We start from the raw sequence: 70,362 nt of genomic DNA on the forward strand, positions 1-70,362 counted from the left end.
TATTCGTATGTGCGCGCGCCAGTCTACGCCGGATATCGCGGTCCCATTTCCGAGTGGCAAGTAGAGCTTCGAGCGACTTCTTGCGCTCCCACAGATGGGCGTAGTAGCGGTCGCAGTGTGGGTACTGTCCTCTAACTCGACGGTTTGAGTGGCGTCGACCACTTGTGTGACAATTTCGGTTGTCCACGCTTTGATATCAGTAATAGCGGGAGGTTTGTCCTGCTGTTTCCTGCGCGTCCAGAAGGAGTCCCAGTCAATCACCTGAGCCGGCCGCGTGCTTTGCCTGGTGGGCATATGTATTGCGATTTCGAGTACGAAGTGATCACTCCCAAAGTTTTCGTGAGTGTGACAGCACGTCGCTTCAACTCCGGAGGTCGTAAATGCAAGATCCGGCGTTGTATCACGGTGTATGCCCGTACCGTGTCTAGTGGGGCGTACCAGGTTCGATCCCGACCGCCGACGGCTGCGTTTCGATGGAGGCGAAACGAAACTGGCTCCGTGGGCGGTGCCATGTCAGTGCACGTTAAAGATGCCCACGTGGTGAAAATTTCTCCGGAGGCCTCCACTATGGCACCCCTTTCTCTCTTACTATTTTCACTCACACCTTCCTCTTTTCCTTTAATACGCAGTGCAGGAGTCTACAGATACTTGTGCCCCGCCGGGGTGGTGCAGTGGTAAGACGCCCGACTACTGTGCCGGAGTACCTGGGTTCGAATCCGACCTCGGCGGCTGCGTTTCAATGGAGGCGAAACGAAGAGACGTCCGTGTGCTGTGCGATGTCAGTGCACGTTAAAGATCCCCAGGTGGTCGCAATTACTCCGTAGCCCTCCACTACGGCTCCTCTTTCTCTCTTTCCACTTTCACTCCCGCCTTCCTCCCTTCCCTTACGGCGCGGTTGTGGTGTCCACAGAAAACAAGTGAGACAGTTACCTCGCCTTTCCCTTCCTATAAATAAATCAGTTTTTTTTTTACAGATACGTGCGACAGACACTGCGCCTTTCCTTTCAGTGAACCAATTACTATTAGTAGCAGTAATATTATAGTACAGCTTTCGCTTTAATAAGTTTCATGGTGGGTGTCTAACGAGTGTTATGTTCACATTCTTTTATAAATGGTTCCCAGGCTAAGTATTCGGTGGTTCTTCATTTTCTTAGTTTGTTCGACCACTTTTAGATCCCCGCACTCATAGCTAGAACTACTGCTGGTTGCCCATCACCTTACAGGATTCGCAGAAAAATCAGTCAGAGACTAAGAAAGCTGCGTCAAACACTTGAAGGCAGAGGCTACGTTGGCACACAGCACTGGGAAATGCTGCCTGAAGCGGCTCTGACTGCTTGGTGTGACGGCTGTGTACTGCTGATAATGGTAGTCGCAGGTGCAGCTAGCGTATATAGAATTGAAAAACCCGTACGCAGTCCGCAATAATACGCTCCTCAATTCTGTCATTCCCGCAGTTCAGTTCAAGTGTGTGCGATCTTTGGCATTAATTGTTTTTCAATCGCAGTTCTAGAGTTGTTATATTGAATTGTAGCCCATGCAGCAAATTAAAAATTTGGTTAGCTTGAATGAAAGCTCTTTCAAGTTATCGTCTGAAGTAGCTGCAAACGACGCACCTTTTCATAAATTTCAGGAGCCCACGGCGAATTTAACTTGACAGCTGCCTACCTCGCCTGCCCCAACTGCCACATCCTTCGCAGCGACTACATTGAAGGAGGTAACGTACAATCTGCCGCAATCTGCAAACCATTCCACGTTTAGTCTTCACATTTACACTGGCGATATTTGCTCTTTAGGGGCCGCACAGCGAATAACTGCTACACGCGTCCTTTTCGCTAAAATAACCCTGTTTTATTATTTGCTTCTCAGTCGTTTGCATGAGGTCTTAATATTATAAGAAAAAGCAGAGGCCTTGAAAGCTAGCGATAAAGATTTTCCTTCCATAGAAAAAATGTAGGTTTTTAAGCGCCCAATGAATGCCGTACAGGCGGTTAAGAAGGACACCAAGCCGCTTGTTACTCATGGCAAAGACGGTACTGCACACACACACACGCACACGCACACACGCACACACGCACATGCATGCATACATACATACATACATACATACATACATACATACATACATACATACATACATACATACATACATACATACATACATACATACATACATACATACATACATACATACATACATACATACATACATACATACATACATACATACATACATACATACATACATACATACATACATACATACATACATACATACATACATACATACATGCGTACGTACGTACGTACGTACGTGCATGCATGCATGCATACATACATACATACATACATACATACATACATACATACATACATACATACATACATACATACATACATACATACATACATACATACATACATACATACATACATACATACATACATACATACATACATACATGCGTACGTACGTACGTACGTACGTGCATGCATGCATGCATACATACATACATACATACATACATACATACATACATACATACATACATACATACATACATACATACATACATACATACATACATACATACATACATACATACATACATACATACATACATACATACATACATACATACATACATACATACATACATACATACATACATACATACATACATACATACATACATACATACATACATACATACATACATACATGCGTACGTACGTACGTACGTACGTGCATGCATGCATGCATACATACATACATACATACATACATACATACATACATACATACATACATACATACATACATACATACATACATACATACATACATACATACATACATACATACATACATACATACATACATACATACATACATACATACATACATACATACATACATCTGCTTCGGACATATTTAGATGGCTACATTGTACTGAGCGGTCGAAACAGCGTAGTCACTGATGCACTGGTGCTGACGTCGGAGCAACAACCATTAATTGCTAACATGACTATCTCCTTCCTTTGTCTTTTTTTTTGGGAAAAGTTATTTCTTGAAAGCTTTATCCTATTACCTTGTTTTCGTTGATTTTAGACAGTAAAGTTGTTGTGATATCATTCTTAAGGCGCAAATCCCTCTTTGTTCTTATTCGCATATTACTTCAAAGACACTGACAAAAAATCTATCAGCAACACTAATTGGTCGGCATTATTTTGGCGCAGTATAGGCAGTGATGTAATCAGGTCGAGTTAATTTTTAACAAAACTCTCCAAAGATTTGGTAATTTTGTTGCGTAATGTACGTTATTGCGCTGGATATGATATAGCATACAAGTCACTCACCCGCCCAATACTTCAGCAGATATGCCTTATTCGGAGTCGCAGCAAGCTTATACGTGTAAACAGGTTTTTGTTTTATATTTCAGGTTGATGACAAATTTTTCGCCTTATATTAGCTATTCTAACCTTGAGCTCACTCCTCTTTCCCTATGTCGTCGTATTCATCGCATTACCTCTTCTAATGCGCTATTCTCTGCTGTTTATTTATTTATTTTAATATCATTATTTATCAGAACGTAAAGTTTTAGCGTTTTATTCCTTCTCATGACTCCTCACTCACATCGACAGCACGTACTGGCGACAACTTCAGACACATTCGTTCCCATCTCCTCAATTCGTCCACATCTTTCACCCCACGGACTTCCCACCATACTGCACTACACGCAACGCCACCCCACCCACCCTCTACCATTACTTACGGGAATGCCCACATCCCGACGCGTTCCTCCCATCGAACACCCGACCCCTCCGTCCTGTGAGGCTGCCCTTCTAGCCACGCAACCTGCAGATCAGTTGCAGCTGGTCGAGCGGGCTAAGCTAGAAGGAATAGCCAGAGGACTCCTGGACTAAGGGGTCCTCCTGTGAGTGTTTACGTTCTTTTTTTATTTAAATAAAGTTTTTCTTCTCCTCCTCCTCCTCCTCCTCCTCCTCCTCATGACTAGCTATTTTTTGTGTTCTGCAGGAATATTAACATTGTTTCCTTGCCCAACTCACAGTTGGCTTGCATACACTTTTATATGTTGCAAATTTTACCTGACTTATTTTTTAGCTTTCCTTGTTTTTTCATGCATATTTATATGATCCGGATTGTTAAGATTTCCTTGTCGACATTTCATACTTTCCTATCACAGTCTCGCGTGAGTCTGAGCAAGAATCCATCAATTAATTTCTCACCAATCACTCAGTTATTATTTTAAAGGCTCGTTCGAGGCTCGAAAATATCGAGTTCACTGTTACTACAGCCAATAGAGGTTATCCGCTGTTTATCACTAAAGGTGCGAATCACTGAGATATAATCAGACTAACGTCCTTTCCAAACTTGGTTCTAGGAACCAGGACACCTTTTGTTATTCATTTATTTTGTTTAGTTTTGTTTTTCACTCATTTTTTTGTATTCTTGATTTTGTTTGGCGTTCTTAAAACCCTCACTTGTTTACTTGGTAGTGCGTCTACATATTTGATAGCTCTAGTTCTTTATGAACTAGAGTTAGTAGTGTGATAGTACTCTGTTAACGTACGTCCACGAAATGTTTCAAGTATAATAATTAGTTATGAGAAGTGCAACGAGCGAACCCGGCAGTTGTGACCGCATAATGAGGACAGCGAAATAATTCAATGCTGAATTTGCTTTTATTACCATAATATGTTGCCTTCAATTCGATCGACAGGTAAAGGCTGCATGCTCTGGGTTCCCGAAGATGCTGTCGACGAGCTGAACCCATGCTGCCACTTCGTCTTCGACCTACTGTGTGGCACTTCACGCAAGTACAAGATATACGAAGGCTGCAAATGAAGCGCTATTCCAGCAACAACCATTGCACGTTTTGTTCATCAGCATACGTTACCCTTGGCTCCTCGTATAGCAGCTGTTGTGCTGTAACGCTTGACCTTTGAACCTTTAGCTTCCCGGAGAAAGCTGAAATGAATAGGAAGCAAAATATTCGGAGTTTTAATAAAATATATGATACTGGAAGTCATATGGATAAGTTATACGCTAACCGAGCCATGCACTCGCTAAGTTTTCCTTGAGATTCTTTTCTAGTAAAAACAGCTAGCCGGCTAAAGTGCGCGTAGTCCGTATGGCAATGCGAGCGCGATAGAAAAGACCCTTCTCTGAGGTAACTCTTAAGGATACCGAATAAGACTCAGAAGACAGCAGAAACTATCTCGCTTATAGCAAAAAAAGAGAGCACAGTGGTTCAGCTGTAACGGCCGAGCGTAAGTTAAACAAAAGAAAAGCGCGAAGAAGTAATGATACGTGATTTACACGAATTACTGCTCTCATTTTGCGGGGAATACACTACAGTTGTCGCGTTCGACCTCTACCTTAGGTTTTTCCTGAACACTCATAGGTGTTTGATAGGCTGTCGCGAATATTATCCGGTAACATTTGTGGTACATGTATACCCGTTCTTGACAGACACCTTAGTATTTTCGTCAAGGAAAGAAACATGTCTCCTTACGAACTTACAAAACATTATTTCTGTAATGCGCTCATATTTAAACTGGTGAACTGGGACGCCATCCGTGCATTGTGGAAAGACGACTCAAACACATCTATCCCGGACATCAAAGAATGGGTAGAATCACTTATGACTGATAGCGAACACAGTACCCGGATAATTACAACCCCACAGGACACCCCCACCCCCCCCCCCCCCTTAGATTCTCACCTCGCCCACCTCTGAGAGACGTACTAAAGCCTACTCGAGCACGCAACAAATTAAACAGAACAGTTGGGGAGCCTGTGGAAGCCCATCGCCAAGCCCAATACTTGCGTCTCACCAAGACCTCCATCGGTCGCCAAATCCTGGAGACTTTAGGCATTCGCGTCCCAGCGAATGGCCCAACCCTCTTTCCCATACCTCGCCGCCTCCACCGAGACCCTCTCATCAAGACCCTCCCTCGCAACATGCACCCCCAGTATCACGAGCAACACGGCAGAGCCCGAGTAAAGGCGCTCCACAAATACTACGGCTCCGAAACAGATGCCGTATGGGTGGACGCCTCATGCACGAATGAGGGAGCGGTATTGGCCATCACCAGTTCCTTCCTGCAACCTCTTGCTACTGCCCCCTCCCCTCGGTCACCTCGGAGGAGGAAGCCGAGGAAGCAGCCATCGCCTACGCGCTTGCACACACGGACGCACCCTACACAATTTCTCATTCTAAAACTGCAATACTAAATTTTGCGTGTGGTAGAGTTCACATTTCTGCGTTCAGCATACTAAGCTCGCCCGCCGCCAACCCGCCCCGCCATGTGGAGCTGATATGGGTGCCTGCGCACTCCGGGAATCCCAGTAACGAGGCCACCAATGCCTCACCCCGAGGTTCTTTAAACCGGGCGACGGCGGCCTCCAATCCGGGAATCACGCGTGATCGCATGCACTCCTTCAGTGAGCTAACGCAGGCCTAACGGGCAAAGAGACTTCTCTACACCCCACCTCACCCCATGTCTACATAACTACCATCAGATGCTGTGGCGACGACCCAGACGCACACCCTCCCACCCCGTATAGTGCGTCTCGCTACCACCACACTCTCATCGATCCCTCCTGCACCCTTTGCAACAACCCCACCGCCACCCTCACCCACATCCTGTTCCAATGCTCGGCCGATCCTCCCCCGCGGAGTCCAGAGCAGCTTACTACCTGGGAGGATTGGGAGACCCTGCTGCACTCTGAGGACCCGGTTCGGCAGAAGATCGCCACAGACTGGGCTGCCGACGTCATGAACCATAAGAGCATGAATGTTTGAGTGTAGTGGGGCCGTGCGAGAGCCCAGGGGCATGCATTTCTCAAACTCTTCTGTTTTAACAAAGTTATTACTACTACTACTACTACTTCCTGACAATGCAGTTGCAGTGTGCTGTAGTGTATGCCAGGAATAAGCAGGCAGCCGAAAAGCAATTTAAAGATCTTCAGTTCTATTCTTTAATCATTGATGATGCTATAAACAGTAAAACTATTTTTCAATTCAGAAACGAAATGAAGATGCTTTTTTCCGCTTCTTAGCAATGCACCAAATATGTGAGATGTAGTGCGTAGCGTTACTGATGTACTTTCCTTGTTTACGATTCCATGCTTCTTGTTTATTTCTTTCAATGCCAAATATAATTAATGAGTTTTTTTTTATTTGTTGTTTTGTTTTGTGTTCTTGAAACTGACCTTGCCCATCCTTCTGCCATTGATGTGTGACCCAAAGCGAGGCCTCGTCAGGATGTATGCCACCAGCTTCTTCCTTTTGCCTCTTCCCGTGGGCATGTTCTGTGTACACGATTCATATCCGAATAAACTTATTAATATAACTTATTAATATAGCTTAATATTATATATATAATATTATTAATATAACATATTTTTATCTTTTTTTTTAAAGGGAAACCGAGTAGCCTTGCCAATAGAAAATGCTCCGTCAGCCGCATGGCAGTGCTAGGAAATGATATTTAAATATAATAGAAAACAGCACACAAATGGAAACAATTCTCAATTTTACAAGAAATCGAGATGTGTCCATAAGCAGTAAAACATTACTAAAGCGTCCAAGAAAAAACATTAGGCACAGTTCATGCGATACATATTGTTACGGGGTAGTTCAGCTTGTAGCAGAGGGCGGACACCGAAGACAAGGCTTTCAAACAGACGTTCTCTGTAGGCACCAGCCGACGCTGTTGAACGTCGTCTTCTCTCAAAACTCACGAGTCTTCTTCTTCTTTCCTTATGCGTATGCACCGCCTAATGTGACACTACCCCGCCGGCTGAAAAGCACCGTCCCGGTGCGTACTAGCGTCCAAACCAGGGTCCATGTAGTACGGTCTTAGGCGTGCAACATGGACCTTCTCGGTGCGTGGTGTAGAGGCATGGCGGACGGGATGCAAGGGCGCAATTTCGTATGTCACTGGTGTCATTTGTCGTAAAATACGGTAGGGTCCTGTATACCGGGGCAAAAGTTTTTCCGAAAGGCCAACGCGGCGAGCTGGAGTCCAAAGCAACACGAGAGAGCCGCAAGAATACTCGGTGTTGCGATGACAGGAATCATAGCGACGTTTCTGGGAGTGCTGAGAGGCTGCGAGTCGGTTGCGAGCAACAACGCGGGCAGCATCAGCTCGGGCTATGGCGTCACGAGCATATGAGCTGGCAGTGGTGACAGACGGGAGCAGGCTGTCAAAAGGAAGCAGAGGTTCACGGCCGTATAGAAGATAGAAGGGGGAGTAGCAGGTAGTGTCGTGACGCGACGAATTGTAAGCGAATGTCACAAATGGTAGCGTTATGTCCCAGTCACGGTGGTCATCAGAAACGTACATAGACAACATGTCAGTCAGTGTCCGGTTAAGGCGTTCGGTAAGCCCGTTCGTCTGTGGATGGTAGGCAGTCGTGAAAGAATTCGCCTAATGTGACAATATTGTAGGGCATAACTTCGGTTTATTGAATCTTATCGGAGTAAAAGAAGTGCGACGAATGCTTTGTTATAGCAGCAGCTTTATTTAGGTAGCGTTGACTAAGAGCCAAATTAAAGCGAGTAAAAACCTACATATTGTCTTAAACACCTATTACAACGTAGGGTTCCTTCGGGTAACAGGCAAACATCATCCGTAATGAAAACTTAAGTTGCATTTTATTCAGCAACAAAATAAAACATGCGAGTAATTAATTGTAATGCAGGATATCCTCTCACTTCGACGCAGTTTAGGGCGCTCGACTTCTGTGCCTATGGATGCGGGATCGAATCCCTGTCGCGGTGGCCGCTTTGCCAGGTGTCTGTGACCTGTGTGGTGTCCTCTCACGTTAAATAACCCCAGGTGGTCCGAATTCCCGGAGCTGTCCACTCCAGCGTGTCTCACAGCCGGATTTGCTTTGGGACGTTAAACCCCATAAACTAAACCAATCACTTAGGAGAAAAACATCGCTTATTTATTTTGAATAAGAAATATAATCAGTCAATCAAACAATGTTTATTTTAAGGTGCGAAGGAACAACCATACTGTCGTGGAACTGCAGCGAAATAAGAATAAATAAAAAGGCAGACAAAAACTTTACACATACAGATAGGAAAAAGCAAAAGCACACACGAAATGGAATTTGGATGAAATGAGTGACGCTGAGAATGAAATCAGTGAGGAACATATTTTGAAGAACATATCGAAAAAAACATCCAGAAATAGAGGAAACAAAATACAGTAAGATGCAATGAAGAAATTCAGTCATTGAAAACGGTGTAAGCGATCAGTACGAATGCATAGTTTTAATGGTTAACATATCAATAATGACTTGTATAAACAATTTGGATAACATCAACGATAATAAAAGGAGAAAATGCACAAGTGAAGTAAGCATAAAATGCTTCAAAAAAAAGTAATATGGGGTTTAGAGACTGTTCAGAATAAGGCACTACAAAGGTTCATTAAAAAAGAAAGCGAGTTCCCAAAAGCATTAACGTGAGGAAAAGAGAAAAACTAAATAACTTTTTCATTGTGCTCAGAGGCATGTGAGAATGCAGAAGCGGAGACTTAAAATGGCCTTACATCCCTTATGTTCTTCCGCGGAACTCGCAGAATAATGCAATCCCTACGAGTTCGTGGCAACTCTTTCAGGGCACATAATGTGGCCATGAAGAAATTTGTACAAGAAAATGAAATCTACCCTAGCACAATGGCAGTTAAGAGAAGGGAGGTGCGGCGAGTTACACTTCTGGAGTTAAAGCTGGAAGTTGTGCTGGAGAAACGATGTTGAAATACGCTAAAAACATTTTGCTGTACACTGTCGGTTATGCAATTTTTCGATTTTCAAGCACTGTTCCAAACAACACACGTATACTCCAGAAGAGCCCAGCATACGGACAAGCACAGCTTTAAGAAAGAAAGTCAGGCACGGAACTCTTGAAATCCTGCAGATGAAACTGAGTGTGCGCATAGCCCTCAATCCAATGCGTTTCGAATGAGAGGAGACGATGAGGGTGCGGTCAAAAAGTACACAGAGTTTATTAACTTCATTAACCCTGGACAACATCCGAGAATTAATAGTATGTGTTTTACTAGTAAATGTGACAACTTTAGTTTCGTAAAAATCGACAGTAAGCTAACAAGCAGTTTGTACAAGCATTCTTGAAAATAGTGCATGATGTTCAATAATCTTGTCATCAGCGTATAGGAGGGAAGAGGACTTCCTGAAAACGGGCGAAAGATCCCTAATAAATATACAAAGTGAAGCGGGCCTAATGGTGAACATTGCGGAACGCCACCACTGGTTGCAGGGTAAACGAAGGAGGTCAGTCCATTTGTGCATACAAAGCAAGCGCGATTAACAAGATAGCCACTTCGGAGGGCTACGATCGATATTTCGATTCCAGATAGCAGGCGTTTTTCGAAAAGTTATTAGTGAGCGACAACAGCGAAAGCTTTCCAACCTGATCTTTCTGAAGGACTGCAGCAGAAGTACACGTCACGATCGTGACTAGGTTAATAGCAGAACAGGCCGAAAAGAAGTCATAATAATTGGTTGTTTTATTTATTTATTTACAGACATACTGCGGACCGTGATTAGGTCCAAGCAGGTAGGGCACTATACATAGCAAAGAAACAAGCAGATAAAATTATACAAAACGATAACAAGTTTATACGATGCGATATGACAACAAGTTTAAGAGGGAAGGAAAGTACGTTGTAAAAGGCTAATTAAAAATAATCTTACAAGTTGGACAGAGCAGAGAAATGGGACAACAATTAGAAACATCCGACTTTTTTCTGATTGGAAGACACGAAAAACTCATACCATTTTCCATACGCAAGGAAAGACAATTTTTCAAACAGTTAATAAAACGTTGTGGTTAAATTGAGTACGAGGATACTACTAAAGGCTTTAAATATGGCGACGGAAATGCAGTCACGTTCAGGGCAAAAGATGGTCTCTGACGCTTGAGGCTTGATTTTATGAGCATATATTGAAACAGAACAGAATTAGGTTCACCAGGAGGAAGACATACGAGTTCGCAATGTGGGGGTTTGTATCCAGAGGAACGGTGTTGAGCAAAACAGCTGGTAAATTTCAGACCCATGATAGTCAACGTAGTTAATACGCAAATCAGACTCACTGGAGCGCTCGCGAACGTGTCGCCAGAACTCACTTGGACGATTCATGGCATTCGTTTTCAACGACTCAAGAAAGGTCCCGCTTATTCAGGCATTTCCAAATAAAGCGCAAGCGGCGAAATAAATTAGTTTAACTTTATGCTGAGCCCACTTCTTAAATTTTAGCTCAGTTCTCAGTTCCTCGGAGAAGCAGAAAAGAAACTTGCTACAAGTAGCAATATTCAGCGGTATAGAGTGATGCATTCCATTAAAATGTATTTCAATAAAGCTGCCGATTTTTTCATCAGAATCACTAATTTTTCCTAAAAGGGACGAGTCAGCAGAAGAGAAGAAGCCGAAGAGGCCAGCATAGTCCCCACGTTCATGTGCGAAATGGTGTGAATTCCCAGCAGGTCCGAATTAGTAAAAGGTGGTGCCGAGACTGAAGTTGTAATTAAAATTAGAGGATGCAATTTATCACAGCGAGTCAGTGATATGTCATATCTTGGGACTCCAACACTTTCAGAATTAGATAAACAAATATCAAGAATAACGCACCAGGTTTTGGTCTAGTAACACATTGCACTTGATTGCTATATAACGATTGCTGTAAGAACAAGTAGAGGATGGTACAGTTAATAACTTGAGTAATAAGATGCTCGAAAATGATTATTTTGTGCTTGGTATGATAATTGCTAACATGTTTGGTAGAACGAAGTATATCATCATAGGCAGGAGGAGGCAGATTAGGAGAAATGTAGAAAGCTCTCAACAAACGTTTGTCATGTCGATTTAAAGTACGGTCAGGCCAGAAAGATTCATCGACAATTACCAGGTCAGAACGTCGAACACGCTGAACAGAACTGTCAATAGCAATGAGCACTCACCCTCCCTATTCTTTAGTTCCTATTTCAAGGCGATTGCTTCTAAAAACAGAAAAATGATTGGGAAGAAATCAATGGTAGGAACAACACTTGGCGACCAGGTTTCAGTAACTTTAAAACAAGGAAAACAAGAGACAAACACTTGAGAAAATGTCAGTTGTCTTAATCCAAAGACCTATAAGGCGTTTTGATAGATGTCCAAATTAGGGGTCACTGCATTTTAGCGCCGGCTCGGAGGGGTGCAACACACCATCATTCAGCTTTCAATGAAAGTCCTTGAAAATGCAGCCCATCGGCAACATCGAGTGCTCCACAATGTTACTGTATAATTCCTCATCAACTGAAAGCTGGTAAGACACGTGACAGCTTCATACCTTGTTTATTACCCATCGGCAGGAAGATGCGTAACATTCAGTGACGAGTTGGTTAGACAGATCTATCGAGTTCGTTTGAGGACACAGCTTGGAGACAAAAAGAGTCTTCAGGTGCTTATTTTGTACTGTGGCATTGAGGGTGAATGAACTCGATGCGCCAGTGCTAGCTTGGTTTCATACTTCGTCGCAATAGAATGGTTGCCCAGATGTGAAGGAACAGGCCCAGTGTATAAGCAGGCAGCCTAATTCCTGGAAGCCATTCCTCGGTAACAGACAACATAGTACATAGATTGCTCCACACGAGTCGGGTTTCCCCATGCTCAACGAGTGGAGTCTACTTCTATGAAGAAAGGTACCGCGCAAGCTTTTGGCGCAGGCCGCGAACGTTGGCACGCAGCACGACACAGACATCGATTTGGTTAGCGAGGATCCGCGAGTTGTCCCCACGTAGGCGCTTATTCTCTTCCCTGAGCTGGGCTACTTCGTCGCTCAGAAAAGATTCGGTCGAGCGCGTCGAAACGGAGCGTCCGCAGCGAGGCAAGCTCACCGCCTTGTTCACAGGTCGGGGTTTAAGAGGGAGACTCGGCTGGCTGGTTGGACAGCAGTGGGGTGACGGGAGAAATAAAATCAGGTTCCCAGCACTGCCAGAAGATGATAAGCACAACTTACACACGAATGGCCATGAGCCGGATTCCATACGTTGCTGGAAGTCGTCAGCTCAAGTGACACACTTCTCGTCTTCGCGCGCATAGGTCCTCCACGGTCGGCACAACGACAATGTTGTTGCTGACTAAAGAAAGGGCGCCGATTTGAGAAAATAGTAATAACGCTTATAAGTGATTTCTTTATTTGTGTCATATAAATAATACACGACACGAGTCTTTCCAAAGAGGATTGCCTTCTATTTTGCTGCCATAATTTCGGAACAGTTCTCGTCTTTATTATTGTCCCTAAAGTAGCGGCGCAACAACACCACCGCAACCAGAGCCTCTGACGGTGCTTGTACGTAAGATACTCTTCCTGGTGGGGACGACGCGCGCGCAGCGTCTACCATGAAAGCAAATCTTGAAAATATTGAGTGGTCTTTGCTTGGTTTTGCACCACCGTTTACTAGGACGCAACTTTCAAACAAGGTACAAGAAGCCTTCACACTTGGTAGAAGCTATACAGGGATCAATACACAAAATTTCTCCTCCAAACAGGGCGCATACTTGCCGATTTGACACAAAGCTGCCATCAGCGCCAAGTCTGCTGCTATTTCTTAACTGCAGTGTACAGGTTAATCTACATCTCGCACTTCGAACATCCTTCAGTGGCCTGTTGATAACTGGCTTCGGTCGCTCGGTCTGCATGACAAAAACACCTCGCTCAAGAGGCAGTTTTGCTGGGGTTCAGTGTGGCTGAAAAAAAGCCTATTTTGAGGTTCTCAAGTGCCGTACCTGTGCAATGAAATCTTTAGTTGTCTACTGGCAGATATAGTTTCTAGTTTCTCTTTTTGAGTTGATCACTAGGCACGGAAGCAATCTGGAAAATTTTCAAGCGTTCTCTGCGTGTTCCTTTTGAACTCGTAATTAATTTTGAACTTGACCTCATCTTTTAAGCAGCGGAGAGAAGTCGTAGTTTTTCTGAACCGTTCACATTACCTTCGCAAAAGCATACTAAGGTACAAATTGGTTATGTTTGCCTAATGACAAGGATTACATATCAAAGCTAATGCTTTCTGCGGCAACAAAAGCAAAGGCAGGACCGTTTCATCGGCATAAAATAAATGTTTTTCACGTCACACTTTCAGCAGAGGCGAAATGCGTTTTCTTCACCCACGTCATAACAGTCTCTTTGCCAATGGAGTTAGCTTCGCCGCCAAGCACTTTCCCAACGAACGACCTGCGACATTCCTTAAATCCGTGAATCTAATTAGCTCTGGGCGCAAAACGATCGAAGCATGTGAAACATGCAAAATTTATAGGTTTTGTTTGATGCCTTGACCCAGTACCTGGTTGATCCGTGGATGATTTGTGTAAATACGTTTTAAAGAGCGCATTCTAAACCTCCTGAATGGCAGGGAATATGTCAACGTCTTCTTTGATCCTTTCACTAAGCAGCCGACGTCATCGTCGATTCTGCCTTAATTACCGAGAATTGTAGATAGCGTGCTGAGACTGACTTCGAAGTGTTTCGTTACTTGGGACTTCTTCGCAATCCGTGTAACTGCTGATATTATGGCTTCAATAATGTCAACAGAAATTACTTTGTGTTTCCCTTGTCACTCATATTATCTTTCGCAATCACCGGCAAGTCGACAAAGTAAAGCAGCTCCCTAATAACTATAAGCAACCGAGTGGCCAAGCCACGCCGCAAAACAAATTCGCAGTGTTGCTCACACCATGTAAGATGCACAGAGCTCTCAACCTGGCCATGTAGAGCGAGGGGAGTGAAGAAAAGAGATCTGTGGTACAGGCCTTTGGAAACCTGTCCGGGAGCAGCGTACTTATTCGTTGCGCCTCGGGACATCGTTCACTGAGACACATGCTCGAGTTTTGGCAAATATAATTGCTCTGCTCACCGAAGGGGTCCCTGAATAATCAACAGTAGAATCGCTTGTTGTGGAGCTCACTCAGGAAGTGACGAGTTTGCGTTATTGGTTCTATTGTTCGGCCCAGAATTTGCTCCTGTAATATCGAGATAAGAAGTGTATATGAGCTTTTATAAAAGCTTGCAATAGGCATCATTTTTCCTTAGTGATACCCCTTGTTTCGTTACAGACCGTTATAAAGAGGTTCGACTGCTTGTAAATCTGCTGAGAAGTTTTTCTCGATGTCTTCATTTTTAAGAGAAAAAGGGCAATAGGCGAATATTATATTCGGGAATGCGGTATTTGAGCCAACCTGCTGAAGTATTTCTACATAAAAGAAAGCACACAGAATACGCAGTGCGCAACGACGGAGAAGCTTAACTTTGGCCTAACCGCAGTTTAAGCGCCTTTATAGCAGCCTCTGTCATAATGGTCATCGGGTGCTACAGAACACCCACTAACATCTTTCCAACCGTACCTTATTTGTTCGTTTCCTCCCTCGCGCTATTTCTACTTCCTGGCAACACCCCCTTGGCCTTCTTCTGCAGTTGTCTTTCACTTTCCGCAGTTTGCTCTCTTACGATGTCGCCGTAGAATTCTTCCTCTTCTCCTGGTTCTTTCTCTCAGCTGCGCAATTGTTATCGGCGCTCAATCCTCGCACATGCACTTAGGAGCCCAGGTAGCTGAAAACGTAATAATAATGTTATATGTTTATTATCTGTGTCGAAATAATGTTTTCTTTTGTGCACCAATGTAAATCTAACGTTAGAATGTAGCATATAACGTTATATGTTGTTTTCAAACGTTTACACGACGTTTAATGTTCAAATCCGACGGCAGCTCGCGAACGCTTTGCCGGATCGCCAACAGAGTACATCGCTCCGACATGTATCCCTTCCTTTATATTTTTCATTGGAATGCGTTCGCTCCCGCAGGAGAATGCTCCCTGGTGGACGTAAGCAAATCAGCGCGCACGCCTATTTCTTGTGGCTCCGCCTTCTGCAACGGCCGCCGTCGCCTTCGCTCTGTTGCGAGCACATCTTTGCGGCTGTTAGTAAAACAAGCGTAACAATTTCATGAATTTTTGCGTTTCTGATAAAGCACGATGAAATTTTGGATCGATTCGTACACATGTTTTTGAAGCGGCAAAGTTGCCCTTTGAAAAAACTGCCGAGGCCGAGTGCAGTGAGATGGCATCTCAAGCGAAGGGAATGAAAGTTTTCCCCACCTGAAGTAATTCAGGAGTTCGCACCTTATAATAAACATAACATAAAGAACGCTTACAATTGCTGTTCTCGCATTGGTTGTGATGCGGAATCATTTCTGAGCTCCGATGTGCGAAAAAATTTTACTACGAATGTCTACGTTGTCATGGCTGACTGCGGGGTTTCTTCGTCCTGCCACTGCCCAAGTGTGCAGGACCAAAGTTGAGAACCATGCATACAGCTCACCTGACCCGCTTTGTGAGGTTAACGTGAACGAAAAGCTTACGACAGACAAGTTATTCACACTTATCCTGTAGAACCTTCTTTTGTGACCGGTATCCACTGCTCGTCTATAGAGCGTCGCAGCGACGGCTGCCCACTGCGATAGGCCAGATGCCGGTGCTCGCCGCGTCCGCTCATTTCTCGATTTCAATGCAGCCCACCACCACACAAGATTTTTAGCCGCGAGAATTTTGCAGTGAAATTTCACACCTTGGAGATCGGTAAATACGCGGAGCTTTCATGCCATCCGCGGCTGCATGGATCACTGTGCAGACACAAGGAAGGGTTGGTTGTAACAGGAAATATAAGCGGAAACATGAGACGTGGTATACAGGCCTCCGGGAAATCCCCAGGTTTCGGCGCAGCAAATTTAGCTGCTCCAAGGAGCGATCCGGGATCCGCACCTGATCACAATCTCCCATTGGAACAGGCAGCTCTGGCTCCCATCTACCAATGGAATACGACTACCATAAACAGAGCAGAAAAATTTGATCTAGATCTACTATTGGAATTCAACTTAAGACGTAACTAAATATTAGTGCTAGCAATAAAACAGTTAAATAACATATTTAAACTTAGCAGATATATCATGTTTGAAATATTTATCTAACGCGCCATATAAAATTTGAAATCAGCATTAAAAACAAGCACAGCTGTAAGAGGGAATAGAGTAACATTATAAGTATGTGCGTGTAAGGTTTTAGAAACGTTTAGGGAATATTGATATTGAGAACATTGTATGAATGTGTGGATGCAGACAAACAAATATTACTATTATAACGTTTCGGGGCTACTAGGTAGGTAAGTACCGTTTAAGAAGTCTTGAAGCGTAGGCTGAGTGCAGCTTAGTGTTTCACTCTCTAAGAAAGTCACGCGCCCCTTTTTGATTGCATGCTGACACGTGGCAACGGCGTTGTTCAAAATTAGTCTGCCTTGCCTTCACGCGTTTAGTCGTTATCATGGCTAGCAGAAGCACTTCTGAAACCCTGGCGCTTACTCAAGCACTCTCGCTCGCTTTATCGGGCTATCCTGGCATTGAAGGCAACACGTGTTAGAACTGCTCCCTGAACAGGCTCCACTTTCAGTCGTTCCTTCCGTGGACCTAGTTACCTCGAGCATACGTATTTTGCCTTAAACTTCATAGTCGGATTAGTCGGATACAATCAGAGTCTGCAGTAACTGCCATATAAAATTCCTCCGTGAGAAAAAGTAATCCGCTGTTAAGATTTTATCGTTACCTAAATAAAAACTAACCATAAGACAAAATTAAAAGCTCAATAACTTGAATGCCCTTGGCTCATTCCACTTAGTAAAATATTCAAAATCTGATTCTGTTTACCGTTTAGAGCACGATTACACACCCCGCAAACCACTAGCCACTGATTTTTTTTTTTTTAAGTTATAACTTGCGGTAGTGACAGTGAAGCCCAACGACATCACTGGATGTGAGAAAATATTTAGCAACATTCATTTACCTTATAGGCACACGCAAACCTACCTTGCTTTAAATATATGAGAGCAAATTTTGTTTTTATGGTTTATGCAATGCTCACAAAATACACAGGAAATAATGGAATCCATAGCCAGAATGTTGATGTTCAGTCCAATAGTGACTATAGTATAAGGGAGAGCATTTCAAAATCATGCAGTGCTTCATCTTGTTTAAGCACGGATGTGTACGTGCGGAAGCATTAATTAGAGACTCGTTTAACAAATTTTGCTTCGTTTAGATGTGCTTCGCCATGGTGGTATTAAAAGTGTATTTACCTGGCCAGCGTCACGATTTTATAAACCATCTTTGGTTGCCGTCATTTCATTAAACTTATACCTACTTACTACTTACCTTACCTGGAACCTTCTATTAACATTAACGAGGACTACCCTATTGAATACTCCTTTATCAGATTCACACGAGATTTGGTATACCAGTTAACTGCACAGGCTAAACCATCACAAAATCGGGTGGAGCTGTGATTCCGGAATTTTCTGTATTGTCGGTGGCTTCGTTTTCGATACAAGCAAAAACGGTTCAGGAGCGGAAAGAAACGTAAACGGCCATAAAATAACAAGATATTTTAGAAAATAACAAATAGAAAACTGAAAACAACCTATCCGGAAACCAGTCGGGACTTTAACCATTACTTCCCGACCGCCTTTTTTTTTTTCTTTAGTGTCTTTACGTCATTAACACTACAGTGGGACCGGATTTTCAAAAGAGAGCCGACCTAAATGCAATACATCTAAATTTAACAAGTTCAAATTGATCACTTTTTCAGATGCATTCATACACGAAAGTACACTTGACAGCTCTCAAAACATCTCTAAGAGATGTTTTGAGAGCTGTCAAATGTACTTTTGTATATTAATGCATTTGAAAAAGTGACCCCAAAAATACTGTCAGCTAGGCCTGATGCGAAACTACTGCACGGAAGCCTTTTTTCTAAGATGATATTTATTACACTAAAATGTATGTGGTTACAAGAACTATATCAGAGATTGCATAAAACGTCCGAAATGACCTCTCGAAAATACAGGGTAGCAGCATTCGACCGCTTCTGGTTACGAAGATCATATGTCTTCTTATCCAGTGTAAATTTGCTGTCTCCTTTCTTTGCATCTTTTTCTCGGGCGTAGAAATTGTTCTCGTAGTTCACCGCTTACCCCTGAAACACGGTGAATCTTTTTCTTGGCTATCCTGAGCGGTCAAGAATGTTCCATGCCTTTAAAATGCGACCACTTTTTTCGTTGTTGTTGTTGTTGTTTTTTTTTTTTTTTTGGGGGGGGGGAGGCAGAAATATCTTAGAATATTAGAATTTACTAGTGCTGGGTGTTTTGTCAGCATTTAAACTTATGTAGGTTTTGCGAAATAGAGATATATACGGAGCAATAACACTTGTCACGGTTCATTTTTTAGCTTCGCGTGCTGCCAGCTTAGCAGCGATGCCAATGAATCACTTGAGACTAACTCTAAAGCAGATGTAAACACTCAAGGATGCTCCCCCCGATATGCGGCTATCTATTTCGATGGTAAGCAATGTGTTTGAGTTAAGCTCGAGCATATTGTTGTCGTCGCCAGCAACACGCTGCTTTTTACTTTGCAATTCCGCCTTGAGGGTTCTTCAGTCACAGATATAAAAAAAAAAACGCCGCAAGATCGCACGAACTATAGCGATGGTTGCTTCCGATGAACTAACACATGCGATCGCAGTGAACAACGCGAAGATGCAACGCGATGCGTCTATCTACTTGTTAGGTTGCACGTCAACGGCGTGATACATTCTGGATACAGTTCAACCTCGATTTAACTAAAGTGAGTGGAGCCACGAATTATTTCGTTAAATCGGGAACTTCGTTAAATTGAGTGAGGCGTTTTTGGGAAGTTTGATTTGACAAATTCAATTATGCGGTTTAGCGGCAACCAGAAAGCTCCATGTATGTGAAGTATAAATGCTCCGAAAATGAAATGGCGGCCCGCAGAAACAATTTACACCGCTAGATATTATCAAAAAGATTATCACCTCAACAGGAAGATTCCCAGTAGAATAAAAATTACCTCGAAGCAAATATGTCGGTGATATTTGCTTGCGTGCGCTTTGTAAGCAATGGCCGCACTAAGTTTACTCAAGTTTGCAGCGTGTCCAGCATGTCTTTCGTACCCTTGTGCGTTCCGCCGAACTGCTGCAGAAGAAAAGGGCATTCATCGCATTAGCTGCCAATAACGATTTCAGTTAAAAATTACAAATCTTGTTTTGCACGGCACAGTTTGTTGAAAGCCGGAGGAAGGATTATACGATGGTACCGTTGGCTCGCTATCAATTAACGTTTGGGCTTTCCATAAGTAACAGGCCAGAAATTAACGTTTTCAACTTCATTCTTTGTTTCTTTGTAGTTGAAAAACCACGCAAACATTTGCCTTTTTTTTCTATCTTCTCGAAATTATGCGAAACACATTGTATGTAACGGATAACAGCCAACTTGCTCTGCAGTTTTCCGTAATGTCTCGTTGTTGATGGAGTTTCTTCCTCAATAGGTTTTCAACGACTGAAATCATGCCATCATTAGGGTACTTTTTCACCTTCAGTTTCGCAAACCCAGGTTAGGTAAATTTACACTTTCACCTTCGTTTTAGCAAAACGAGGTTCGTTAAATTGGGACAGATCTCGAAATTGGTTTCGTTATGTCGAGATAGCCAAAGCATTTCACGCTATGGGCGTCTGAGAGGGAACCAGGATATCTTCGTTAAGTCGATAGTTCCGTTAAATTGGGTTTCGTTTAATGTTGTTTTGAATGTATTTGCAAAAGAACGCGCACCCCACATATATAGAAAAGTAAGGTATGTTATGTATGTTTTCATGCTTATTGAGCGCACCGGCGTGCCCGGGGCACGGATGGTCATTGCGGTTATGCTTCATCGATGGGCACCGGCTGAAGTTGAAAAAAGAAAATCCGCTGCCCGGTATCTGCTCCATAAAGGAAGGCTTCGTCAAGTTCCAGTTAAAAAAGGCATGCTCTGTCTCGTATAGCTCCATACCGTAACTGCCCGTAAGGTTTAAGATTCACGCCGGACTAGCATGTCCGGTTAAAGATGCGCACCAGATATGTTCTGCCCAGATCGGACTTTCGCAAACGTTCATATCGAAGTTTCCTGCCCTGCATTTGTTCCATGTTGGGCTGGTGCGTACGGACTCGAGATCATGAGGGATAGGATCTGTCTGTTTCGGTCAGCAAACCGGCCATGGCTTATCCGGTACAAGCTGCATATTCGGATGGGCTGTCCAGTGTTTGTGGTATACCGGTTCGATGTAAACTTCTTTACACTTTATACACGATGGGTCACACCAGTATCATAATTATGCCGGAAAATACAGGTCCGGGAAAAAGCGGTATGGCACGTTACGGGATTTTTCACTAGCGTAATTAGGATAAATTGAAACATTGCGCAAGGAATGATGCCGGGGACGTCCTAGACGCAGCGTGAAATAATGTCAATTAGGCACGTGAAGATACCTAACGCAATGGAGTACGGCCAAACGCAGTGTGCGAGCGAGGCTGATTCATTTTCCTTAGATTAGCTAGAAACAAATTCTTTTCGACAAGTTTGTGTGATGCCTCAATGGCAGTTTGGCATAGCAACTTCACTCGACATCCGTTATCGAGCCACCAAAGTTGATATCGGGACGATGGCATCGACAACAATACGTTTATCTAAGGTCTTCCCTTACTGCTTTTAGCGAGCCATTTGCTCCTATGGCATCAGTAGCAGACCACCATGTAATCTCAGGTTAGCACTGTTTTGCTTTAACATTGCAACCCAATGACCTATTTACCACCCATTATATGCAGTGAAATAAGAACATTTAACAATTTGTCAAACTCTGTGGCAGGCCGTCAATACTAAACCGCTAAGTAAAACCATTGAACGGAGTGTATGGATCCTTTATATGTGGTGAAGTGACAATAAGAAATCAAGAGAAAACGCAAGAGGCAGAGATAAAACGACCTACTGGAACACTAGAATAACGAGCCGCGAGGATGTAGCTTGGCTGCTTGGAAAATTTGCGACCGTGGCTTTAGTTGCAAAAACATACGATACACGAAGCAGTAATAGTTGGAAGATCTCCTAAACCCGTATCAGCTATGACCCCTGTGTGCTGAAATACTGACTGCCACAAGCACGTACGTCTAGCGTTAAGTCGTCCACCTAATCTGTACCACAGTCTACGTAAAATTCGGTGTAATCACAGAAAAGGAAAGATTCCACAGCGCTAACATAGACGAACACACAAATAGACACGAACAGGAAAGGCGCCAAAACTGGTCACGCTTCTTCTTTGAAACATAAACAAAATGAAACATATTTCCACACGACCAAAAAAAACTTTTTTGAAGTGAACACCCACAAATGCTTCCGCACCGCCGGTAAGGTACGAATGTCACATTAGGTCTTCCCTATCTAATCAAATTAAGAAGACGACTTTTGCCACTAAATAGTGATACAGATGTGTCACTGATACATTCTGATCCTAGTCTTTTGATATAATGCGCTTCGAGCAACTCAGGGACGAGAGTATCTCTTGGTTCACACTGCTACCTGCCCACTGCCAATCGTGCGATTTCAAGCTAAGGTGTGAACCAAAGCTCTCTCCCGTGAGTCCATGCCGTGAACTTTCGCGCACGAGTTCCCCGAAGCATCTGATAAAGGCTGGGATAAAACTGCAGTGGCGAAAGTCGTCTTATTTTTATTAGATAGAGAACGTGGTATTCAAGCCTTGCCGGGGGTGTGCAGCCATTTGTGCGTGTTAACATCGCAATTCTTTTTTTTTGCGCATGTGCGACAACGTTTTATTTTTCACCGTTTCGAAGAAGAAGCGTGACCAGTTGGAGTGAGTGCCCGTCCTGTTCGTGTCTATTTGTGAGTTCTTGTTTGTTAGCGCTGTAGAATATTTCCTTTTTCTATAAAATTCTCCAACAAGCCCAAAAATTGATTTTACTTGACATCTGTGTATTCTATACATAGTCTGTTGAAAGATGGGCCACGAGTACGCACCCAAATATTGAGGTCTATGACGGTGTCCAGAAAGACTGCCTTTAATGCGCTCGCTTGAACTCAAGATGGCGACTTGACCACTTCCTCGCTCACGAGCTCACGAGCTCACACTTCCTTGTCATCTTCCTCCCGCTGGCTCCGTATCTTCTTTCTACTTGCTGGCTTGATAAGAAGAGCGGTGCTAAAGTCTTATTACAGTCTTCGTAAAGCGGCGAGAAGCAAATTAGGCATAGGCAAAATGAGATGTGTGCTCTCAGGTACAAGGCTGGCGATGTCATTATTAGTATAGACATGATAGTGAAAGCAACCGAGGAGTACTATGCTTACCTATCCAGTAGCCAGATTAGTCAGGACAATGATGAGATTGGCAGCAACAAAGCGCAATGAGACGTTATGCCAGAAACGAAGTACAAGTTTAAAGAAATCTTTCGGAGTCATGAAAAGAGGAAAAGCAGCTTGGGAGGATCGGGTAACTACCGATTTGTTGAAGGACGGTAGGATATCACTGCTGCTACTGTTACAGGTGCTGTAACCTCGTCAGGCCAATTGGCATTTTGTACCGGCTCCCCACTTTCGGTAGAAAGAAAATAAACTTCAACTCTAGAAAGAAAAACTGGTCACCGTGGTCACGTAATGCCTGGTGACTTCGATGGTAGCGGTATAATAGAAGACCGCTAAGATAATATTTCATATAAAAAGGACCCAGAGGAAATAAAAATTACCACCAATCTGATTATTATCCGATAAGTAAAAGGTATTTACTAACTTAAACACTAGTAGAATCATGGCAAGCTTAGATTTCAATCAACCTAACAATCAAGCAGGTAATCGGAAATGGTACTCTACTATCCCGATCTTATCCCTACTAACAACTACGTTGTAGAAACATACTCAAAATATTTGGTCCTTATATATAGCATTCATTGATTACGAAAAAAATAATTTTACTCAATCGAAACCCCGCCATTCAAGCAGGCATTGAGAAATCAGGGTGTAGATAGGCGCTCGTGAAAGTACTGGAAAATATATATCGCTGCTGCACACCAAGCATTGATCAGGAAGAAGAAAGTACTAAATTTCCCACCAGCGAACGTGTTAAGCAAGGAGGCATGATCTGCCCACTACTATACACAGCTTGCTTAGAAGTATTCAGAGACATGGAATGGGGAACAGTTAGAGATAAAACGATGAAGAATACTGCAGTATTCTGCGATTTGCTGGCAACATTGCCTTGCTAAGTAACTCAATGGAGGAACTACAAAGAATGATTGATGGCCTTGACATAAAGAGAAGAAAGGTAGGCCTAAATTTACTATGCAGAAGACTAATGTAATAATCAATAGCCACGGGAGAGAAAAGCAGCTCGCATTAGATAGCGCAGGACTCAAAGTAGTAAACGCTGGTAGTAACCGCTGAGCCACACCATGAAAGGGAAATAACTAGAAATTGCGATTGTAATTGAGCGCATTTTGAAGGTACTCGAAGGTTAAGTCTTCCAGCTTACCGGGATCACGCAAGAAGAAGGTATATAGCGGTTGCATTTTACCTGCACTGACCTATTGCGCTGAAAAGTGAAGGCTAACTAAAAGAGTTCTACATAATGCAGAGGAAAACGCAAATGACTATGGAACGGAAAATGGTAGATGCAATATTGCTACGAAGACAATGAAGCAGGCAGCGGCACGGGGCGGATCGTTCGCGCCAGGCCTGCTGGCCATTAAAAGCATATTTCATCGTCATGCCATCAAATCGTTCGGTTTCTGTTGTGTCGCCGTGTTCCATCGCTTGCCATGCTATCACGTAACATTGGGCTGGAGGTGCTGTGCATCTCCATCAACGTTTCGGAGCGCCGGCGCCAACCGCACGCCGGAACCGTAGGGCGAAAGCCCGTGTTGATCGCCGCACAGCTCCACCCCAGCCCTTCCCGCTTAGATCCGACCAGCCGCTCTCCCCAGCACCGTACTCAGCCCTGACCACAACACATGACGACCAGGAAGAGCCCAAAGCTGAACCGACCGACTCCAGAACGAAGCTACCTCACAACCACTAAAGCGAAGACAGCACCACCGCCCAAGACGTCCAACGTGTCCATGGGACTTGGTCTTCGGCAAACGGTTAACACTCGATCTGATGCTCCAGGGGCAAGCATTCTGCCCATCTTCGCATTCACTGTGGTGTTCAATGTTTCATGTCTTAGTCCTGTGTATGTGTTCATCGTCACGGCATGCACTGAAGCGATCGCGACGATCGCTCAGTGGCCCCGGGTAGTGCTACGAAGCCGACGAAGCAGGCAGTGGCGCGGGGCGGAGCGCTTGCGCCAGGCCCGCTGGCTATTAAAAGCATATCATGTCGTTCTGTTTCTGTTGTGTCACCGTGTTCCATCGCTTGTCATGCTACCACGTAACAATATTAAGAGATAAGAAGCGTAAAGAGCGGGCAAGCAAAATAACTCGATGTAATAAAATTCTAGTGCAAATCAAGAAAAATAAATAGGCATGGGCAGGGCATGTAGTGCGAAGAGAGGATAACCGATGGTCGCTCGGGGTAACAAATTGAATTTAAAGAAGGAAAGCATAGTAGTGTGGCGGCAGAACGTTTGGTGAGGAATTGAGGTTAAGAGGTTGACAGGGGTCAAGGTGATGCTCCGTGCACAGGACTGGCTTAATTGGAGTAGCATGGTAGCGTCCGTCGCTCTGTCGGTATAGTCCGGTTGATAATGACCATGTAGAATTACTCAAGCAATACAGTATCCCCAATAACATGTGTTATACGGCACCCACTATATTAGTCCTGTCGATAACTGCCTTTTCATGTGCATGCAAAACTGTGCTATGCCTATAATGGCGCTCCATATTTTGTAATATTTTTCGTCCACTGCTATATTTCTTTGAAAATGGGCTTCAGACATTTTCAAGCTATTTAAGACTTTTAGCCAGCCCATTGCAGCACCAGGAGCATGTAAAATTGATGTTGTCGATGTCCATGCTAAATAAAATTGTTGAGGATACTGTAGCGCATCCTTAAGTGCTATGGCGCCATAGTGCAGGCTATCCAAGCCGGCTAGGCTGTTAATTCATACCAAGTCGTATGAATTTGCCAGCATAGGCTAGCGAACATGTGAATGTAAGGGTCATGGCAGGCTGATTCTGATGTCACCATTTATTTGAAAGGAGAGGAACGAAGTTGGCAGCTTCTGCCAAACGTAAAGTTAGGCAACAACACGTCTAGTTAGTTCTCGGCCATGCCAGCTGCCAGCTAACTAGTGCCTCCCCATGCTCGTGATTGTTTGCTCACCATCATCATCATCATCAGCCTGGTTGTACCCACTGCAAGACGAAGGCCTCTCTCATATTTTTCCAAATAACCCGGTTCTGTGCTAGCTGCATCCACTTGACCCCGGTGAACTTCTTAACCTCATCTGTCCACCTAACTTTCTGCCGCTCCCTGCTGCGCTTTCCTTCCCTTGAAGTCTAGTTTGTTACCCTAAGCGACCATCGGTTGTCTTCTCTTCGCCCTACATGTCCTACCCGTGGCCATTTCGTTTTCTTGATTTCCACTAGAATGTCAAACGTGAGTTATTTTTCTGTACTACTCTGCACGCTTCCTATCTCTTGATGTTACCCCTACCATGTTTCGTTCCATAGCCCTCTCCGTTGTCCTCAACTTAAGTAGAACTCTCTTGGTTAGACTCCACGTTTCAGCCCCATAGGTGAGTACAGGTAAGATGCAACTGTTGTATACTTTCCTCTTGAGCGATACCGGTAAGCTGCTAGTCATAATCAGCGAGTGCTTGCCAAATGCGCTCCATCCCAATCTTATTCTTCTTGTTATTTCCTTTTCATTGCCCGAATCTGCGGTTACTACCTGTCCTAAGTAGACATATTCGCCTGCTACTTCCAGTGATTTGCTACCTAACTTAAACTGCTGTTCTTTCCCGAGGCTGTTGAACATTACCTTAGTCTTCTGCATATTCATTTTTAAGCCTACCTTTCTACTTTTCCTGTCTAGGTCATCAGATTACTGATGTATTCTCCATAAATCCTTATCCCTAACTGCTCTCACAACAAGTCTCTGAATACTTACTCTAAGCAAGCTGTGAATAGTACTGGGGAGATCGTGTCTCCTTGCCTAACGCCTTTCTTTATGGGAATTTTGTTACTTACTTTATGCAGAATTATTTGCTGTGCAGCCACTATATATATACATTCCAGTACTTGCACGTACGGCTCGCCTACTTCTTGACTTCGCAATACCTATATCACCGCCGAGGTGTATATTGAGTCAAACGCTTTTTCGTAATCAATGAATGCTACGTACAACGGCTGGTTATATTCTGAACATATTTCTATCACCTGGTTGATGGTATGGATATAATCGATAGTAGAGTGGCATTTCCGAAAATTTGCTTGATCCTTTGCTTGATTGCAGTCTAAGGTTGTCCTGATTCTATTAGCGATTACCTTAGTAAATACTTTATTCGTAACAGACAGTAAACTGACTGGTCTGTAATTTTTGAGGTCCTTAGCGTCCTCTTTGTTATGAATGAGGATAATGTTTGCATTTTTTCATGCTTCTGGTACAGTTTATGACACCAGGCATTGCGTATACAGGGTGCCCAGTTTTTCTAGCACGATATTCCCCGCGTCCTTCAACAAATCTGTAGTTATTTGATCCTCTCCGGCTGCTTTCCCCCTTTTCATAGCTTCTATTGCTTTCTTAACCTCGTCTTTCGTCACTGGTGAAACGTCCTGACTACTTTTGCTACTATATTTTGCTCACAACGCCACAAACCGGCCGCATTTGCATATAGCCAGATAATGACCTCGGAGGGCGGAGAATGCAGTAGCTCTGGGCGATCTCGGCTCACAACCGGTAAAGCAATCTCCGAAAACACTTTCTTCGCTAGTTCTTATCGCGGCGACCCTTAGTGCGCACAAACGGAGGCAACGACCCCGGCCGATATAAAAACCTTCAGTGGACATTTCAAGACAGGCAAAATGCGTTCCGACTCCACGCACAGTGCAGTGGCAAAAATGATCTCTTTGGGATTTGCGCTCATGACGCTTCTGTTACCTCCAGCATTTTGCGCACGTCGTGGTTTCCGTGAAAATAACCCAGCACTCGGAGGCTACCAAGACACAGTGGAGGTGAGTCTTTCTTGCGAAATATTATAATACTCAAGGCAGTTGATTTGCTTTCATAATTGCTGTAATTTCTCTAAGCAGGTCGTCGAAGAAAAGTATTGGTTGTAGGAACAGTGTTGAGGTAGACTGGCTCGTTGGCAAGCCATACAGCCGTGCTTCCAACTCTAAACATTGGCATCATTAGTGCCCACAGGGAGATAGACGCCATGATGGTTTACGTTGCGCGAATACCAGAGCGGGCTGGCCGTGCCGGCTCTCGAAGGCCTGCTTGCGAAATGTATCAGGTGCATAGGGTCGGAGAATACTCGTGGAGGTGTCGCAGGTTAACGCGACATATTGCATTTCTCCTCCCACAAAATGTAGGTATAGAGATGCCCGGAACCATGTAAGCTTTAGGTCTGTAGTCTTTTTGGGGTCAAAGCGATGGACGGAAATCGGATGGCTACCGTTATGGCACTCACACGACCAAGACAGTAAGCAGGAGTGTTCGCGATTGCGGTGATGTGTTGGATTTCGGGGGTATACTTCGACACATAGGCAAGCTGACGGATTCTCCGGGGTGTACAAGGGTTAGGTGAGTGCCGAGCGCATGTGTCAGATGATTGTGGTCTGTAAAGATTTTGAAAACTTTTCCTTCCAGAAGGTGGTGGACGTGGCGCTCAGCAAGCGGTACAGGGGTAGTCAAAATCCCAGGCCAGGAGCTCTGCCTCTGAGGAGTATAGTCGGGCCTCTACGACGTTCCAAAAACTCAAAATATCTGTGGAGGGTAGAAAAAGCATTATTATAGCCTCTGAGATTACTGATCGCTTTAATGGTATCTCAAGTGTCAGAATATGCCTACTAAAAGCAGAACTTGAGGCCTGGGAACTTCGGACTACTCCTGTACATGGCAAGTAACTCTCCCTCAGGCACACTATAACTGATCGATTTAGGAGTAGTCCTCTTGGAAAAAAAAAACAGGAGATGCTGCCAGGCGCCATGAGTGGGCTGTTAGAAACAGCGTCCATGGACACCACCAAGAAAGCACCTGAGGATTAAAAATATAACTAAAAGGTGTAAGTTCCTGTAGCTGTTGAACAGGGTTGCACTGCGTTTGCCAGAGAAAAACCTGCATGTTTTTTAGCCTGGTTTCACACTGCAATAAAAAATCAGGCAAAAAATGTATATATTTCGCCTGTCGTTCGAACGAAAACTTTCACGTTTTCTAGTGAAGCGAAAGGATAAAAAAGACAGGTTTCTCGAGGGTTCTGAACACGGTTATGTATTTTCGAAAAGATGTCATGAGCAGGAATTTTCTTTCCTGAAGATTCTAGAAAATAACAATAGAGGCTTTGAACAAAGTACTCAGTTGCTCCTGCTTGCCGATAATAGTAATAATAATGGCGCATGTGTATGTACTTGTAGGCGAGCTTTCGGGCACTGTCTGACGAAGTTCAATGGCGAAGGGTCGTTGAACGTCTATTTTATGTTTCTCTTCCGACTTCCTGCTGAATTTTTTGTTTCAGTGCTTTCCTGCAAAGGCTGACTTCTACCTGCTCTACAGAAACTATGAATATGACCCGCATTTAGGTGGCACAGCGAAGTGCGTCTACGCAGCTCAAAATGATCCTCTGATAAACAACTCGACATTTATGACATTCACATATGGTGATGTAAGCGAGTAAGTTCGCACATTTTTTGAAATCTTCCTAAACATTACCAATCCCTCTTGTATTGAATGCGAGCTTGAATCACACTAAAGGTGCAGTTTTATTTTGACAATTGAAAAAAAAAAGAGCACAGCATTAGCTAACATTTCAAATTTACGCCAAACAGGGGTTCCGCATTCCTCACGACACAAAGAATTCTGGCAAGTACCATGAACTAGAACAAACTATTTCCTCCAAATGCTTCGCCACAGGTTGCTTACACTCCTAAACTGTCTCTAAAACCAAGGCATAAGTTTGCTTACTTACCCCAACAGAATTCAAATCCTTCCTACACTCGTATCGTTTCACTGCCCTTCTTGTGTAAGAAATGGTTGCTCGATGCTTTTTCACTTTATTAATTTCATTCTTGTGTGGAGAAATGTTCCGGAATGTTTTAAAATCACTGATATTCAACTATGTTTTTTCTTTTGGTGCAAATGTCTAAGTATAGTTATTTAATTATTGTGTATTATTTCGCGGTTTGTCTATGTTTAGAACAGCTATCATATAAAAAAATATTGTCAACGTCTTCGGGGACTGTGCGTGCATCGGTCCTGCGCTGTTGGTTGTAAAGGGTCAAGGGCCCTTCAAGCTGCTTCCATGCAGCGTTTTCCTTTGGTCTCCTCTAAATAGTTTATGGAAAATAAACAATTAAATTGAATTGAATTGAATCTTAGGAAAGCTATTTCATGGTCCATGCAGTTTAGCTGCTCTAAATACACTACAATAGTTATTCACGCACTGGACGGTTATGTTTTCCGTTCCTTTAATAATAAAGTTTTCTAGGTAAACCTCTTTAACAATCAAGTTTGCTTTTTTTTTTGCGCATGAGCACTCATGATACGCGCAATGAGTTGGGCCATCTAAGGGCCGCTCGGACAACTCTATCCGCCGTGTTGGTTCAATCGAATAAACAAACATGCCATCCGCTTCGTAAAGTAAATGCCATTCGAATGGAAGGTGAAATGTTTATGCATTTTTGGGTTATGCTGTGCGAGAATATTACGTTCGTGTGTAAACATATCACACTCCTTCTCGAATTATTTTCGACTCTGTTCGAATGCCTTATCCAGGAGCGGGGTATATATATATTGAGTGGGCACCACATACACTAGTGGACCACTCCGCTTTGTACGCTAATTGTTTGCACAATTGCTTAAGATCCCTATTGCGAACTATGCCAACGTCGACATTTGGGAGCAGAAATTTGGCACCAGCCACTGGCTGGTGCAAGAAGAGCCAGCATTTGACATAGCGCTTACCAAGTGAGGCAACCGTCATCTCAAATAAGGCAGAGAAGAAGACAAGAAAGTGGCTGCCCCAGAAATACCTCTAACCCTTTTCATTACCAAGGCCTGACTTCTTCAATGTACTTATACCTCACATTGTCACAAATAATGGCAACTTGATGCGCTCCAAATTATTTCCAAGGCTCAATAGTTGATGTGCCATCAACCATGGTACAATTTATGATTTTGTTACCTCTGAGAGAACTCAGCTGCAACTTTTGTCCATTTTTTAACTTATCTGTGGTAAAACTTTCTTGGGCGGAAACGCGTCAACGTGTACTCGAACAATGAAATAGACAACACAAATGACATCAGCCAGCATGCACTAGTATTCCTTAATATTGTACGCAAGAAAAAACACTGCAGAGATAAGTAGCCCAGTCGCAGAGTTCAAGTGATCGAATGAGCACATGACCGAAGTTAAAGATTATTGTTCACTACTCGCAGCTGTTAACAAAAGCACGCTTCGGAAGCTATAGTCCCACAATAGAAACAGCTCCAGGCTCTCTGAATTGCGTGCATAGCGCACTAAAACTCGCTAAATTCACTCTTTCTAACCAAGGTATTTTTTTTATTCGCAAAAAAATTTCTAGTGACAATGCGGGACGCTTGAATCGAGGTTTGTATTCAAGCATTAAAATACCAGCGGCAGAGCGTTTCACATTCTCAGGCATTTGTCGCAGGAGATTCTTATCATCAACTCCAGACTCAATCTGAGCTTCCGGTAAAAGCATCCCGACGCCGAGTACCGAAAGCGCTTGCATGTTGTAAGGGGCTTCATGCAAACAGCGCAAAGGCTGACGCCCGTGTTCACAAAAGCGCCTCGGTTCGACGGTCCACCTCCTCTCTGTTAAGTGGAGAAAACAGCCGCGCCTTGACTCTAGTGTCGATTCCGATGAACGCTCCTTGGGGTTTCCTACGGCAACGTCTGCTGGAGAAAATCACCTCCACTCGAAGCAGCGCCGAAGGCATATGGAGACGAACGAGATTAAAGCGATAATTTTGCATGGAAACTGTGTTCTACAGTTTACAGCACGCTCAATATTTTGCATTTAGAATCTTAAAAACAGCCTTCACGAACATCATCATCATCATCATCATCATCAGCCTGATTATACCCACTGCCGGGCGAAGGCCTCTCCCATATTTCTCCACTTAACCCGGTTCTGTGCTAGCTGCATCCACTTGACCGCTGCGAACTTCTTAATCTCATCCGCCCACCTAACTTTCTGCCGCCCCCTGCTACGCCTTCCTTCCCTTGTAATCCAGTTTGTTACCCTCAGCGACCATCGGTTATCCTCTCTTCGCACTACATGTCCTGCCCATGTCCATTTCTTCTTAATTTCCACTAGAATATCGGTAACTTGAGTTATTTTTCTGACCCACTCTGCACGCTTTCTATCTCCTAATGTTACCCCTACCATTTTTCGTTCCATAGCCCTCTGGGTTGTCCTCAACTTAAGTAGAACCCTCTTGGTTAGCCTCCACTTTTCAGCCTTCACGAACAACCTCGACTTTAATACTATTGCAAAACTTTTTTGCTGGCTGCATGAAAACGGCGGCTGCTAAAAAGGCCTACAATGCTTTTTCTTTTGGCAACAGTACCGCTGGCGACGCAGACTTTACGTAGGAGATGGCGTAGGCTTTGAATGCATCCATTGGGGTGAATGCATTGGGGTTTTTTGCAGATTTGTTGTGATATCCCCGCTACGCTGGCCCTTTGCCTTCGGAGGGCTGGGGAGCGAGTAGTGAAAACATGCGTGAGGCATCGCATTAGGCATGCACAATTCGACTCTCCAAAAGTAAATGCTGCCTGCGGTTATCACACAACTTGGAAGCCATAGTTTAAAACGTGCTTGAAAAGCCACGCCTTTTTCCAACCTCGAGTATCCCTCCGTAGGACGAGCAAAACAACACACTCCCTCGAAAGCGCCGCGCGTCGAAATTGTACAGTCATTCAAATATTTGACTGGTGTTAGTTACGGCCGCATTTTGTGTGATTGCGAGCGCTATGCAAGAGCTAACTTGCAAAACGTCCAAGTATAAACAAGCGATCACCAAGCCCTTGCTTAATATTGATCTTCCGGTAAGCCTTATCCGTGCTAATACACAGGAGCACAGAAAAAACTGCTATCGCGCACGCCAGTTAGATTTCAGCGACTGTACATACCCTCTGGTGACGGGCAAGCCATTGATGTGGGAGGGTGCAGCACAGATGTCCGCACAGCTCCACCTTGCCTCCGGTATCCCGAGCTTACTGCATGTAACACGCTGTTCCCCAAATAGTTCGACGCCGTCTGCGGAAGCCCCGCGCAGGGCGAACCATGAAAGGAGCACGCGGCCGCCACCGTTCGACCTTGGCCGTGGACGAGCTCATCATTAGCCATCAAATGTGCGCCTGAACTGTGTACTGTGTAATTACCCAAACGTTCAGTTCACGACTTGAAATGTGCGCACACCACAGAAGCTTCATGCGATGATCAACTACAGCATTGATATCTGCGACTGATTGCGATTAGCTAAACTCGGCATGGTGGCAGGGACGGTAGGAGGCTAGGCACGGCTGCACTCGTACAACGATAACGTGCCAGAAGTGTTGGATCGCTGTCAGTCTCAGTCGATGTTTTAGAGAAAAGTTCGGTGCATCATTGTTGTGTCCACTTTCTGGAAAAGCTTGGTATGCCGGTAGGTGGAAGCCTACACAGCGAGCGAACGATGCGGAGTCCACCATATTTACAAGTGGAGTGGCGGTCGAGGAGCGGTTAAGGTAGAGCCGCTGCCGACTCGAGAGCTCGAGAAAAGTTGAGTTTTCTTCGCCGCAGGAGAAGCGATTCGAGTGAGGTTGCTTTCTGAAACGAAAAACAGGCCTCGAGGGCCGCTTGGAGTAGAAGTTCGAGAGAAGTCGTGCTCGTGAATACGGCGCTGAGTCTCCGCTTTTCTAGTTCCACTGCCGAAATTTCAGGTAGTTAGACCATTATCAAATAGAAAAATAGCAACAGCACGGTAACACAACTGAACCACGATCAAAACAAAAAAACATGGGTACGATGTTTCCCTGTTGCCTAGAAGTTGCCTACATATTTCGGGTGGCTCAAAGCAATCTTGACCAACTGCTTTCCGATAGCTGTTATAGAGAGACATAACCTTAGAATACTTGAAAGTAATAAAGCGAAATCTTGCCGTAACAGATATCTATCGTCTAGCTTACTAAACATGGGTGGCAAGAACCTTTCAGTAGCTACATCTTCTTGGCACGAATGCATAGTATTGAAAGATTCTACGACAAAATCGATTAAAGTATTTGAATTAATGTCTCCTTCACTGCCCTAAATACTCTGTCAAACGTTTAAAGCCTGCTTACTCGTGTTGTGGGATTTATTTCTGCAGCCTTTGGGGTGGCGCGTCCCAATAGAAGACGCAAGATCACAAATCTTATCTTTACAAGATGTGCAACATTGAGGGTGCATTGGAGCTACGCTGTGTGGTTCTCAAGTATACAGCTCGGTCTCCACATTTTGACAGAGTGCAGATTCAAGATGAGACCTGGCCGTTTGCTTTTCAGTTGTGCGGTTTGGCTCCTTGAGAATTTGTTTTAGTCATACTATTCGAGTATGTTTGACCAAAACGTGCACTTATACTCTGCAGATTGACTATAGTCAGGATACATTACAAGTTATATTCTGTATCTTATAAACGAACCCGTTGACAGCCAAGCTTTCGTCCCAAGGTCTACCTTCAAGCTAAGGCAAAATATCTGTCTTAATATGTTGTTTATTTTTAGCAAAGAGCAAGAACCAGGCCTTAATTGCCTAATAATGCAAGTAATCGTGCTCCGTTTAGCAAACCTGGAAGATAGTCTTATTTGATCTGAATGACTACCGTTAGAGAGGCGTTCTTGTTTTATTATTTATACAGTACTGCTTTAATATTGAATTTTAGTGTGTAACTGATATTTTCGTTTTTGCAACAGACGAGTCAAGATGACGTTTGCTCCAGGACCTGGCTACACCACGAGGAACACTGTTAACTTCGAAAAACTAGACGGTAGGTACGACAACCTAGTGCATAGTCTTCTTAAAACGCATCTTTCGCATCAGCCAGTTTAATCTCAGATTCAATAAATATCTTTCCAAGTGTTCTACGACTTGCACGTCTCTAAGCTTTCACATAAGAAAGGTTTGTATCTTAATGTAGGAGCCCAGAAAAAAGCTTTTTACCACAAAATTCTTGTTTACTGCTAACGAAATGCATAACTTATAAATTTTAAACGCATCCTTGTCTCTTCAAAATAGAGCACGAACTGATATTAAAACCCCGGTTGACCTGCATGCATTAACCAATGTCTTGTGTACATGCTTCATTTGTTAACCAATTTATATATATTATGGTCAGGAACATGCACACAAGAGTTTGTGAATAATAATGTAAAAACCTCAGATCTAAGAAATCCTCAAGTCAAGAGAACTCCTTAGTAGCATCCAGCATGGTTTTATTGTGCATTCAGTACCTTAACACAATTATCTGAATTCATTCATGATATATAACATGTTGGCATTGCTTGTGTGAAAAGCATAACTTCATATGTAACAGGTTTATTTCAGGCGTTTTACGCTCTCTGCCTTGACAGTTCAAGCAAGAACTTTCCTCTAATAAAATTTTAAATTCTTGCCTACAGATAGGAGGGCACCGTATGTGTGACTCAGTGCGCACGCATTTAAATTGCAGTGTGAAATCGGATATTGATGCTTGATCATATGACCCAGAACAGCATGTTTTGGCTATTTTGACAATACACACCAGTGAGATATTGCCTCATAAATTCCCATGACATTCTTGTGCACTGGTCATTTTGAGTTGCACTCTGCAAATATATGCGTAATTGATTTCGACATTTTCGGTAAGTACTTTCAAGCCTCAGAAAAGCTTTCATGTTTTCGGTAATCAGCACCCAAAGACGGAGCACGAAAAGGACAGGACAAATCGCTCAACTAACAATGTTTATATCGAAAACGAGTCGAAGCAGCATTTAAGGGTTCGATATCAGGCCACGTGACCACGGAAATCCTAAACGGGAATATTCAATAACCAAACTAGTTATAGCATAAATCTCCGGCACAGTGAGGCGAGGGCAAAAAAGCGCGTGTTTATGTAAGCCCAGATTCCAAACAAGGCAAAAAATGATATCTTCATGTGCCCGAAACCAACTCTGGTAGGATTTCGTAAAATCTAACCGTGTAGGACAAGAAGGTAACGCGAAGCACGAGAAACAAACCTGAACCTAAAACTACCAGGAAGTAGAAAAAATGGTGGCTAAAAACATGACAGTGTGCATGATAAAAAAAAAGCCTGGATAACATTGGAGCAGATAACAACACAGCAAAAACATGAAAAGCAAAAAAGGAGATGTAAAGTCAAAACAAATATTAGAAAAGCAAACGACACAGCGAAACATAGCAGTGAAGGGAAAGAGAAGTTACTAAATATGTGGTGATGATCATGATGAAAAACGTGATAAATAATGAAGAAGCCAAACACTAACAGGGGAAGAAATAGCAAGGAAAGCAAAGTAAAATCTCTGAAGATATGAAGATTATCATAATGGAAAACGCTATGCACAATTGAGAATCGAACATTTAACGCGGAAAACAAAAAAAAAGAGCGGAGAATATAAAACATTGATGTGAAGTGAAAATCGACAAGCAGCCCGAACAAACTAGTTAAAACCTTAACTTTCGTGAAGGCCTGCTGACACACTGATCATTCAAAAGTAGTAAGTTGGCAGATTCTATTATTTGACATGTCAGCTTACTGCTATGTCTCCATTTCCTCTATTTTATCCTCGATATCCCCCTATTAAGAACAACTTGGCGTTATTTTTTGTTTCATGGCGTTCGTTTACAGTGTCGTTTTCCTAAAGTCCCTAGCTAATTACAATTTGGTGAGCTCAAAAACGTTATTTTTCACTGCAATACGACGCGCAGAAAAGCTGTAAGCATGATCCTTTCACGCTGGTATAGCGACAAAAACCTTGGTTAGGTTAAGCTAGGACACCAAGTGTAAGATACATGTGTATATATATATATATATTATTTATTATTGTTTATCCCGATAAGCACCATAATTCTTGTAAAATACCAACCATCAAGCATAAGCAAAATCCCCAACGTTTCTTTTAGACACGACCTACTGTATACAGCAGGTCGTGGCCTTAGACTCGTAGACTGTCAGCTCCTTTATACTCTGTAATAACGAGCCCCTTATTTCCCTTTCAATTATATGCAAAGCATATATTGTGAAGTCTATAATGTTTATTTGGGTACGTAAAATATGTTTCTCTAAGTTCCACACGAAGAATTCATACTACTCTATCGTGTAGATACCTTGGTGTCCTGCACACTTCCGTGGAGTTTCGAGCTGCGGACAAAATTGATTCCACTTTATTTTCGTACTGATTGTTCTAAGCCCAAAGCAAATGTTTCTCGCAATTTTCAGGGTCTGGCACCTCCTTCGGCATGACAGCGGTTTACCTTGCATGCTCCAAGTGCCACATACTTCGCAGCGACTACATAAACGGAGGTAACGTGCTCTTTCTTACTATTTTGTTAGGTGTTATCATTTCACACATTACTCTTGAAAATTTTGTGAGAAGGCTCTAACTGACGCCGTAGTGGAGAGGTTCTCCCATTTTAGCGCAGCGCAGTAAAAGTGCGGATGCTGAGGTCACTTTTTCATGCGACGAAACTACATTTTGTGAAGGACAGGGGGGGGGGGGGGGGGGGGGGTGCTGTATGGGCTTACTCACAATGGGTGAACCAGCACGCTGCATGCGGCTCATCACTGGTAATGTAATGCGTTTTGTTAATTAAGTAATGAATTTCTACCTTTTTCAATTGCTCTCTAGATAAAACCCCACAAATGATCCCGGACCTCTTAAAAATGTGACTGCCAAATCATAAGTTCTTAATGTCCTCTGTAATATTCCGAATACTGCACTGTGCTCTTACATTGCCTATAAATATGCCTATACATGACAGAGTTCTTATCCCATGGAAACATTTAACAACTTTCTACCCTCTCAGCGGGAGGATAGCGAGGAACCTCGGATATGTTGCAGAATGTGTGGGCTTTCAAGGCAATGCCCACACTAGATAGCTTGCCTTGTTCTCTCTAGCATGAGCTGAGCAATGGATTCACTCATGCGCTTTTTAAGATAACAGCGGCATTCACAGAAGGTTGACATCACAGGCAGCCAGCTGCCAATGATGCTTCAACATCACAAACTGCATAGGGGTACCAGCACCATATTGTTCATTTGTTCATGACCTTTAATGATACTAACAAACACACAGTATAAACAATTTGAGACCACCGACAGGAAATATCAGAACATAGATCTTGAATTTCGGCGACAATGTTGCGTCCAACAAAGCATTGGCAGCCGCCCGCTTATATCCACTACAAATGCGGAACTCCGAGGAGCTTGGTGTGCAATTAGCCGCTCATCTGAGCGACCGCGACAGGTCGGTATTTTCTCCTAGATATACGGGCTAAGACATCTTTGCTGCCTTCAGAACCATCATCATCGCAAGCCACACTATATCCACTGCAGCTCCATTATCAATGGGTAAAGACATCTTTGCTGCCTTCAGAACCACCATCATCATAAGCCACATTATGCCCACTAAAGGGAAATGCCTTTCCTATAGCCCTCCTTTAACGCGGTCCTGTGCTAGTTGGACTCACTTGCCCTCCGCAGATTTTGTTTCAGGCGTCCAACTTTCTGCCACCTCCCTACACTCTTGTTTCCGTGGAATTCGGTTTTTTACATTTACCGGCCATCGACTATCCTGTCTATGCATGACATGTCCTGCCTATGCCCATTTTGTCGTGTTCATTTCGGCTAGAATTTCACAAACTCGAATTTGTTGCTGGCCTCCTGACTAATCCTTATGTCTCATATATTGTTACATTGGTCACTTTCCGTTCCATAGCTATCTTGATGGTTCCCACTTCTCCATTTCAAGTAGAACAGTTGTTAGTAAGACAACAATGCAGGATAGTTGATGTTCGATGATGTAGACCGGCACACTGCAGCAAAAAGCACAATGGAGATAAGCACACAAGCGCTGATTCTTCCGTGTCCAGTTGTCTACGTGTGGAAGACAACCGAACAAAGGTTGAGGGGCAGCCTCAGTTCGCACCCAAACCAAGGCTTTGACAAGGGGACTTGTCACTGTCAAGGTTTATGTACTCTTGAATAAGGTATGCCAGGAATGGGGTGGGTGGAGAGCATCAGGGTAAGGAATGAAAGAATGCTTCCTTGAGTATGAATTTCTGTGAACCGGGAACTGCTAATCCGGTGACCCCAATTGTAAATCACGCGGCCCCCACAGAGAAAATAGTCATAGCGCGAGGTACAGGATGAGGCAGCATTAAAGTCATTAAAGTCACAAAGTAGGTGTTTCTTGGAAGGGCTTGGCATTCCAAAAGCACCTTGTAATCAGTACATCTGCAGCCAAATAGTGGTGAAGAGTTTCAAAAATGATTAAATACCAGCGTAGACTAAGAATGTTAGACAAAAACGAAGGAAGGACAATAGAAAAACAAAAGCAACAAACCACTGAAAGCAATGCCAGCCAAGCGGCATTATCAGCACACCAGAAGCAAATTAAGATGTGAAAATAAGGAAACAAGCATTAAACAGGTGGTGCTTCTGCTGTAATAGCGTGAAAGGGGGGGAAGTAGAGATGCTGTTAATCGATTGCAGTTAGCTTTATATATGACTGCCTTCCAGAATAATTACGGCATTGTGTCTCCGTTGTGTCTCTTGCTGTCTAAGGCTGCTGTACATCGTCCATTTCGTTAGGCTACACGTTTTTGACCTACCGGTGAGCACTCACCTGCACAAACTGAAAGTACATTATTCTTTCACGGGGAGCAGGTGTCACCCGGATTCTTCATGGGCTTGCAAAGACATCGATTGCTGGCCTGTAATCACAAGCTATAAGCTCTGAATTATGATGGCCTTGACAGCAGTACAATCCTGATTCCTTTAGTGCTGGAGTAATTTCTGGCGTTGATTCCTTACGTAATAACAGAGCTTCCGAATGCGATCTCACTCGAAATCCTCGCCACAGCTTCGGAAGCACTGGACGAAGTGCCTCGCGCCTATGTTTAAGAACAAAAATCAAATTACTGCATGGGTGATTTGCAGTTAACGGCAAGTTACTTCTTTTAAATGTTGCTGTCACCGTTAATAAGTACGCTACATCAAATATCAAATCTCACAATGTCGACAGAATCGCGCAAAGGGATCAAGAGTATTGAAAGTCGATAAAGAAGTCAATATGCTAGGATAGGCATTATTTAAGATCAGTCCGAGGCAGCGGCGGTTGTCACGCTTTCACTGCAATAAAAGGGTGGCAGAAAAATGCCACTCCTCATCATTTTTTTTAATGCCAGGGAGAATTTCTAAACACACTCTTTGTTCGAGGTGACAGCTCTTAAGATTCCGACTCACGACCTCTAAACTCTTCTGCTCTTAAAGCGATCAAAATTATTATTTCCGTTTAATGTTGTATTTTGTACGCGGAGAATTCAACACACGTCGACGTGGTGCAATAGAAACTTTCGTTGAAACATGCGCTTTCGGAACAGTGGGAGTGTTCATCGATCAAAATTATTATTTCCGTTTAATGTTGTATTTTGTACGCGGAGAATGCAACACACGTCGACGTGGTGCAATAGAAGCTTTTGTTGAAACATGCGCTTTCGAAACAGTGGAAGTGTTCATCGATGCCAAGGTTGCGCTACAGGGTTGCGCTACATTTTCAGCCTTGCACCGCCTGTTCCCACGAAGGATAAAGGATGCTTCCAAAATTATATTTTTATGTCATTGTGGCTGGGCGAACTTGGAGCGCAAAGTTTACACGACGCCTCTGCTCTGCATTTGGTATAACCTATCCTGCGCGCCTTGGAAACGTTCTTTGAAACAGACTTCACCTTTGTATTTTCCTCCCGAATACAGCCTTTTCTTCCATCTTGTATTCCATTTTTTTATTGAGCGCTGAGCCTGCGCAGTTCCTCTGCTGACACAAAATACTGTCAACAAAAACCTAAAAAAAAATGTAATTTGAATTGGTGCTATAAATCACTTGTTTGCTGCGTAGTTGTCTGAATGCTCCGTGTTTTCTATGCGCAGAAAGCGCGCCTGAGGCATTTTTGTGTGTAAAATGATTTCGCGTATTGCTACGTGCAGAAATCAATGGCGAAGTGTTTGTTGAGGAAGTAAGTGAAAAATGGCACTTATTGTTTCGCCCTGTAATAACTTGCGGATGTGCCAGTAGGACTGATTTACGCGTTCGTAGGCATTTCAAAACAATTCTCAGCAGTTCCAAGTACTACCGACAACTTTAGCGGGGAGCATATTGTTACGGACGAAGGAGGAAGAAGAGGGCAGTGGCGCGGGCAGGAGCGCGCGCGCTAGGCCCGCACACAGTTTCATTAAACGTCATCTCACGGTTATCCAACATCCTCTCTCTGTCCTCTGTTCTGCTGTTTTTATCGGCTTGCCGCATCGTAACAATATTATGAAAGTTCGCCCTATGCTCCATTAAGTACCCTGGTAAGGCTTTCTCAATATGAGGCCTTTTTTCAGTCAAACAGGAAAACGGGAATCTTAGATTAATCAGGTGTTGAGGCCTTGTCGCGCACGCCCCTGCCCAGCGCCACTGGACCAATTAATTGGCTTTCATTTCTCGTCCAGCAAATTTCGGTCCAAGCTTGTTCTGTCAGCTAGTCCCGATAGCATTTTTAATAATGGTTAGACGGCACACATGGGGAAGTTCGATGGAACGAAATCACTCGATTTGCTTCTCAAGATGCTATTAAAATGTTCCTGTTGTAAAACCCTAAGTTAACAACATATATCTAATCAGCGTTATGACAGAAATAGAGCATCAGGTCCATAGCAACCATTATGTTTAATGTATTGGCTAACTCGACCGAAGACAGGTCTGCGTCTCTCTGCTAACAGCCCTGAAGTATGTTGTCAAGGGCACGTCAAAAGATTTTGGCTGCACCTCTTGATAGAATTTCTGCTTGAATTCCTGCAATCCGTCTCTGTCGAACAGCAGTCATTTTTGAACCCAAACTAATGTTCAAAACCCTATTTGCAGAGGCTATTTGTTGTGGTGTATTTTAAACTTTTTCATCAAGGACTATGTTGCAGCAACACCAGCACTGGATTTTGCACGCTCATTGAAGCACTTGTAGCCACAAAATATAACCTGATCAAAACGGTCAACAAACGTAAACCACTAACTTTCTATTTCTCCTGCCCGATGTTTCGTCTCTCATTTTCAGTTATTGAAAGAAGAAAAAGCTCCTGATACGCAATTAACCGGACAAGAAATGGCATCAGGAGAGAAAGGAAAAACATGCGCGTGGGGTCTGTGACCGGTTAATTTATGCGAAGGCTTCGCATTTTTTTTTCGCGCCTCCTCCCGAGCCACGCCTTTCTGAATCTCCATTTCACTCTCTGTGCTATGCAAATCATTGTAGCGTGTTTTCGCTATTCGGGCGCAGTGAATGGCCACGTTAGATGCCGCGTTGATAGGCTTGTCCTTGTCGCCACCCACTGCTTACCTGATACGGCTAGTGCACTCAATAAATCCGCCTTTTTCACAAAATTTAGCGCCATCTGGAAGTGGTTGAAAATTCGTATGCTACTGGTTGAAAACGTTCTTGGGAGACGAAGCCAGATGCTAAATAGTGATATGTGTCATTGACAGCTACCGTCATCGGTCGCATACGACTGTCCCGAATATGAACTGATCATGTCCCCCAAGATTAGCTCCAGCTGCGCCGATCACGGAGGCCAAGAACTGCACCTGCGCAATGGGGCTGGGGGTTTGTTTTCAACCAGGGGGAGAGGCACGCGTGCGCATAGCGGCCTTGTGAAAAAGGCGGATTGCTGGTGGCTTACGTATACGGTGAAACCTTTCTTATGTGCGGTAGCTTAGTTCACATGGTTGCACACTATTGTAAAAGCTCGTTATTGTGCTTAAACGTTTTCCTTGGATGTGGCTATGAAGAGGCTGCGGTAATCCGTGTCGAAGTTAGTCTTGGTTTCATCGTGGCGTAGCTGCAGTGAGAAGTGCACGACCTCTCTCTGGAAGATCAAGTCTATGCACAATCCCCACTTCATGGTAAACATGTGTTGGCACTTTTCTCTGTCAGGCTCGAATCTTTGGTTTACAGATTGGAATAAACCGCTGTCTTGATTCGTGCATTTATGGAAGTTTCCAACTACAAGCATAAGTCTTTGCTGGGTGAATTTGTTTGGCCCGCAGCTGGACACTACAGTTACGGCACGGTATGTATTGGCTTCGAGAGCCAGATACATCCCGCTAACGACGAAGCCACTCTCCGGTAAAAGCACACAGCATGCTTCACCGTCTGGGAAGATGATGGTTGGCGTATGTTTGGTAACGTGAATGTCCTGGAAAACACACACACCGGTGTTCCGTGTTTTTGGGTTTGCCGTCTAGCAGCTGGCATGTTTAAATTGATTTAAAAAAAAGGAAATAAGCAATCTCTGTCATACTTCCCGCGGACACCTGGCCCGCATCGCGAGGGACGGGGGGAAGGTGGGGATGAAAAAGGAAAGAGTGAAAGACGTTACGTGGTGGAGGGTTACGGAGTAATTTCGGCCACCTGGGAGCCTTTACGTGCGCTGACATAGCACACCACATGGCTAAATCTCTGTGTTAGGTTTTCGGGGAGGGAGGGCGCATCGATTTTGGGTGGACACCACAGAATGGTAGACACCTACCTGTAAATTGAAAATTTGTTTATAAGAAGTAAAAGACGCAGCATTCGTGATGGTCACTTGGAGGTCAAATTCATATGGGCGGTTGCCTTGGCTTTACATTGCGTAGTGAAGCTATCGCTTCAGTTCAGTTCAGTTCAGTCACTCAGTCATGTACGACTATTCGTGACCCTATGGACCATATCACGCCACGCTTTCCGGTCTCTCACTATCTTCCTAACATCACATAACTTCATCTGCAGCGCCTTAAGGATGCCATCTAACTAACGCGTTCGCTGCCTACTCCTTTTTCGGTGACCCTCACCCTTTCCCATCACCAAATATTTCTCCAGCGACTCCTCTCTTATCATCAGATGACCAAAGAAGCTTAGCGTTAAAGCTAAGCTTCTTAGAAGCTTCTCAAGCTTAGAATTTGACCCTCCAATGAGCAGTCAGTGTTTATGGTCGACAATATCGACTGATTTGATATTCTGGCAGTCCAAGGAACTCTTAAGTCTCCGCCAGCACCACAATTCAAACAAGTCAATTCTTCGGCGGTCAGCCTTCTTCACAGTCCAACTTTCGCATCCATACATCACAACTGGAAAAATCATAGCACGAGTTATACGTATCTTGGTTGGCAGTGTAATGTATCTGCTCTTTGCTAGGCGGTCAAAGCTAGCCATGGCTCTCTTTTCCAGAAGCAGGCGCCTCCTAATTTCATGGCTGCAGTCTCCCTCCGGGGTAATCTTGGAGCCCAAGAAGAGAAAATCTGTCACAGCTTCCACTTCTTGTCTCTTGATGCTCTAGGACTTGAGAGGGCAAGACGCCATGATCTTTGTTTTTTTTAATGTTCAGTTTAAGCCCGAACTTCTCACTCTCTTCTTGTACGCGCATCAGACGTTTCTTGAGTTCCACTTCACTTTCTGCCATTAAAGTGGTTGTTGGTACGTTTCCCAGCAATCTTCACTCCAGCTGAAGACTCGTCCAGACCGGCCTTCCTCATGATGCGCTAAGCATATAGGTTAAATATGTAGGGCGACAGTATGCAGCCTTGTCTCACTCCTTTCTCAATCGGAAACCAATCAGTAAGATCATGTCCAGTTCTGACTGTGGCCTCTTTCCCTTCATACAGGTTCCTTCGTCAATTCAAGGAAACACTTACGGAATCCACCTAATTTATGGATGGTTGGCTGATTTGTACGGTTTAACGTAGCAAAGAAACTCAAGATTTGAGAGAAGCCGTAGTGGATATCTCAGGCACTTCGGCACCTGGGGTTCTTTAATGTGCGCTGACTTCGCACGGCACACGCCGCCACTACACTTCTCCTCCATCGAAACGGAGCCACAGGTGGTTGGGTTCGAAACCGAGATCTTAGTTGCGCCTTCGGCAAGATGGCGAGAGTTGCAATGAGGCGCTTCGACGCGACTGTGTTCCATATTTGACGTCGCTCAGTCTGCAAATAGCTTGGACGCCTACTGTAAGCTAACAAAAAAAGACACCCAGGCTTCTTTCGCGCTTTCCTAGATATATCCCGTCCTTAGGTTGGTGCAACACAGCGCCACCGTCAGTCTGTTGGTCTGGACGCTGCTGTATTACAGCTATACAATGTACTGTAGCCAGTCCCACTAATAGTACGTTAGAAGATCAAGCATTTTGGGTGAGTATTGCGACATTTGTAGTCCAACGGCATTTTTTCTTCGCCTTCTGAATTTTGAAATATCTACGAAATAACGAATCTTTAATTTGGAAGCAAATACATTAGCCAACCGTATCTTGTACTAATCTTTATCGTTAGAATATTCACGGTTGTCGAACTCATGCTACTCGTTTATGCGTTTGCTTCATTTCTTTAATTGGAAGTATTGAACCAAAATCTTCCATGTATCAGCTAAGATCAACCTGTCAGCCACTTGACCTTCAACCACCCAGAGGTCACAGTGTTGCTATATAGCTTATCAGTGATTTCAGCTATGATGTACCACGACTTGACCTTTGACCATGATCTTTGAACTTGTTGACCTCGGACCTTTGACGGAGGTGCAGCATCGCGTCTTCGCTCTTGAAGTTTACGGCGTTCTAATCTCCATAGTCCCAGCAATTCGATCGCTACAAAATCCTTCTGCCCAGGTCTAAAGATAAACGTAGCCAAGTGAAACCATGCAAACCGAAGGTTTCGATTCGCCAGCTAGGTTTAGCGATATTAAACCTCAACCAATTTTCTGCTAAAATAGTTCAGAACTGGACTCTGTCGTCCCTAAAAAGTGTAGCAGAGACCACACCCTTATGTTAGTGTCTCACAACTCTTGACGGGTTAACGTGTTAACACCCGGGTTAACGTGTTCAGTTCAGTTCAGTCGTTCAGTCGTGTCTGACTCTTCGTGACCCTATGGACAATGTCACGCCACGCTTTCCAGTCTCTCACTATCTTCCTAACATCACATAACTTCATCTGCAGTGCCTCGAGGATGCCATCTAACCATCGCGTTCGCTGCCTACCCCTTCTCCGGCGACCCTCAACCTTTCCCATAATCAAATCTTTCTCCAGCGACTCCTCTCTTCTCATCAGATGACCAAAGTAGCTGAGCTTTCACTTTAGAATTTGACCCTCCAATGAGCAGTCAGATGGTCGACAATATCGACTGATTTGATCTTCTGGCTGTCCAAGGAACTCTCAAGAGTCTTCGCCAGTACCACAATTCAAACGCGTCAATTCTTCTGCGGTCAGCCTTTTTCACAGTCCAACTCTCGCATCCGTACATCACAACTGGAAAGACCAAAGCACGAGTTATACGGATCTTGGTTGGCAGACTAATGTCTCTGCTCTTTACTAGGCGGTCAAGGCTAACCATTGCTCTCTTTCCCAGAAGCAGGCGTCTCCTAATTTAATGGCTGCAGTCTCCTTCCGAAGTAATCTTGGAGCCCAAGAACAGAAAATCTGTCACAGCTTCCACTTCTTGTCCCTTGATGCTCCAGGACTTGATAGGGCAAGACGCCATGATCTTTGTCTTTTTAATGTTCAGTTCAAGCCCAAACTTCTCACTCTCTCCTTGTACGTGCATCAGAAGTCTCTTGAGTTCCACTTCACTTTCTGCCATTAAAGTGGTATCATCCGCATATCTAAGGTTGTTGATACGTTTTCCAGCAATCTTCACTCCAGCTGAAGACTCGTCCAGACCGGCCTTTCTCATGAAGTATTCTGCATATAGGTTAAATAGGCAGGGTGACAGTATGCAGCCTTGCCTCACTCCTTTCTCAATCGGAAACCAACCAGTAAGACCATGCCCAGTCCTGACTGTGGCCTCTTGCCCTTCATAAAGGTTCCTGAGGAGACAGATGAGGTGAATTGGAACTCCCATCTCTTGGAGAGCTTGCCACAATCTGCTGTGATCTACGCAGTGAAACGCTTTCGCAAAATCAATAAAGCAGAAGTAAATGGGTTTCTGGAACTCTCTTGCTTTTTCCATGATCCAGCGAAGGTTGGCAATTTGGTCTCTAGTTCCTCTGCCCTTGCGAAACCCAGCTTGCACGTCCGGAAGCCCGATCCACATACTGCTGCAGCCTACCTTAGAGGATTTCAACATCACCTTGCTAGCATGCGAAATAAGCGCGATCGTGCGGTAGCTCGAACAATCTTTGGCACTGCCTTTCTTTGGAATGGGGATGTAAACTGACCTCCTCCAATCCTGTGGCCACTGCAGGGTTGTCCAAATCTTCTGACATAATGTATGCAGAATGTTAACAGCGTCATGGTTGAGGTTTTGGAGCAACTCAGATGGAATGCCATCAATTCCGCTAGCTTTGTTCTTAGCAAGGATGGCTAAGGCCCATTTAACTCCACTCTTCAGGATGCCCGGCTCGAGATCAGTGATCACAACCGTCTTATGTTGGGTTTGCACATTCGGGTCCTTCTTGTACAGTTCTTCTGTGTATTCCTGCCACCTCTTCTTTATCTCTGCGGCTTCAGTGAGGTCCTTGCCTCGTTTGTCCTTTATCACGCCCAACTTTGCACAGAAGCTTCCTTTGATATCTTTGATTGTCTTATACAGAGCTCTTGTGTTCCTTAATTGGCGGTTGTCCTCAACTGCTTGGCACTGTATATTCAGGAAGGCATTCTTATCTCTCCTTGCTATTTTCTGAAAATCCGCATTGAGAACCTTGTATCTTTCTCTTTCCTCCATAACTTTTGCCATCCTCCTTTCCTCAGCTATTTGCAAAGCCTCTTCAGATAACCAGTTTGCTTTCTTGCATTTCTTTTGCTTTGGAACTACCTTAGTAGCAACTTCTTGTATTATATCACGAACGTCAGTCCACATCTCTTCGGGCTGTTTGTCTTCTAGATCTAATTCTTGAAATCGATTCCTCACTTCCACAGCATATTCTAATAGAATTTGATCCAGATCATACCTGAAAGGCCTTCTAGTTTTCTGTGTTTTCTTCAATCGAAGCTTAATTTTGGCAACAAGAAGCTGATGATCGGTGCCACAATCGGCCCCAGGCCTTGTTTTTACTACTTCTATAGCGCTTCTCCATCTCTGCCGGCAAAGAATATAATCGATCTGATTCCTGTACAGACCGTCCGGTGAAGTCCATGTGTACAGGCGCCTCTTGTGCTGTTGAAAATGAGTATTCGCTATGGTCAGGTTGTTTTCTTGACAAAACTCTACTAGCCTCTGCCCAGCTTCATTTGGCTCACCAAGACCGAACTTAGTGTCTCACAAATTTTGACGGGTTAACGTGCCTCAAATAGGGGTTTTCGGCGCTTGATGATGGAACTTTATTACTGGCATCACGTGTTAGAGAATGCAACAGAAGCGTGCGAGAAAAAGCATCCGTTTACAGAATGGCATGTAAGTAGTTGGCTCCTCTTGAAAAGCAAACTACCTTAAAAATTAACATGTAAAACAGCAAAAGCTTTAGGCTGTGTGGACTGTATGACTCTTCTTGCGCAACTCGTCCTTTAAATAAAAAGCATAGTCCTGAGCAACATTTTGGTGCTTGAGAGCGTACTCGAATATTCTTATAATGAGCCTTTTCGCAGCCGCCCGCAACTCTATCCACACGTACAATCCCCTTCTTCACTCTTGCAGAGCTCAAAGTAGTAGGCGCGCTGCTTACGGTATCAGTTATCTACATCTATTACGTTTTGTAATAACCTTATTAAAAAAGTCTTAAATTAAACATAAACGAGATCATCTGTAGTTTTTTATAGTGCGCTGATCTCGCACAGCAGCGGTAATTTGTTTTTCGCATGCATTAAAATACGACCACCACGGCCACAGTCGAATCGGTGACCTTGGGAAGGGTTTTAAAATTTCAAGTTGGCGCCAAGTAAAGGAATTACTTTCGGGATCTCAAAGAACTTTCGCTTTTTTTTTTAAGTATAGTTGACTTAGGATTGAAGAGGTGAAATTTTTCACTACTCAGTTTTTTTCTCAGAATCACAAAATCATATGCAGGTATTCGCTATTATTAGAATCTAGAGCTCCCGCCAACGATATACAGAGCATTAATTTGGAAATAAAAACGGCAGTAGTTGCTTGCAAGAAATTTTTTCAAAAGCAAAATCGAAGAAACACCTCTCTCTTCTTCAGTTTCAATAAAAACACAGGGTCAGACTAAGCTTTGACCACCCTTAAGGGGCTTTGATAACCACAATAATCACAAGAGCTTCTCTCCTAATGAAAAAAAAAGAAGCTTCTTATGTTGTGGACAGTGTGCCCTCACTAGTAGTTCTCATTATATCTATTACCACTTCTTAAGACTAAATAAGTGTCATTGTTTTCGTTTCTACTCAGGAACAGGCTGCATGCTCTGGGTGCCCGAAAATGCGCTCAACGAAGACCGCAGCTGCTGCCACTTCATCTTCGACCTCCTCTGCGGCACTTCGACCAAGTACCATATCTACCAGGGCTGCAAATGAATTGTTAGACAAGCAGCCTTCAATGCGCGTTTTCATTTATGAGAATGCATCAGCTGCACTACACGTACAATTGTTGCCAAGATAACCGTGAACATTCATGAATGTTTCAGATTTGATGGCGCATTGGGAAAAAACAGTAATGAAGAATTTTTGAATATCTGCGCCACTGAACGAGCAGTCACAGCATGTAAAACTATAACTTTATATTTCCGTTAGTTAAAGCCCGAAAACATTTGGGCGGCCGAAGTGAGCTTAGTATTAGTAAGGCATCAGCTGGTACGTGAAAAACGGAGAGTGCCGTTCGAACTATCTGGATTTAAGCGTTATTGCAGCAGAAGTTTATTTCAGGGGCATGCGCGTGTGAGCGCTCACGTGGATGCAGCGAATTGCTGGAAAGATGATAAAAATAAACACATTGTTCAACCTAATTCTTTACCTCCGGCATCATTTACGTGTTATTATCTCACGCAGCACACCTCATCACCATGGAAGAACACAAAGTTAGGAGGCGACATGACACAGAAAATAGTGGCACGTTAGCCATAGAAAGGGAGCTTGTGAAAGGGCTGCGAACAATTCATACAATGTGGAGACCTGCTGTCGCCCGAAAGTCATCGGAGTTTCCCCGTTGTACATCAACCCTGAACGAATACCTGGTACCCGACGGAAAGGAAGAGGTGGGCAGTGTAGCCGAGCTTCCGACAGCTTCGCAACAGGTGTCGCCGTTGTCCTTCGTTTAAACACATGCATTTTCGTTGCACCCACGGGGCCTCGTTTTTCTTGAGTACGGTGTTTTCTTCATAACCAAGTGCGTTCAGTAACAAAAAAAGCCGCGCAGCGTGATTTTTAAAACCGCAGTCCTCTCATTATACATAACTAGCACTAAAGTTTGCACTGCCGAATGCAGCGCCGTTGCACAGATGATTTCGAATTCCACTTGGAATCGATGCAGCCCCTCCTCTGTCCGCTTAATTACCAATTACTTATTTGTTTCCTTTGAAGTACTGGGCTGCTGCTGACGTTCTATGGATGCGAAATCAATTCTTCATCAATCTTATTAATCTACCATAACCCAAAATAGTCCCCTTTATTCCAACCTAATCACGTTAATTCTATGTGATCACCTTTAATCCAATGCAATCCGCCATAATCTAAGCTAATCCAAAGTATTCATCTCTAATCCCACGTAAACTGTCATATTGAAGCTTAAACCACCCTTGTCTAACCTAATCCGCCCGAATCTAACATTATCGCGCTTAATAAAACGCAATAGCACTGATAACGCCTTACTCACTAACTGGCCATTAATAAAACCTTATCAAACTCAATCCAACTTTCTTCACCTAATCCTACTTAATGGACTCACAATCAAACTTTGTCCGCAGTTATACGACTTAACACGTCATTCATGTGCACGACGTACGACGCCACTGCCTCACAAGCACCACACAAAGAGTCCATAATTTTTTTCGACACGTTTTTCTTGATTTCGTGAGTGACGATGACTTTTCGACCGACCGATCTGTACACGCTTCCCGTAATTATCGCGCGCAAATTCATCCGTCATCTGTATTTTATTACACAGGAGCATCTGTGCTGAGCATATATACTAATCACTGGCACCTGTAGCCGCTCCAGGAATAACAGAGCCGGCACAGAGCGAATGCCCAACCATGCCGCTTGTCCAGTTCTGTCAAAACAGTTCCGTAGTAAAATGAACGAAACACAAGTGGCCTCCAATTTTCGCTCGCAGCCCTCGCAGCGAACAGCCCGTTTCTAAAGTGTTCGCGCCTCAGGATCCTTTGGAAAACTAGCAGAAAAGAAACAACAGCCATACTACCGCGCATGCGCGCCGGAATTCGAGAAGCACGGTCAGTTCGGAATGAGCTCTTACGAGAACAATTTCTGAAATGTGACTCTGGCGTCGTTTTGACACGATTCGTACAATGATAAGCCGTGCATGAACCAACAATGTTTGTCTTGATTGCGTCACAATCGAAAGATTAGGGTGAAGACCGTGGAGGTCACACAGAAGGCGACGAAGTACGCCTAACTGGCGAGAACCAACTGGGGCAAATTCTGCGACTCTCTGCCGGGGACACTCAGCACTTTCAAGACATGGCGAATCCTAAAGGTCGTCATGTACCCCATCGAGAACAAGCGAGAGAGGCAAAACTTGCTGGAGTGGTTAGTACACACATTCCCGGACACGAGGGAAGATGTGATCAAGGTCGTCCCCGAAATGCTACGGAGTAGAGCTAGAGGATTCATTTACATACGCAGAAGAGTACAAAGGGGACCCACACCTGAAAATGGACAATCGAATCACGGAGGAAGAAGTCCGGGCGGCAGTAGCCAGCGTCACTTGAAACACGGCTGCTGGCGACGACAAGATCACTAATGCCATAATTCGGAACATGAGCAACAGCAACATCAAGGCACTGGTACAATTCATAAATAAGCATTGGGAAGCAGGAACGGCGCCAGTGCAGTGTAAACACTCGGTGGTCATCATGATCCCGAAACCGAGAAAGAATTTGCATTAAAAAATTTGAGGCCCATTTCGTTAACTTCGTGCTTGTGGAAGATTTTCGAGAGGTTTGTCAACATAGGCTACTAAACTACTTGTAGGAGAGCGCTCAGTTGCCGGTCACCATGTTGGCTTCAGGTAAAAGCTATCAGCCCAGGACTTTCCCCTGCAGATCAAAGAAAAGATCCTGAAGGGTATCCCGCGCACGGCAGAATACGTGGTTTTGGCAATGGACATTAAAGGTGCATTTGATAATGTTAGTTACAAGGGGAGTTTGGATCGTCTGGAAGATACGAATTGTGGAAACAGAATCTACAAGTACGTTCGTAACTTTCTAAGAAACCGGACGGCCAAATCAAGATTGTTAATATAGAAACAGAGACCTCCCCGCAAAACAAATGGACGACTGAACGAAGTCATTTCGCGCACACTCGTAAACGGGGCCATGATTGGCCTGGCAAGGCGCCTCGAGAAGGTGGAGGGCGTGTAGTACGCTATGTATGCCGATGGCATCACCATATGGACGACCAGAGTGTCACTCGGGGAGAAGGAAGCAAAACTGTAAGAAGCAGCCTTTACCATAGAAAACATAGAAAAATATCTAATACAAAGGGGCTTACAGGGCTCATCAAGAAAATCAGAACTTGTCAGATCCTGGCGAGGGAAAGGCAACCGCTCTGTTCCCACAGAACAAGGCCACAAGCTCGAAATCCGGCTGCAAGGAGAGCCTGTGCCCAAAAAGACAACAGTGAGGATCCTGGTGACGTGGCTCCAATCAAATTACATGTGCCAACACGTTCTTAATTTGTTTAAGACCTCAAGCCAGCAGGTCACCCGAATAATAACGCGGGAGACCACTAAAAAGATGCGGATAAAGGAGCCGAATACTCTCAAACTCGTCCGGGGCGTCGTGATTAGCAGAGTAGCGTTCGCGCTACCCTACTTCAATATGACCAAAGGAGAGGAAGACAGAGCGGACCCCATCATCAAAAAGCGCGATCAAGACCGCACTCAAGCTCCCCAAGAACACGCCAAACCACAAGGTGGCAGCTATGGGTCTACACAATACACTACAAGAACTGACAGAAGCCCAGATTAAGTCGCAGCTGAACAGACATCTGAAAACAAGGATGAAAAGACGGGTGCTGGAAAGACTGGGGTACAGCACAAACCTACAGACTTATAACAGGACAACGCTGGATGTCAGAAATTGGTACCGAATTCAGCCCATACCCAGAAACATAGACCCCCTCCTACACCCGAGAAGGAGGTAGGCGAGGGCAGAGTATTATGAGAAAACATTCGGCCAATAAATCACGTCAATGTGCACCGACGCGCGGCTTTATACGAAACCAACGCAGAAAGGGTGGTGGTAGCCACGGTCACGGACAGCGACGGCAGCGAGGTAGTTAGCGCCTCGATCCAAAACTGTACGGTCACCTAGGCAGAAGTGGCTACTGCACTGGCCGTTAGGCAGGGAAGAGAAACGGGGCAGAGCGTGATGATACTGGCGGATTCTCAATCCGGAAGAAGCCGCAATCGCTTTAGCCATCGCTACAACAGATGCGGAAATAATTGTCACTGACTCAAAAACTGCCATACGTATTTCTCGCATGGCAGAATATCAAATACTGCCAGAAACATCCGCGCAAATATCAGAATCGACAGAGAGATAGAACTCGCATGGGCACCTGCCCACTAAGAGAACCGAGCCAATGAGGCTGCTCATCAACACGCTCGAGGTTTTGTCGGCCGAGCGGTGAGACCTAATGCCGGGGAACTTGAAATGGAAGGATTGCTCACATACAACGACCCTGCACAACACTTCAAACTCTCTAGGAAAGTATACCCACCACCACACAAATCAACAAGAAATTGTTTGGAGGAAACTACAAAGGAACCCCTTCCCCAACCCGGCGGTTTACTCACACATATATCCGGACAGCATAAGCTCATCATGCACTAAGTGCGGAGAGAAAGCCGACATTAATCACATCCTGTGGGATTGCTCAGAGGACCCGCCTCCCAAGGCTCTAATAGAAGCTTCCTCAAATGAATCCTGGGGAGCATTGCTGCGTAACGCGAGCCCAGATATACATATGGGAGCCACAAACGGCGCTGAAGAAGTCGCCGCAAGCCACCAGCTAACGGCCACTTGGCTCCTTCATTAAGACCCAGTTAGACTACTCCCGACAATAATGTTTTCTCTCTCCCTCTCAATCCGCATACAGAAATTTTCAGCGGGGCAAGATATCTACGATAAGCAGCACACCAAATCCTGACTTCCACAAGCGAGCCAACAAATCCATACAATCAAACACTAGCGTGTATTCGGGGGCACGCAGGGATCACGGGGAATGTGTACGCGGACAGGGTAGCCTGAGGGCATACAACCTACCGTGTGCCCAACAGTCTCGTGGCACCTGATTCCTGATTCCGCTTGACTCTGACTCCACGATGATACTACAGCACTACTGAGGCTTGCAGAAAGTATTTCCGGAGCCAATTAAGAAGCTCGCAACGAGGAGGCCATAGATCTGAGACGGCTGCAAACGGGCACCTTCATTAATTTACACAGATTACACTTGATGCATCCCACGACATTCACAGCCGAATGCCCATTGTGCGGTTCCAAATGCAAATGAAAGGCAGTGAGAGGATTTGCTGGCCAGCTCTGACCCGGAGGCTCAGCTCTACCTGGTGACAAGAGCTCGCAAGCTGGTGGAAGCCAGTGATGCTCTGGACTGGAGCGCCAACCACTCGTCAGCCACGGTTTAAGAGGCAACGATAAAAGATCCCCATATATTTATTAAAGTTTTACTCCCTCACTCTTTATTGTGTTACATGCTCGACACTCGAACAACCTCCACTTCTCTTTGCTCTCAGCAGCAACAGGCTCGCTTTTCAGCGCTCCACTCGACGGCTGTTTCCACCTCTTCCGCTGTGGGGATGCATGTGGTTCGTATAGTTGTACCCTAGAAGCAAACCAGAGCCAACAAAATTACTCTATACTCTCGGAATCGCAAGCCGCCTGTCGAGCCTTCCAAAACAACAGGACTCATCGCATAGCAAGCAAGGTCATTGCCGGCTGTCCAGACGAAACAGACCCAAGTAGGCAACACACGATTGTTTGAGGCCTCGACGCTGGGGTGGAGGGTAACATTAGAGTAGATACCGTCGCCCAAGGTTTCACTAGCCGGGCGGCGGAGCCATCGGTAGAGCCTTTCAGAACACCACAGCATACGGGAAAACAATACGAGCGTATATGGCGAGGCTTAGAAAGCAAGCACGCACTTCCATATGACACACTAAGTCGAGAACAAGCCAATACACTTAGGCGCCTACAGCAAACCAATCTCCAAACAAAGCTCTGTGTCACAAGATATGGTCAACACAATAAAAAAGCGAATGTCTCTGGTGCGGAGACATTGCAGCACTATACTGCACAATACGAGAGTGTAGGGCAAGCGGCATAACGCCTGAAGTAGATAGCCCTAGTCCTGAGCAGCGGGAGGACCTTCTAGCCGACTCGGACGCACAGCATCAGCTCATGCTGGTGCAGCGGGCCAGAGCCGCTGCTGAGGCCAACGGACTCCTGGACAGAGGACTGCCGACTACAGCTCTTTCCTAACCCTCTACCCCTGACCTCCAATTTCTCCTATAGAGTTTATCAATCAATCAAAATTCGCTCGATGGACGCGCCTTTCACTCCAGCAGTTTTCTTCTAACCTCATTGGCATTTACTCGGCCTAAGTGGCGTCAGAAGCGCTTTTGAAGCGAGAAAAGAGAAGAATATAATTACTGTGCTGTTTGTCTTGTAGGTCGTACATGTGCACTTTCGCTCACTGATGACAGCAATTTTAATGTGTCTTGATAAAAATTTCCCGAGATCACTGCACTCTCTGCAGTGGAGAAATTTGTAGGCCTGAGCCGAATTTCGCGACCGACAAAATACTGCGCCTTTTCTTTCTTGTAGACGTATTACAGGACATTGATGCGTTCAACGGAGCGCCAGTTGTCCTTGACAAAGGGCGAGCGATATACCATGTGCAGCAGCAACTCTCAGGCTTTCGAGTTCAGAGTGCAGTTGGTTGATTACCTCTCTTTACACACTTTCTAATCATTTCCGCCCATTGGTGAACGCAAAGTTCGTCCTTTCCAGCTCGTTACCGTTAAAACATTTTATATTTTGGGACCGGATGTGAGGCTCTAATAAATTACCTCATTGCAATCATTATTCTATTCGTCACTTGCAACTTTATTTCACCCTCTATCTGATGGTACCATTCTTTTGCCCATATATCAACTGGTTCTCTTTTTACAGCTCGGACAAGGTCACGCTCACGCGAAACCCTCTGCATAGCCATACAATGCTTACGCATTAAATATTTTCCGAAATCACTGCAGAATTTGTACTGGAGAAAAGCGTAAGTGTAAGCATCGCTGTGTTGTCCGCGAGGTGAGTCAGCGGGGCTCCGCGAGCAACAGATGCTGCGCCTGTCCTCTCCCCACGACGAAGACCTCAATAGAGAGCCCTCAGTTGCCTGGAGACAGCTACAGACTAACACATACCCCAACCTGTGCCTACTCGGTAAAATCCATCCTACAGCATATGAGAATAAATGCCCACTATGCGGGGGGGGGGGGGGGGGGGGAATGGGCGCTTAGGGTAACGAAATGAATTCTAAGGGAAGGAAAGTGTAGTAGGGGACGGCAGAAAGTGAGTTAGATGGAGGCGAAACGAAGAGGCGTCGTGTGCTGTGCGATGTCAGCGCACGTTAAAGATCCCCAGGTGGTCGAAATTACTCCGTAGCCCTCCACTACGGCTCCTCTTTCTCTCTTTCCACTTTCATTCCCACCTTCCTCCCTTCCTTACGGCGCGGTTCGGGTGTCCACAGAGCAAGTGTGACAGTTACTGCGCCTTTCCCTTCCTGTGAACCAATTTATTTATTTATTTATATTATGAGGTTAAGAAATTCGCAGGAGTCAAGTGGATGCAGCTAGCACAGAACCGAGTTAATTGGCGAAATATGGGAGAGGTCTTCGCCCTGCTGTGGGTATAGTCAGGCTGATGATGATGAGGATGTGGGGAACCCCTTACACTCTACCATGTTACATGGGCGTGTCAACAAACACAGGTAGCGCCAATAAACAACACACCAACACTGGAGCAGTGGGAGGCTGCGCTGTCCTGCTCGACGCCTGATGACCAACTAAAACCGATCAATAGAGCGCGCAAGATAGCAAAGGCCACTGGGGCCCTGGACTGATGGCCCCACCCATGCCGGGAGAATTCCCTTTGTCTAAATAAATTTGCTCATTCATTCGTTCGTGTAAAGCCATTATAGGGCGCCGGTGACCTTTGATGCGTTTAACGAAACTCTGGTTGTGTTCGACAAGAGATGTTCTATTAACCGTATGCTCACTATTTCGCATTTATGCACTGAGACGCATGACCGGAAGGAGAAAACCGAAACCGGAAGCTGGCTGGTGGTCATCTTGGCTACGAATTACACACTTATCCTGCTCTATTGTCTAATCAAACCCAAATCAACTATTTTTCATTGCACACCTTTCCGTGGCTCTCTAATCGCTGATAGCGTTCTTTTTCCGATATACTGACTAGTTTCTTTTTTAAAGCTCCGTCAAGGTCGCACCCATGCTGAACCCGGCTGCATACCCATACAATGCTTATGCAATACTAAAGCTAGTCATATATGTGCCCTTGGTGGATCATAGCCCTTCTCTAAGTCAAATCTATCGCCCTCTCGTCTTGCACTGCCGCCTTCCTCCCTTTACGACGTGGATACATATGTCTGCGAATAATTGTGACAAATACTGCGTCTTTTCTATGCTGTAAATCAATTTCAAATGCCGCTAATGGCGACTGTACTGACACCTCCTAGACATCTGGGTCTGTCTACTGCCCACCCAAATTGCCGAATGTATCATTTTCGGACCTTTTCAGCCGTGCGCTGAAAGCTGCGGGTCGGGACCCCCTCTTGATTGTGGGCGATTTTAACGCCCCCAGTCGAGGCTGGGGGTACCGCCGTGAAGAGAAATGGGGACGCAAGTTGGTGGTGGTGGTGGTAAGAACATTTATTTACACAAGGATGTTTGGATCGGCCCATAAGGGACCGGTCCTTACAAACACTAGGTGGAGGTCCCTAGTTGGGGACCCCAGTGGCGGTTGCCGCCGCTCGGGCGCGTCCGACTAAGGCTTGTTGGGCCTGTAAGTCGTGGCAGCCGAGCAGGACCGCCTCCCAGTTCTCCCGGGTTGGGTTGGGGATGAGGGGAATAGCCGGGTTGGAGGGGCAGGCCCACACCATGTGATAGATGTCAGAAGACACCGCTCCACAGTGTGGGCAGCTGCCACTAAAGGAGGGGTGAAAATGTTTTAGGGCTGCCGGCCACAGCAATCTATTGGTGAAAAGGCGGAGAAGGAGCCGCTCATCCGCCTTTTTGAGACCTTTACATGGGCTGGGGTAAAGGCGATGACAATTTTGATAGTACGTCGTGATATCTTTGAAGGTGTAGGCCAGATTAAAATCGGGTTCCTGATCGGGTAGGGAGGAGAAAACAGCCCGGTGAGAGAGCGCGCGGGCGGCTGCGTCTGCTGCCTCGTTTCCTGCCAAACCCTGATGAGCAGGGGCCCATATAAGGTAGCGGTGTGCGGGGTCCGTATCCCGTATGCAATTTAAGTAAATTTTATAGGCTAGTAAGAGAGTCCAGCCTTGTCTGACGTTCCGACAGGCTCCTCGCGAGTCGGTAATTATGTATTTTGAGTCGGAATGAGAGGCCGCGAGAGCAATCGCCACCTCTTCTGCGTGTGTTGTACTGTGGGCTCTGAAGGTGAGACCGTTAAACGTTTTGCTGTTGTGAACTACAGCGGCCGTGTACCATCCCCCGTGGTGAAGGCCGGAGGCGTCCACGTAGTATACACCTGTTTTGTTGCCATAATGTCGGGCTAGGGCTTCCGCTCGTGCCAGGCGCTGACCATTATGATCTTCGCGTGACATATTCGCTGGCAGAGGTCGCACGCAGAGGGCGCGTCTCCACAATTCTGGGATGCGAAACCTGCCTTCCATGAGTGTGGTGTGTTGGATACGGAGTCGAGCAAGAAGGCGGCGACCCGACTCCGTTTGCGACAAACGCGTGTACTGATTTGTAAGGTGGGCTTCCCGGAACTCCCGGAAAGTATTCACCTCCCCAAGGGCCATAAGACGCCTGTTTGAAGTAGTGATGGGGAGGTCCAGGGCACGCTTGACAATTTTGCGAAGGATAACTTCAAGCGCATCCTCCTCTTGTTTCCGTAGATGGAGATACGGTGTCGAATATAAAATCCGACTGGTCATGAAGGCGTTTGCCAGCCGCAAGGCATCCTTACTTCGCAATCCCCCGCGTTTGTTTGAAACCCGGCGGACCATGCGGCCCACCTGGTCCCCCACCTTACGGAGTTTGGCCAATGTAGTGTCTGATCGTCTGTGTTTGTGTATGTAGAGTCTGAGTACCCGTATCTCGTCAGCTTCTTGTATGGGACCACTGTCTAAAGATAGAGTCATTTGAGTTGTGCACTTTCGCGAATGGCGGAGGTGCACTGATTTTTGTGGGGAACACTGAAGACCACAGCGGCGGGCGTAGCGGTCTACTATCGTCGCAGCTGTTTGCAGGCTGGTTTCAATGTCCCCGATACTGCCATGCGTGGCCCACAGGGTGATGTCATCGGCATACAGGGCGTGCTGCACACCAGCGACACCATCGAGCTGGGCAGGCAGGTGCATCATAGCCAAATTGAAGAGCAGCGGGGAAAGTACTGCGCCTTGGGGGGTTCCCCGCGTGCCGAGTAGGTAAGGACCATGCTCATTATCTTGGATGCGAATGTAGGATTGACGATCCGTGAGAAATTGCTTGATGTATTGGAATGTGTTGAGGCCACAGTCGGTCTGGCTTAGGTGGGTGAGTATAATCTCGTGTGTTACATTATCAAATGCCCCTTTGAGATCTAAGGCGAGTACTACCCGGTCATTATGGGAGCATTCGAGTGGGTCAAGGACTTCCCGATTGAGTTGCAGGAGGACATCTTGAGCGGATCTGTGTGGGCGGAATCCGAACATGGTGCCTGCGAATACATGCTTTTGTTCAAGATATTCAGATAGCCGGTCCCGCACCATCGTCTCCATTAGATTGCCCACACAGGAGGTGAGAGAGATGGGACGGAGGTTATCTGTGTCAATTGGTTTCCCTGATTTAGGAATAAAGGTTACCAGAGCCGTTTTCCAGTCGCTTGGCAGCGGGGTGTCCCCGCGCCAAATCGCATTGATGTAGTCGAGGAGGGACTGGTATCCCGAGTCGGGCAGGTTCGTCAAAAGCTTGACGGTGACCTTATCCCTTCCCGGGGCAGTGCCTCATTTCATTTTGGCAAGAGCCGCCCGCAGATCATGGAGCTGGAAAATTTGATCCAGCTCTGTGTTCTCTCTGCCTGCATAAGAGTATGATGATCCACGGGTGTCTTGGGCTGTACACAGATACTGGTCCCGGAGTTTCTGCGCCAGTTGTGTCGTGTTGCCAGAGAAAGCATGCATGGCTCTCTGCAAATATTTCTGTGTTTCGGTTCGTGTTTGGGTTGGGTCGATGAGGGCTCGAAAGAGGCGCCATGTGTTGCGGCTAGACATTTGTCGCGCGGCCGTGTTGCATCTATCCACCCAGTTGGAGTCGGCGAGATGGGCCGCGTACTCAGCCGCTTTCTGGGTGAGCTCGGCAATTCGAGCTTTAAGCTTGCGGTTGTGTTTCTGGCGTCGCCAACGGCGGACGAGACTGCGACGGGCTTCCCAGAGGTGTAGGAGGTGGTTATCCACGTCCGTAACCGCCTCTGAGAGCTGGATCTGTGTTTCATGTGAGCGAAGGTGTGTCAGCAGCTGTTGAGACCATGCTGAGTAGCCCTGCTCGGAAATGGGTGTGTTATCAAGTGAGTCAAAATTTTGCCTGAATTTCGTCCAATCTGGGATACGGGCTTGTGTTGTGGGACGTTTGAGCGGGCGTGTGTGTATTGTAATGTTAAGGATGCAGTGGTCACTACCGAGGGTTTCCTTGGTGTTGAGCCAGTCTGCGTGTCTTATGTTGCGAGTGAAGGTTAAGTCCGGACACGTATCCCGTGTCACGGAGTTTCCTAACCGTGTTGGGCAGACCGGGTCAGTGTGGAGGGTGAAGCCCAACGTGGACGCAAGTTCCGCCAACTTACGTCCGCGCGACTCCTCCTTGCGATACCCCCACAGCTGACTGGGAGCGTTAAAGTCGCCCACGATCAGGAGGGGATCGCGACCCGCTACTTTTAGCGCGCGGCTGAAGAGGTCCGCGAATGTCACTCGCTTCAGTTTGGGAGGGCAGTACACGTTGAGTACATGCAATGGCGGGTCCCTGCGGTGGAGTGGTAGGATTGTCACCATTACATAGGAATAATCTAGTTGGAGATCGAGATCCACTAAGTTGGCTGTGCATGCTTTGTGTACGAGAAGACAAGACGCGGGATCCTGTTGGAACGTCGTGTAATTTGAAAGTGTGGCGCCCAGGCCTGGCTCCTGAAGGGCAACCACGGCTGGTACAGACTCGAATGTTTCAAGGTAGAGGCGGAAATTGGCCCGCTTAGTGCGGTCCTTAAAACCTCTACAGTTCCATTGTGTTATTAATGTTGAGATGGCCGAATTGGAGGTAGAAAAGCGTCTTTGACTAAGTGTCTCGCCATGATTGAACATTTTTGGAGGGGAGGAGGAGGGAGTGGCTGCCCCAGAGCCAGCTACCTGCGGCACCAAGGGGGTTGCGGCAGGAGCGGGGCAGCTGTCCTCATTGTCCGAATCAGTGATCCGACGGTTGAATTTTGTAGAAAGGGATACGTCCCTGATGGGCCCCGACCGACGGAGGAGGCGGGGGTTGTCCGAGATGTGTTTTGAGACGACCGCGGGTATGGCAGTTATGACCTTGGTGAAGATCTGGTCCATAGCGGCCTCGATCATAGATTGCATTTTTGAGGATAAGCTTTCCTCTATCGCAGAGATCGCTGTCACGAGGGCTGGCGACAGCTCCGCATCGCTCTCCATCGCGTCCGAGTTCTGTGGGCTCGGAGCGGCGGACGCCAATTTTGATTCTAAATTTTGAATTTTGTTCAGTAAAATTTCATTCTGTGCCCGGAGCACGTCAATCTGCTTTTTGTATTCCGCATCGAGCGCGGAGACGGTGAGTGGGGAAGAGGGGGGCCGGGGAGAAGAGGAGGCGATTCCCGCCCAGTTGCTCACCTGTTTGCCATGTTGGGGCGCGGATGCCCGGGCGCCGGCAGCGCCACCCGTCTTGAGAGCCGGGAAGTGGTGGTTGTCCGTGCCACTGGGCGGTGGCGGTGGAGGCGCCTTCTTCTTCCCAGGCGGCGTTTTGATGTCGGTAGCAGGAGGAGAAGGCGGCGTTCCGCCATTGCCACCTGAAGCTTGCTGTCTTGGCTGCCGCCGTTTTGCTGGGGGCTCACGGCGTTTGGCCTTGGGGCCTGGTACCTTCACCTGGCGGAATTTTCCTGTGCAGTCACGTGAGTTGGTAGGGTGGGCTTGCCCGCACACTGCACAGGATGGAGTACATTCATGAGGTGCCTCGACCCCGTCGACGGTCGGCACCGTTTGGCCACACAGGCTGCACTTTTCGTTGTCCGGGCAGGGGCATGTGTCCGCCCGGTGGCCCAAAGTACCGCATCGCACGCAGGCCGGGACAGTTCGCTTGTACGCACGTACAAGGGTCACCTCTGAATTATAGTGAATGAATCGCGGCACCACTTTGCCCACAAAAGTGAGCGCCGCGACGTTTGATTTTCCAAGCTTGCGGACATCGGCAAGCTCTCCAGCACGCCACTGGATCTTGTTTTGGAGTGACTCACTGGTCTCGTAGTTGGCTACGGTGATGACGCCGCGACACACATCACCAGTCAGTTTCAATTGGCCGTACATGGGGAGGTGACCTTTGGGTGACTCAATTTCAAATTCACGCAGAAGCTTGTCAGTGACGTGCGGTTGTCGGGTGCCTGCGACGATAAGATTTTGCTCCCACGTGGGGAGGAGGCTGAGCGATGCTGCGGCCTGGGTGCCCAGGTAGGCCGCGAACGCTGCTCCCAGCTCGCCATGTTGGAAGACATCCTTGAGAGCGACGGTCACCCGGGGCTTCAGGATGATGACAATGTCTTCGGGGTGAAGCCGCGGAAGCGGCTTTGGTTTCCAAACGGGTCCAGAGTTACGTGGGGGCCCGCCGTGAAGTGCTGCAGCGCGCGCAGCAGCGTTTTGCTGTGTTGAGGGGTCATTCAACTTGGTGTCCGCCTTCTTGGCGTTCCGCTTGCGGGAGCGGCGTTCAACCAATTTGAATAGCCTCGCGTTCTCGATGGGCGCAGAATCCGGGCTATCAGGCGCAGAAGTTGCCGACATCTCGGACCAGGTCATGGTGGCCGAGTCGTAGCCACGTTGTAGCTGTTGAGCCATCTTGCCGCTGTTGGCCGACTCACCCACGGCCGGGCTGCGGCGCAGCCGTTAGGCCTAGCGTCGCCGCCACGACACGCAAGTGATGATCGGCCCTAAAAATGTCTTAATAGTCCCACCTGTGTGCGGGTGGTGTCCACAGGTAGCTGCCAATTTCACGCAGGCAGTCGCAGCTGGCTTGATGGGGTTGAGGTCGAAATTTCGTTGCTCCAGCCAAAACTTTGGTGGAGCCGATACGCTGCACGTCCTCTCGCTTCGCGCGCTCACAGCGCCCCCCCCCCGCAAGTTGGCGGAGCTTGCGTCTACGTTGGGCCTCACTCTTCACACAGACCCCATCCACCCATCCACTCCGTGACTCGGGATACGTGTCCAGATTTAACCTTTACCCGCAACATTCAGTATGCTGATTGGGTCAACACTGAGGAAACACTCGGTAGCGACCACTGTATACTAAACACTACAATTCGGACCAGACCATTAGCAAAACCCACAACACAGGCTCGACTCTCAGACTGGTCCAAATTTAGAAAAAATTACAACACAGCTACATCTATACTCAAGCAAGGCTACCAGTCATGGTCCGAACAATTGGTTTCTAGCCTTCGCTCTACCGAAACTAACATTCAGCTTTCCGAGGCGGTATCAGACGTGGATAACCACCTCCTCCACCTCTGGGAAGCGCGGCATTGCCTTGTCCACCAGTGGTGCCGACAAAAGCATAACCGTAAACTTAAGGCTCGAATTTCCGAGCTCACCCAGCAGGCGGCCGAGTACGCGGCCCAGCTCGCAGACGCCAACTGGGTGGATCGTTGCAACACGGCAGCGCGGGAGATGTCCAGCAGGAACACCTGGCGGCTCTTCCGCGCTCTTATCGACCCAACGCAGACACACACAGAAACTCAGAAACATCTACAGCGTGTCATACACAGCTTTCAGGGCAACACAACTCAGCTAGCGCACAAGTTGCGGGACCAATACTTGTGCACTACCCAGGACCACCGCGGACCGGCGCACACTTATGCAGGTTCGGAGAACGCTGAGCTAGATCAGCCGTTACAGCTCCACGATCTGCGGGCGGCCCTGGCGAAAATAAAACGTGACACAGCCCCGGGTCGGGACAAAATTACAGTCAAATTACTAGCTAACTTACCCGACCCGGCCTACCAGTCCTTATTGGATTACATCAATTAAATTTGGCTTGGTGACGCGCCACTCCCCATCGATTGGAAGACTGCTCTGGTCACTGTCATTCCAAAAGCTGGCAAGGCTATCAACACGGACAACCTTCGACCCATCTCTCTAACCTCATGTGCGGGCAAACTAATGGAGACGATGGTGTGTGACAGGTTGTCCGAGTTCATGGAAAATCAACACATCTTCGCAGACTCCATGTTCGAATTTCGCCCGTACAGGTCCGCACAGGATGTTTTGCTACAACTTAATCGGGACGTACTTGACCCGGTCGAATGCCCTCACAACGACAGGGTCATATTCGCCTTAGACTTGAAAGGAGCCTTCGACAATGTTACTCACGAGGTAATACTCACTCATCTTTCACAAACCGGTTGCGGACGCAACGCGTTCAGATACATTCGGCAATTTTTGACAGATCGCCAATCCTACATTAAAATCCAGGACACCGAGCATGGCCCGTTTCAACTTGGAACCAGAGGAACACCACAGGGTGCAGTGCTGTCTCCTCTCTTATTCAATCTGGCTATGATGCACCTGCCAGCCCAGTTGGGTGCTGTCGCTGGTGTGCAGCATGCACTGTATGCCGATGACATCACCCTGTGGGCCACGCATGGTTCTCTTGGAGATATTGAGGCCAACCATAGTGGACCGTTATGCTCGCCGATGCGGCCTTCAATGCTCCCCTCAAAAATCTGAATTTGTACACATACGCCCCTCACCAAAGTGTACGGCCAAAATTGAGCTCTTTTTAGAGACAGGATCAATTCCTGAACGCACAGAAGTCCGGGTACTGGGGCTCTGTATTCATCAACATAGACGGTCGGACACTACCTTGGCGAAACTCCGTAAGGTGGGGGACCAGGTGGGACGCATGGTCCGCCGGGTTTCTAACAAACGTTGTGGGTTGCGGTGCAAAGACGCCTTGCGGCTGGCGCATGCATTCGTGACCAGTCGAATCTTGTATTCGACTCCTTGCCTCCACCTTCGGAAACAAGACGAGGATGCACTCGAAGTCGTCCTGCGCAAAATTTTTAAGAGAGCCCTCGATCTCCCCGTGAACACCTCCAACCAGCGTCTACTGGGTCTGGGCATGGTGAATACGTTCTGGGAGATCCAAAAGGCTCACTTAACCAACCAATACACACGTCTTTCTAAGACACTGTCGGGTCGCCGCCTCCTTGCCCGGCTACACATCCAACATACCACCTTTATGGAAGATCGTGTACGCCTCCCTTTCGAGTGGAGATGCACCCTCCACGCACGCCCTCTTCCTAAAAACATGACACATGAAGACCACAATGGCCGGCGCCTGGCGCGGGCGGAAGCCCTGGGCCGCCATTATGGGTCGAAACCCGGCATTTACTACATAGACGCCTCCGGCCCCCACCATGGGGAATGGTACACGGCCGCAGTGGTCCACCAGTCTAAAACTGTTAACGGGCTTACATTTCGCGCCCGTGACATAACCCACGGAGAGGAGGTCGCCATTGCGCTGGCAGCTACCCACACTTATTCTAAAACAATTATCTCCGACTCGCGAGGGGCCTGTCGGAACGTCGAGCAAGGCTGGGCGCCATACCTAGCCTACCGACCACTTCAAAATTGCACCTACACCGGGGACCCCGCTTACCGGAAAATAGTATGGGCTCCTGCTCATATGGGTCTCGAGGGGAATGAGGCAGCCGACGCCGCCGCCCGCGCGCTCTCTTCCGGGCTTCCCATCTCGACCCCCTAGATCAGGATCTCGAATTCGAACCCGCGTATTCTTTTAAAGACATTGTTCTTTATTATCAATCTTGTCATAGCCTTTACCCTCGCCCGAGTAAAGGTCTATCTAAAACGGAGGAGCGGCTTTTACTCCGTCTTTATACCAACACTCTGCTGTGCCCGGCAGCACTAAAACATTTTAATCCCTCCTTCACGGGCAGTTGTCCGCACTGTGCGGAGAAGTCTGCGGACATCTACCACATGGTGTGGGCTTTCCCATCCAACCCAGCTATTCCTCCTCACCCCAACCCCACTCGGGAGGACTGGGAGGCGACCCTGCTCGGCTGCTATGACCTGCAGGCCCAAAAGGCCTTGGTCGAGCGCGCCCGGGCTGCGGCCGACGCCACTGGGGTCCCGTACTAGAGACCCCACCCAGTATCTGTAAGGGCTGGGTGTTCATAGATCCGGCCGATGCATACATCTACCCTTGTTGATCAATAAACGTTTGTCGCCACCACCACCACTTCTGTTTGCTGCCTGGTGCGGAGTTCGAGGAAGCGGCAAATATAAGGCGCCGCCCGGAAGCCTGGATCGGACGCCCGACGGGGTAAGCTTCGTATATGCATGAGGATGATGATTAAAACTTTATTTTCCACCGATTTCGGAGGCCCCTACTCCCTGCTCCTGGCACGCAGGCCTGAGGAACGGAGGCTGGAACCTCCGCGACTAAGAACTGGCGAATATATGTTGATTATTCGGGGCCTCAGCCGCCAGGTGGACGACTCTTTGTTGGCTAGCGGGGACTTCGCTTCGCAGTAGGGCCTCCAAGGCTTCTCTACTTTTAATGTCTCCAGCGCCCGGAGACTTAGGGCATTCCCAAAGTATATGGTTGAATCGTCTCGTGATATCATGACTCGTCGTGATGTTACATCGCGCGCCCCTTATCGAACACAGCCAGCATTTCATTGAACGCATCAAAGTTCACTGGCGTTCTGTATTTCGTTTACAGGAAGGGGAAGGCGCAGTATCTGTCACTCGAGGAATCCCGCTATGATTTTAACGGTAGACAAGGGAAATTATGAAGAGAAGTTCACGATTCGGAGCGTGGAGCGGTTGGTAAAGCGCTGAGCTGGAGATGCAAGGGATAGAAGGTCGATTCGCGGTGGAATTTAATATTAACCCTCGTAAGCGTGACACCTCTACTGACAACCTTCTACTGACAACATGCTGTCGACAACGATGGGACATTAAAGCTTTTAGATAAAAGCTATCAAATTCTGTTCAGCTCAGCCCAACATTGCGAAAGACGACATTGTGATCGCTCACCGCGGTAGGCACCACTGCTATTTGCACGCAGGCTAGAAATAAATCCGGTGAATGTTTTACGATTCTACGGGCTGATGAATTACAGGGGACCATTAAAAGCAGGCAACCATTTTTATCGACATGGCTCCAAGAAAGCGTTCGCTTCTCAATCTTTCGAGAAAGCTAAATAACCTAAGTTCACGAGACAGACTGTTGAACACTGAGAATTATCTGAAAAATTCAACTAATTTTAGGATCTACGCATCCCCAATATTCCAATCTCCTGTTAACGTGTATTGATTTCCAATTGACTTTGCTGTTTCTTATTCCAAAAGAAGGTCGCAGTCGTGTGGCGCCGTCTGCCGGAGTGGCTAGAACTGCGCGGATTTCTGTGCAACCTGCGCACAGCGTTGACATACCTTCCTATTCTTAAACTATGGTGATGCCATTTCGCCGCCTGAATGGAATGCATATGCTGCTTTAGAGAGCGTTAGGGATCCGGACAAACTTTTGTGCCTGCTTTCATATGCCCTAATCATATATTTGCGCCACGCGACCTAAACCAGTTCGCTTTCGAATCTAGCATTTTTGCTTTGACTTTCTTCTTCAAGCCAAAAACCAAATTTACCTCAGCATATTGCCAGAGCAAGATATCTGAATAGTTCCAATAAATATTCGAGCTACGGAGGGTTGTAAGCTGCTGGCAATTTCTGCAAGCGGAGACATCATGTTTCAACCACTCTAAAGTCGTTTACTTAAAAGATATGACCTTCTCAAAAACTACCTTCAATTGTCTCGAATGATTAAATTTTGATAATGGCTGTAGTCACAATCGAATTCACATCATCAGACCCGAAACCACAAGCACCTATATGTGATGATGGTTTCAGTTCTGCCAAGGTTTTCTGATGGGCTCAATGTTTACTTCCAATGTCCAAGGCTATTTCAAGGTGTTCGCAACAATGATTAGTGGTAAGCTTGCAAACTCTTAGAACATTGCGCCAAGAAACATGGCAAACAAACACACTGAGCAACGGGACGAGAACAGCTTAGACCAATTTAAGAAAATGCTATCAAATAACCAACTATACCGACTATAAGGACTTTTCATTTTCCTTTTTGACTTACTTTTCATCTATCGCAGTCACTCGTACTTTTCTTGCTTTTCTTTCCTTTTAGCCAAGAGCAGAAGAATCGTTATAGCAACCTAGCTTAGATGGCAAAACACAATATGCACATTGGATCTCAGTACCATTCTGTGCGGAATTAACACCATGTTGTTACCATAACATCGTCGTACCAAAGCTACAAACGCTCAGAAGGAAGGACAGGACGAGGTGCTTACTATCACTGATCATTAGAGGCAATCAAATGTGACAAAATCCGGCATGGACAATGCAGCCAATGGTGCAAAAACGACAACAAAGAATGTGCTCTGTAAAGCAACCATCAAGTCAAGTACAGATCACGAGGTATGGAGCTTTTGCAAATATTTTGTGCTTCCCATAACGCTAATCGTTGAGAGTCAACACGTCCGTGCCTTTTCCGAGTTGATGTTCTTATAGTCCTGCAACATCGGTCTTACAGCTCCACCCCCCCCCCCCCCAACACTGCTTTATTCAAATATTTATGCAATCAGTGTTAGTCTGACTGAAAATAATGGTGGTTACCTGCCCGTGATGCGGTTCCAAGAAGTATAAATTCTTAAGCTATGCGCTAAAGCTATGTGCTTTGAAATGAAGGAATAAGAAAGTTCATTGCAGTAGTCCGTATGCTACGGTTTATTATTTATCCTTCGCAATGAAACGTGCGCTCAAGACCGGACACAACATCCCCGCTAAATGCAGGGAAAACCTCACAATAACTACGCTTCATGTTCTGTTCACTTCCAAATACATCATGACAAATAAGTTACTACCCTACGCCCACGTGATTGCTAATAAAAATCAGAGCATGATTCTAATTTTTTAAGATCCGTTTTTAGGCAGGCACATTATGATTATATTTTCATATTTCGATCACGTTAGGAGAAAAAGAACATTGGTGCACATCGGCACAATAACAGTGGCACAGTAACACAATTGAAAGTACACCATTACTTCCTGCTGACGACAAGTCGGAAGCAGTGTGGTGTAGGTTACGTTTTTCAACGGAAACGCCCTCAGAGTCTGTTCTTTCCACAGACCACCGAACCTGAACACTGTCGAACCATTCATCAGCCTTTCAAGGTCGCTATCAGCCCTATCATGTGATACAATAATCCTTGGTGGCAATT

The 70,362-nt window shown here is 45.8% G+C and overlaps 1 protein-coding gene across 1 annotated transcript; it reads left to right on the forward strand.

Moving 5' to 3' along the window:
• The first annotated feature begins 28,057 nt into the window (after positions 1–28,057).
• LOC146188703 (uncharacterized) lies at positions 28,058–50,232 on the forward strand. The gene is made up of 6 exons (XM_084605111.1): positions 28,058–28,147; positions 29,650–29,796; positions 30,994–31,097; positions 35,092–35,165; positions 37,614–37,697; positions 49,732–50,232. The coding sequence occupies exons 1-6, from the start codon at positions 28,058–28,060 to the stop codon at positions 49,854–49,856; spliced, it is 624 nt and encodes a 207-aa protein (XP_084461237.1). The 3' UTR covers positions 49,857–50,232.
• The last annotated feature ends 20,130 nt before the right edge of the window (positions 50,233–70,362 follow it).

Source organism: Amblyomma maculatum, chromosome 5 (genome assembly GCF_055883805.1).
Source record: "Amblyomma maculatum isolate TAMU_Amacu chromosome 5, ASM5588380v1, whole genome shotgun sequence".
In the NCBI taxonomy this organism is placed as follows: Eukaryota; Metazoa; Arthropoda; class Arachnida; order Ixodida; family Ixodidae; genus Amblyomma; species Amblyomma maculatum.

Coding starts and splice junctions, on each gene's coding strand:
- LOC146188703 (XM_084605111.1), top strand. CDS start 28,058: ATGACGCTTCTGTTACCTCCAGCATTTTGCGCACGTCGTGGTTTCCGT. Junction 28,148..29,649: donor GCTACCAAGACACAGTGGAG/GTGAGTCTTTCT, acceptor TTTTTGTTTCAG/TGCTTTCCTGCAAAGGCTGA. Junction 31,098..35,091: donor TTTGACATAGCGCTTACCAA/GTGAGGCAACCG, acceptor TTTTTGCAACAG/ACGAGTCAAGATGACGTTTG.